This window comes from Notolepis coatsorum (assembly GCF_963971535.1).
Source record: "Notolepis coatsorum genome assembly, chromosome: 2".
NCBI lineage: Eukaryota > Metazoa > Chordata > Actinopteri > Aulopiformes > Paralepididae > Notolepis > Notolepis coatsorum.
Window position 1 is genome coordinate 36,073,628 of NC_140166.1, and position 72,089 is coordinate 36,145,716.

At 43.2% G+C, this 72,089-nt stretch overlaps 1 long non-coding RNA gene across 1 annotated transcript; it reads left to right on the plus strand.

The window, feature by feature from the left end:
• Positions 1–18,663: 18,663 nt before the first annotated feature.
• LOC311223891 lies at positions 18,664–50,577 on the plus strand. The gene is made up of 3 exons (XR_014619412.1): positions 18,664–18,817; positions 48,809–48,945; positions 50,439–50,577. It is a non-coding gene; the product is annotated as an uncharacterized lncRNA (long non-coding RNA).
• The last annotated feature ends 21,512 nt before the right edge of the window (positions 50,578–72,089 follow it).

The following is a 72,089-nucleotide window of genomic DNA, read 5'->3' on the forward strand; positions in this document are numbered from 1 at the left end:
GCAGCGCGAGAGAGCGGCAGTGCGGAAATAGGCTGCATTCTATTGCCATTCTCTGCGACAAACTCTAACCTTAACCAACTCCGAAACAATGCCTAACCTTAACCATAACCTTAACCAACTCCGAAAGAATATTGCCATGCTCTAAGACAAACTCTAACCTTAACCAACTCCGAAACAGCGCCTAAACTTAACCCTTCTAACCTTAACCAACTCCGAAACAATGCCTAAACTTAACCCTAACCTTAACCAACTCCGAAACAATGCCTAAACTTAACCGGCGAAAGAATGCATGTTAAAAAAATATTTAAGGGATTCGAACTTGTCACCAACGCACCGCAGAATCCACAGCAAGGCGGTGAACCAGTTGAGCTAACCGTCAATGTTAAAAGAGGGGGAATTACGGCTACATAATGCCGCGTCTAGCCACGCCCCCGGAGCTCCGCGGCAGAGCTCCATCGCAGCGGGGGCGTGGCTAGACGCAAGTTGGTTACCTTAAATAATTAAGCTACCGAGAGGAGGTTGAGGTACTGGAACGCTGGTGCCAGGACAACAGCCTGCTCCTGAACATTGGTAAAACCAAGGAGCTGATCGTGGATTTTAGGAGAACACAGCAGGGGACACACACACCACTGAGGATAAACGGGGCTACCGTGGACAGGGTGAGCAGTAGGGGGCCGATCACGTGATTTTCAGAAGGGGGGGGGGGGGAATCAGGATTTATTCAACAAACATGACCATGTTCACGTCTTAAACTCATACTGAGGCCTTAGTTTTGGTTTTAAATTGCATATCATCATTCATTTATTTATTGTCACACAGAGCAGAAGAATTTTGCCTAAACAAACGCATTTCCTTTGATTTAATTATACATCCGCATTTCATTGTATACTTGTATGCTGTGACAAATAAAACTCTTGACTTGAAAAATACATCAAATGATTTATGTCAAGGATGAGGGACATCCACTAGTTGCAGAACTTGCAGTCACCTGATTTTTACAGACGATGGCGCCATTGCTCTCATGAAGCAGCAGGTTGGAGGCAGAGTTTTTAGATTACTCCAGTTGCAATGCCTCGCTTGAATGAAGTTAACTTTTCACCTGGATAACGTCATCAACATTCAGGCTGAATGTAATGTGAGAAATTGGGATGGGAGGGGGGGGGGGGGAATAATAAAATGAAATTATATATTTTTTTTATCGGATCAGGAAAGATCGGTATCGGTAGATACTCAAAATCACATGATCGTACTACGGGTATTGCACTACCACCCCTGCAGGTCTTATATAACAAGAGGTGCAAATCCAGAGCCTGCAGAATAATGAAAGACCCTCACCACCCCAACAACAGCCTGTTCAAGCTGCTGCGGTCAGGCAAACGCCTGCGAACACCAGCAACTAGGACAGAGAGACTTCGGCTCAGCTTCTTCCCCCAGGCCATCAGAGTCTTGAACACTGAACTCTCCACACACAAGCACAAATGAGCTCACACACTAGCAGTCACTTTAGCATGAACACACACACACACTCAATGGTCACTTTACACAATGAAAGGTCACTTTAAAAACAAGAACGGGAGTGGTTCTTGTATAGTAAACAGATGGATAGCAAGCTAGCATAAGGACACATAGTATAACTGTAGATTGTATAGCATTGTATAGTAGTGTACATAAGACCCAGTGCCTCATCCGTAGCTAACAGTGTATTGCACTATCGCAGGACCTTAGGCCTAACAAAATTAATAGTTGGTTTCAGGTTGCCGACCGACCCTGCCGATTTAGGTGCGACCCAATATATTTTATGAGTTTTTAGAAAAAATTATAAAAAATATTTTTTTTTTTTTTTTTTTTAAATAAAGTTTCATAGAAATCTTAGTCAAACATTTAGTATTATGGATATTAAACATGCTGGCAGAGTACATGCATCCATGTTGTTGTGAACATTTTAATTAAATAAAGAAATTCCCTATCCATAGTCGCCGTGGGAAAGAATAAAATAAAAAAATAAAATAAAATAAATTCCCTACCTACCCATGGCCAAACTGACAACCAACCTGAAACCAACTATTAATTTTGTTAGGCCTTAGCATGTCTTACCATGTTTTTTGTAAACTTCATGTACATACCTGTTATGTCTTATTCTTATTACTTGTATTATTGCACAAATGTCTTATTCTCATCCTATTGGATTCTTATTATTGTATTATTGCACAATCGTTGCGGTCAAGACCCCCCGCATTTCACTGTATGCTTGTATGCCGTGACAAATAAAACTTTGACTTGACTCTTGATTTCATTTCAATCATATCTGGTATCTTATGTACATCATCTCGATTATGTATTTAATGTATGTCTGACCAAGAGCTCTCTCACTTTCTGGTCAGACGTTAGTGTGTCTGATTGTAAACTGAGCTCTGTTGGCCACAGAAATAAACTATGTTCTATATTTTAATATATACAAATTTACTCTTCTTAATTTCTACAGTTCAGTTTGGCTCATTTGAATATTCCACTTTTTTTTTTTTGGTTTTGTGCTGCTTGTATAATGTGTATTATGTCTCTTCTATGTACTGATCTTTGTATGCCTGCTTTACCATATTTTAATGTGTTATTGTATAAGGTCTTGTATGGCACTTCGATCAACTCTGTTGTTTTTAAACATGCTTTATAATTAGACTCCATCAAGTACAAGAAAGAGCAAGGAAACCAGAAGGGAAGGCGGCCACCACCACTCTGCCCACCAAGGCTGTTCTAGAACTCTCTTATCCAGACAAATGTATCCACATTCCACCTCAACATGTTTTACAATTCCCACTGGAATCACTGGACATAAGCAAGACTCTTGAACGCAGCTACAAAAACGACATGCATACTGCGACTGTCTGATACTGAACATAGTGTATATTGGTAGACTGCCTGCAGTGAGACTTTGCATTGAATCCCCCCCAAGGGGGATGACTTTAACGACTCTGGTTTGGTTTGTGGTTCCGATGTGGCTGTGGGCTTAGTCTCGGTCCCATTGACTTTGCATAATACTAACGCAACCTCCATTTTGGATTCTCAGCCCACATTGTCTTTGCAGTGAGACGTTGCATTGAATCCCCCATCAGTCAGTCCCCCAAGGGGGATGACTTTTAACGACTCTGGTTTGGGGTTCCGATGTGCCTGTGGGCTTGGTCTCGGACCTCTGTCCCATTGACTTTGCATGTGGTGCCGATGTGCCGAGGTTGACGGTAATACTAAGTAACTCAACCTCCATTTTGGATTCTCAGCCCACATTTTATGATGAATTGAAAATGGGGGACCCTGATGTAAACAAGACGAAAGTCTTTCTCTGGGTCTGCATCCCCTTAACAATTGTGTGTATTGAGCTGTAGTGCTGTACTGTACCCATTCTGCAATCTGTTAATAACATTTTCAATCAATCAAGTAGGCCTCAATGTTGAGTTTACAGTCTCTCGTATTATAATATTATTTATACTAGCCATGTGAGGATACATCCCTGTGTGTGTCTACATGATTAGACCTATAGTCCCTACCTGCTTGCTACGGTACCTGTATATGATTTGCCACACACAGCACACCCACCAAAACGAACTTACTTTTTTGATGACAGGAAGGAGTAACGTTAGTGCTTGACAATCTGGCTAAATATGAACAAGGTCGTCCATCTCGTTAGGTGAGGTAAATATTAACGTCACAGTGTGATTTTTAAGTTTTATACGTAATAAAGGCACTAAAAACCTGAACCAAGTTGTTCACCATGAAAACAAAACACTAACAGAGGAAGCCGATATAGGAGTCTTCTTGGACCACGCTGAAGTGAATAATATTGTTAGCTCGAAGCTAGCTGATTGATTGAAAACTTTATTAACAGATTGCAGAATGGGTACAGTACAGTACAGATCAATACACACAATTGAGCCGCAGACCAGACCAGATGCAGACCAGAGAAAGACTTTCGTCTTGTTTACACCAGGGTCCCCCATTTTCAATTCATGATATGACACACATGACATACAGATAGACAGTACTGCTACATCTATACATTTATGACATACCAGATGTCAGGAGGAGGACTCATTCAGGGGTACTACGACTATGCTTGCACCTCATGGTTAGGGTGACCAGATGCAAAAAGTCCAAAAGTGGGACAACAGTAAGATTTTGGTGGGACAAAGTGGGACAACAGTACGATTTTGGTGGGACAAAGTGGGACAAAGTGGGACAGATAGATAATGTAAATTTTTGTATTAGAATAACTGCCATGGTCTTCACTGAATAGATTTAAATCAAAGGTTAAAGGTTAAATCAAAATAAATACAAATTAAATACCACCTAACATCTGTTTTAAATATTCAAACGTCATCACTTGACAGGAATGTCTTGTGTTTGATATTCCCTGTTAACACAGAACTAGGGAAAACAGTGTAGTATAATACAAAAATAATAATACAAATAAATTGTGTTTCTATATTAGAATAACTGCCATGGTCTTCACCGAATAGATTTAAATCAAAGGTTACCACAGTCGGCTGACCTGTATGAATGGGAGTGTTGTACTGTGTGATAGACACTTGTTATCTCAGCTGCAGTGACCTTGTCTGGCTATCATTGTTTGGTTTAAAAAGAAACGTATCCATAGATCTGGATGTTTCTTTTTGGTGAGCCACTTTCAAGTGAGACTCACGTCCACTGTGGCGCTTCAAGTTGTATTCTCCTCCATGCGCAATTGAAAACGAACTATGACACAAAACACAGAAAGCCTGCTGCGGATTGCCTGCCATCTGCCTCACCCAGTCATGTGTCGTTTGCCAGTCTTGGTTGTAACTGCAGGTCCGTTTCTTTTTACTGCTTTCCATCTTGAACTAGTTCGCTTGTAATGTTGTTGTCTTTTTTTTGACCAATCAGATTTGCGATATGAGGTAGCGTCACGACTCAGTCTCAGTCACATCACAAGCAGGCAAGCAGCACGCTAAAGTACTATAACCAATCAGAGCAATGTGTGTGGACAAGAGGCGGGTTGCTACGTTTACTGTCTGTAGGGAGGGGCTTTTAGACGCATGTTTTTTTTGGCTTCGAAAAGAGGGACATCCTCTCAATATGAGGGACGCGGGACATTTGGTCAAATGGTGGGACAGTACAACCAAAAGGGGGACACCTGGTCACCCTACTCATGGTACCAAAGCACCTCAAAGGCGCTAAAAACAAAATTACAAACATCTCAAAACAAACTGGTCAGACTACTGCTTGACCTTACTCCTAGAACCCACCTCACCCCTGCCCACTTTGACAACCTAGGATGGCTTAGAGTAGACGACAGAGTACAGCAACTTGCAATGGGCCTGGTCTACAAGATACACTACACGACCAAGGTACCCATGTACATGTCAAAATACTTCCCAAAGGTCAGTGAATACCACGATCACAACACCAGAGGGAGCTCCACAAATCATGTTAAACCCAGATTCGGCTCAAATAAGGGACTAAACACGTTTCGCAATTATGCCACATCAATGTGGAACGCCCTACCCAAAGCTGTAAAGGAATGTGGATCACTACCCACTTTCAAAACCTCTCTCAAGGGACACCTACGGGAGACTGCAATTCAACACTGGCCCCTGTAAATATCCTAACCCAACCCCCTCCAATGTACAGTAATTTACCTAGTATGGTTGTCAATAGTCCAATGTACAATTTTGTTTGTTTGTACAGTGTCCCCCCCCCCCCCCTCAATGTACAGTTTTGCTTGTTTATACAGTGTGCCCCCCCCCCCCCCCCAACCACCTCCAATGTAGATTACCCAGTATGGTTGTCAATATCCCAGTGTACCCAACCCCCCCCCACCCAACCTCCTCCAATGTACAGTTTCTACGTCAAATGTATATACTCCCTTTTCCTGACTCCTTCTGTATCACAAACAGTACTGTATTTGCAAATCTGGTATGTCATAAATGTATAGATGTAGCAGTACTGACTATCTGTATGTCATGTATGTCATATATGTCCTGATGAATTGAAAATGGGGGACCCTGATGTAAACAAGACGAAAGTCTTTCTCTGGTCTGCATCCCCTTAACAATTGTGTGTATTGAGCTGTACTGTATTGTACCCATTCTGCAATCTGTTAATAAAGTTTTCAATCAATCAATCAATCAATGCAAATACAGTACTGTTTGTGATACAAAAAGTACTCATCTTTGCTAGCTCAGACTAGCAAAGTAATGCTAATGTTAGTGATTATTTACGGTAGCGTTAGCTAGGTATCTTCTCTCAACACGAGCTATTAGCTCAAATACCCCCCCCGCGCTAGTAGTAAAGTTGGATGCCACTGTGTTTGTTATTACAGGACGAAGTCTTGAGCAGTAACGCTACAGCTAAAACACATATCCAACGTAATAATAAACGGCAAAAGATAAACAATGAAAAATGAATCATTGTAACCAGAGCACTACCTTTGACTTTGACAGTGGCAGCAGGTTAGCTTTAGAAAGAAAAGTGCGATGGCGCTTTATGTTTTGACGTGTGGTTAGTTCCAATCAATGCAGAGGACGGTGCGCTCCGGCCCCTCCCCTCCGCAGCAGACAAGGGAGGATGCCTGGCTGGTACAATAGGGGGTATCTGCAGAGCCGCAGAGCCAGGCTGGACGGGTTGGAGGCAGTCTGGACAAGTATTAGTACGCTGGACGCGTAAGTATTTGCACTACTGCGCACCATTTTCAACTTCACTTTCGTCTCGTTTACATAGATCCCCCATTTTCAACTTACCTTCCCCCATTTTCAACCTTAACTTTCGTCTCGTTTACATAGGTACATAGACAGTAATGTTACATCTAGACATGTATGACATGTAATAATAGAGTAAACTTGTACATAGACACAGTAATCAGTGGTGCAGTGGCAAATTGACAGTAGGTCAAACGCTCCACGCGCGTGCGCGCGCGCATGCACAGTTTTTTTTGGCACAGATTTTTTTTTTTTTTTTTTGCCTTGAAATAGAGAAGCTGAAAAAGGTAGCAGGATGTTGCCTATATTGTCAACAGATATGGTTGAAAAACAAACAATGTTTTAAATGTATTGATACAATTTCTTTAATTGAATCAACTTAAACTAGAAAAGTAAATACAAACTAAATTAACAATGTAAGTTACATTGTTAATTTAGTTTGTATTTACTTTTAGTTTAAGTTAATTCAATTAAAGAAATTGTTTTACACACAAACACAAAAGCAAACTTAAAATAATCAGACAACTTGTGTTTACTTGGTTCTTTATTTTGAGAAGGGGAAAAAGTACACATCACTTAAATTTGTTCAATGTAATTTGTTTCACAACAGTGGTTTCAAAACAGTTTCAAGTTTCTTTAATAGTTGTCATACAGAAGTACAGAATACTTTTATACAAAATGCTTCTTACTGTTACGCTCCAGAGACTGTGCTAGACAAGATAAGTATGAAATAAAATAAAGTAGCATGTAAAAAGAAGTAAAAATAGAGGTCCCAGTGTTCAGTATAGACATATGTACAATGTTCGATGCAGACTAGAAGTAACTGAGTTACCATACAATCAGTCAAGCAAGCCCCCACCATAGGGTCCTGGGCCTATGATTTGGTTTTGCTATCCTCGTTCTCTTGTCCTCAGCTGAGCGATGGCCTCTCAGCCAAGTTGCAACATATGTTGTTGAATCCCAGAACTCTGGAGGTGGCCCGTTGATCTTAATGAACATCAAAGATGCTACCCGTGAAATCATTAACCTTGTGCGTGTTGGGGTGATAATTTGATTCATGGCACTGAATCCCCTTTCACATTCTGCAGTGCTACATGGAATTACTTTTGTGCAATTCAATAAAGGCCTAAGCTCATCGGGTACATTTCTCCATTGCTCTCAACAAAGTCCCTGAATCCATCAATAGTACTGTTAAGGGGCAGCTTGAATCTTTTGCACAGATGCCTTATTTCCACCTCGCCAAATCCTAGTGGCATTTCTTTTGGCCAGCTTTTACACTCAACAACTTGGAGTTGTGCAAGCAATTGAACATACTGTGCTTCAGACTCTTTCTGTGCCACTAATGATGACCCCTTAAAAGATGCAGTGGTGAACAACCGATTAGTTAGATTATCACTCAGACTTCTGATAAACTGTTTCCGGTTGATGGAAACAATTTTCGGTCTGTCTGTCAGATCAACTGTGCCAAATTTACCTGCTTTTACTGCAGTTTCAGCTTCAAGGACTTTGTTGCCTTGTTTTTCTCCCATTACATCAATGAATTTAATGCAACGCCTCATACGTTTGTCTGCAGAGGTTAGTGTCATTTGGCGGTTTTGCAGAGCTTCTGAAAGAATGCTTAACTCACTTAGGGTGTCGTACAGCAGTGCTAAATCTAGCAAAAACTGATATGAAGTCATTTTCCTGAATAGACCTTCATATGTTTTCCTATCAGCGCTCTGTCGTCTCGCATCTGTCATTGCCATGCTGAAGTGAGCACAAAGTGCATCATAACCATCCCACACTGCAGACACTGTGCGGAAAGAACTGGATACCCATCTTGTGTCTAGCAAACGGCCAATTTTTCTCACTTGTTTTTCCAGGCCGGCTGCACACTCGTTCAGTTGCTCTCGGTTTAGTGGTGATCTACTGTACACAGTATACAATTTATCCATAAACATCTGGAAATGGTTCATAGCTGTGATATCATTAACTGTGTCACCTACAGCAAGTTCCAGCCGGTGATTTAAGCAATGCCAGGTCAATATGTTAGGATACAGTTCCGACAGTTTTGCAGCTATACCAGCTTTGCGTCCCAACATGACACTGGCTCCATCACTTGCAAATGCAACCAAGTGCTTCTTCAAATATGCATCATCAAAGCCATGTTCACTGAGGCATTTCAACAGATGGTGCATAATCGTTTCTGCTTTTTGGTTGGGAAGTTCAATCAGATCTAAAAATAAGAACTCTGGGTCCAGGTGCTTGTAAATTTCAGTTTTGAGGTACACAATCAGTGTAGTTTTATCTGCAAGGGTAGTTGACTCATCAATCAGAACTGAAATTTTACCTTCTATGGATTGGATTTGTTTGCAAAAAAAAATTCGCATTTCTGTACCTATATGCGTGGTGATGTTTGCTGCACTCTCTCTTGAGTGCAAGCTGAAGCCAGTGTCAGACCCAGTTCTCTCTAGTAAAGCCAGCAGATCAACACTATCTGAAAACGGCTTGTCCCCCTCTGCTAAATAGTACACAGACTGGAAAACATTATTTGTAGCCGTCAGTTCTGATACGAGCATGGTGTCAGTGGATTTCTCAATTCTCTGTTTTTTTGCGTCATTGAGAATACGTACTGCTTGGAGATGCGCACTTGAGTTGTTGTGGATCCACACCTTTCTCCTGAGACTCATCAGCATAGCAGATTTTACTGTTCCACTGTGTGTGATCTCGTAGTTAGTCCATTCTGCTGCAAATCGTTGACCTCTGCTTTTCTGAGCGTCTGCGGCTGAGCACACTTTACAGCCGATCTTCCCATCTTTACAATCCAGCCACGGGTATTTGGCCTGTCGTTCTTTCCACATCTTGTCTGACCATAGGGCAGGTATCGGTGAAGCTGTACTGGAATCAGGTTGAACAATTCCATCTCCCTGCTGAAAAAACAAAAGACAGGAAAAAAAACATCAAAACACATTCCAAACTTATGAAAGACAATGACACATCAAATGTATATACACTCTTGTATAGATGTAGCAGTACTGTCTATCTGTATGTCGTGTATGTCATATATGTTATGATGAATTGAAATGGGGGACCCTGATGTAAACAAGACGAAAGTCTTTCTCTGGTCTGCATCCCCTTAACAATTGTATGTATTGAGCTGTACTGTACCCATTCTGCAATCTGCTAATACACTTTTCAATCAATTACTTACATTATTCGTGTCATTCAGTGATGGTGGTGCTTTTTTTCTGGTGGGCATGGCTTCATGGTCCTCCTGTGATTCCTGTTGATACAACAAACCAGATAACATTAGAACATAATACATTACAGCAGATTTAACCAGCATATTAAGAGCATGTTCTCTACTGTGCGTGTTTCATTCCCAGCGTATGAAAGGCAATGACACTAATTGCCTCTATGGATGGGATGCAAGTTAACATTCCATGGCAATGACAGACACAGCCCATCGTTCACACCAAACTGATGAGGGGCAGGGATTCAATGTGAAACGCCCTACCCAAAGCTGTAAAGGAATGTGAATCACTATTCAAAAACACTCAAAACCCAGTTGTACAATAAATGACCAAGTATGGCTTTGTCAGTATTCCAATGTACAGTGTGTGCCCCCCCCCCCCCCCCCAATGTACAGCCCCCCACCCACTCAACCTCCTCCAATGTACAGTTTCTACGTCAAATGTATATACACTCTTTTTCTGGACACTTTTTGTATCACAAACAGTACTGTATTTGCAAATCTGGTATATGTCATAAATGTATAGATGTAGCAGTACTGTCTATCTGTATGTCGTGTATGTCATATATGTTATGATGAATTGAAAATGGGGGACCCTGATGTAAACAAGACGAAAGTCTTTCTCTGGTCTGCATCCCCTTAACAATTGTATGTATTGAGCTGTACTGTACCCATTCTGCAATCTGTTAATACACTTTTCAATCGATTGCTTACATTATTCGTGTCATTCAGTGATGGTGGTGCTTTTTTTCTGGTGGGCATGGCTTCATGGTCCTCCTGTGATTCCTGTTGATACAACAAACCAGATAACATTAGAACATAATACATTACAGCAGATTTAACCAGCATATTAAGAGCATGTTCTCTACTGTGCGTGTTTCATTCCCAGCGTATGAAAGACAATGACACTAATTGCCTCTATGGATGGGATGCAAGTTAACATTCCATGGCAATGACAGACACAGCCCATCGTTCACACCAAACTGATGAGGGGCAGGGATTCAATGTGAAACGCCCTACCCAAAGCTGTAAAGGAATGTGAATCACTATTCAAAAACACTCAAAACCCAGTTGTACAATAAATGACCAAGTATGGCTTTGTCAGTATTCCAATGTACAGTGTGTGCCCCCCCCCCCCCCAATGTACAGCCCCCCACCCACTCAACCTCCTCCAATGTACAGTTTCTACGTCAAATGTATATACACTCTTTTTCTGGACACTTTTTGTATCACAAACAGTACTGTATTTGCAAATCTGGTATATGTCATAAATGTATAGATGTAGCAGTACTGTCTATCTGTATGTCGTGTATGTCATATATCAGGGCTATTCAACTGGCGGCCCGCGGGCCGGATCTGGCCCGCGGGATGATTCTGACCGGCCCGCCAAAGATTACATGATAATAAAAAAAAAAAAAAAAAAAAATTTACTTTCTTTTCATGTCAACGTTAACACGCACAATTGAGCCAAAAGTCACTCAGTTAATGACAGATTTCATTGATAAATTGAGGGAAAACTTTGCAAGTCGATTTGATGAATTTGACATGTCCAGAGAATTGATGCATTTTGTGAGCAACCCATTTGCCAATGTAGCTGCTATTTCCACAAAAGGACAAGAGTTCCTTGCATCACTTCACATTGATGAAGGTCTCCTGCAACTTGAAATAATTGACATGCAAGCATCATCTGCTCTGAAGCAGGCACTTGAGAATGAATCCACCACAACATTTTGGATAAAGTGTATTCATGTCAAGACATTCCCCAAAATAAAAACGCTGGCTAACAATGTTTGGCTCAACATACACCTGTGAATCCAGTTTCTCTCACATGAATGCCATTAAAACAAGCAACCATGCCTCCTTGACAAATGAGCATTTGCATCACTGTTTGCGGGTAGCCCTCACTTCCTATGAACCCTCTTTCTCTGCCATTGCCCAGTCAAAGAAGTGCAATCGCTCTCATTAGATGTGTGTATGTAGGCTAGGCCTGTCTGCCCCCCGCCCCCCCCTGATGTTTGAGAGTTAAGAGTCGACAATAAGTGCTAATAAGATGCTGTGATTTGCTGTTGTTGCACAGACATGAAGCACTTTTTCACAAGCTCAGCTGCACTATAAATGTGTTTTTTTGTTCAAGTGTTGATGTTAGAATGTTCAGATGCACATCATGCACTTGTTTGTTTTTTATTTTATTTTTATATTGAAATGTTGAAGAGGAGATGTTGCAGTTGTTGCACAGTCATAACTGAAGCACTTTTGGCAGGAGAGGAGATGTTGCAGATGTGGCACATAAATGAAGCACTTTTTTTGAAAAGTATACTACTTTTGCAATGTAGTTAAATAAAAGTTGTGAAAATGTGGTTGCGTGTTGTGTCAAGTGTACATATATTCATAGCACGGGGAGGCGCCGTGGCAGTCCGGCCCCTGGCCCCTTGGGTTTCTGACAATGTGGCCCCCTGAACAATTTAGTTGAATAGCCCTGATGAATTGAAAATGGGGGACCCTGATGTAAACAAGTGTAGCCGGTGTGATCTTGTCTGCGTTGTGTTTTTTTAGTCGATTCGACCCCTGTTAAGGGATCGCCCTGAGTGGGAGTTGAACCCCGGACGCCCGCATCGCGGGCGGCATCACAGACCACTAAGCAAGAAGTGAATTCACTTCTTGCTTCCGGGTCTGGATGCCTCTGGGGAGTGAGTTTACTTGCAGTACCGCTTACCATCCACAGCCACGTCACTACTTGTACCCGTGACTGTGGATATACTGCGGTACCTCCGTTACACTCACCCCCCTAAACTCACTCCACCCAGGGCATCCGGGTCACGGCACCACATGTAGCCGGTGTGATCTTGTCTGCGTTGTGTTTTTTTAGTCGATTCTACCCCTGTTAAGGGATCGCCCTGAGTGGGAGTTGAACCCCGGACGCCCGCGTCGCGGGCGGCATCACAGACCACTAAGCAAGAAGTGAATTCACTTCTTGATTCCGGGTCTGGACAATAGTACCCAGCTGCAGCTCCGGAGACCAGCGCTTACAAGCCCCGCACATACAAGCCCGCACATAGCAACCCCTCGCTTCCATTGGCTGATTTTGGTCACGTGATTTTGGGTCACGTTGCACTGCGGGATTGATTGATTGATTGATTGAAAACTTTATTAACAGATTGCCGTATGATTTGGGTCACGTTGCACTGCGGGATTGATTGATTGATTGATTGATTGATTCATTGATTCATTGATTCATTGATTGATTGATTGAAAACTTTATTAACAGATTGATTGATTGATTGAAAACTTTATTAACAGATTGCCGAATGGGTACACGTGACCACAGGCCCTGATTGATTGATTGAAAACTTTATTAACAGATTGTAGAATGGGTACACGTGACCTGACCGATTGATTGATTGATTGATTGATTGATTGATTGAAAACTTTATTAACAGATTGCAGAATGGGTACAGTGACCGATTGATTGATTGATTGATTGATTGATTGATTGATTGATTGATTGAAAACTTTATTAACAGATTGCAGAATGCAGTACAGCTCAATACACACAATTGTTAAGGGGATGCAGACCATGCAGTACTGTTACATTTGTGACATACAGTAAATATATACAAGGGGGAGGGAACTGTACATTTATGATGAATTGAAAATGGGGGACCCTGATGTAAACAAGACGGAAGTCTTTCTCTGGTCTGCATCCCCTTAACAATTGTGTGTATTGAGCTGTACTGCAGATATATTTCAATTGCCTTACTTATTTACATAAGTATTATAGGCCTACAGCAGTATTGTACAGACAGTCTGTGTGAAGTCTGTGTGGTTATCCAGCTGCACAAAGGCAGAGCAAGAGGCTCTACAGAGGGTGGTGATGATAAAGCCATGATAAAGACCTTCAATCAGCTGAAGGGGAATCCCTCCAAGCTGCTGTCAGCGCTACACACCTTCGGCCGCTCTGGTATCAGCCATGCATCAAAACGTGCACACGCACTCAGGCGAGTCGCTAACCGTGCTGGGCCAAGTATAGCGGCTCAACCCACCTCTGTTGCCCGTCGTAAAATGAAGCTCGGGGGTCGACGACGGCTCGCTGCGGGGAGGCCGAAGAAAAGTGTGGTGAGCACAGACCATCGCTATAGTTTCCCAACAGGAGTAAAGTCTGGAACGCACCACAGCCTGTCACAAGCAGTAGAGATGTGTCGTAGCAATCCGAAGTGACATTGACCACCAATATAGCATGTACATAAAGACCCAGTGCCTCATCCGTAGCTAATATTGCACTACCACAGGACCTAGCATGTCCTACCATGCTCTGTAAATAACTTATGTACATATACAGATATGCCCTACTCTGTTTACTTGTTTTATTGCACAATGTCGTTCTATTGGATTCTATTATATGTTATTACTATTGTATTATGCACATCTTTGCGGGCACGACCACCCGCATTTAATTTTTTTTTTTTTTTTGATATTTTTTGCACAAATCTCTCCAATATTCAAAACATCTCTTTCCACATCACCATATGCAACTTCCAAGATTTGCCTTTTTCTTTTTTGTAAGAACATACAAAACATGTAAAGGACTCATACAAATACATTAACAACTCAAGTTCAAGTTCAAGTTCTTTAATAGTTGTCATACAGAAGTACAGAATACTTTCATACAAAATGCTTCTTACTGTTACGCTCCAGAGACTGTGCTAGACAAGATAGTATCAAATAACATAATAACATAATATAGCATGAATTTAGAAGAAGAAAATGAGGTCACAGTGTTCGGTAAGCGTCCCAGACACATGTAGGTGTGCATGATAGCATGCATGCATGTGTGTCTCCAACATATGTATGTGGGTACGTGTATTGATTGATTGATTGATTGAATTGATTGATTGATTGATTGAAAAGTTTATTAACAGATTGCAGAATGGGTACAACTGACATGGAAAATAAAAAAGACTTACGAAAAAAAGAAAAATACTATACTATACATTGTGCGTATACATCCCTGATATATATACTTTGCATGTAGACCGATCTACCTGCGAGCAGGTATGTGCTGCATCCTCTATCGGGATGCCACCCTTCTCCATATTGCATGTGAGAGAAAGCGTGTGTAGGTGTGCATGATAGCATGCATGCATGTGTGTCTCCAACATATGTATGTGGGTACGTGTATTGATTGATTGATTGAATTGATTGATTGATTGATTGAAAAGTTTATTAACAGATTGCAGAATGGGTACAGTACAGTACATCTCAATACATACAATTGTTAAGGGGATGCAGACCAGAGAAAGACTTTCATCTTGTTTACATCAGGGTCCCCCATTTTCAATTCATCATAACATATATGACATACATGACATACAGATAGACAGTACTGCTACATCTATACATTTATGACATATCAGATTTGCAAATACAGTACTGTTTGTGATACAAAAGTGTCCAGAAAAGGAGTGTATATACATTTGGCGTAGAAACTGTACATTGGAGGAGGTTGGTGGGGTGGGGTTGGGTGGGTTGGGTGAGGGCTGTGTACGTAAGCATGTGTACATGCCTCACATGTGTGTGTGTGTGCATCTTCCAGGTATGCGACTGTACTCCTATCTCTTGTGTGTGTCTCGTATCCATGTGTGCCTCCGCCCCCTATGTGAGTGTATATCTCAGGTGTGCATATATATGTGCGTCTCAGCTACGTATGTGTGTGTCTCCTATGTACATGTATATCCCCCATATGTGTCAGTGAGAGCCTATACCTCAACTATGTGTATATGTAGGTGTGTGTATGCCTATTTCCTATAAGTGAGTATGTGCATGTATGTGTGCCCCTGACATGTATAACTTAGCCTTGTGCATATGAGTGTGTGTAAACCTATTATGTACACATACGAATATGTGTATCCTAGATACTTGTATGCGGCTAAACATGCACATATGAGAGTGTGATAGAGACAGTGACCATTCCATAGATATACCATCCGGACATAAAATCCATGTACATACATATATAACACATTATAAAGTACAAGTACCATCAGATCAGATCCCCTTTTTCATATTCATCCTTGATATCATTGTAACCCCACCTTAATCATTTGTCCCCAGACCGTTCAGTCAGGTGTAGAAAACTGTCCCATAAACGTGTATGCAAATAAACAACTTGTGACAAATAAAACTCTTGACTTGACCACCAGCCTCTCTATCTAAATGTTATATTGTTAACTGTCTAGTTAGGCATTAACTGTGTTAATCTAAATGTTATATTGTTAACTGTCTAGTTAAGGCATTAACTGGGTTAATTAATCTAAATGTTATATTGTTAACTGTCTAGTTAAGGCATTAACTGGGTTAAGTGGGGAGTGCGTCATGGTACAGTTTCAGTAAGTGGGGAGTGTAAACAAGTGAACGCGTCACGTGAAATAACGTTACGTGAATAAACATATAACGTTACAATGTACAGTTTCTGACAGCTGGCTGTGTTGTGAAATGTGCATAACGTTATGAATAAACCGCGAAGTCACGCGAAATAACGTTATAAACGCGAATCTGGTAGTATATTTATTTGTATCTTCTTGAGATGATAACATTAACATCCGCATTTTACCGCATGGCGAGCTAAACCAATCAGAGAGGGGCTTCGCTCAACCAATCAAAGAGGGGGCTGCAGAAATGGAGCCCAACCAATCAGAGAGGCGTCTGCAGAACTTCAGCCATTGGGTGGGACCCAAATCACGTCACCAAAATCAGCCAATGGAAGCGAGGGGTTGCTATGTGCGGTGCTTGTATGTGCGGGGCTTGTAAGCGCTGGTCTCCGGAGCTGCAGCTGGAAGCATCTCGGTCTGGATGCCTCTGGGGAGTGAGTTTACTTGCAGTACCGCTTACCATCCACAGCCACGTCACTACTTGTACCCGTGACTGTGGATATACTGCGGTACCTCCGTTACACAAGACGAAAGTCTTTCTCTGGTCTGCATCCCCTTAACAATTGTATGTATTGAGCTGTACTGTACTGTACTGTACCCATTCTGCAATATGGCGAATCGACATGGGTTTAATGCGTACACCCCCCTCCCCCCCAGTATCCACCCCCCTCCCCCCCTGTAGAGGACGACTGGACGAGACGTGCGGTGACCGGAAGCCCGCTCTTCGTCAGCGCGTCGTAGCCGCCCCCCTCCACCACCAGGAGTCTGATTTTATAGGCTACATAAAAGCCTAAGAACAGTTTAATAAGCCAATCATATGGCGAATCGACATGGGTTTAATGCGTACACCCCCCTCCCCCCCAGTATCCACCCCCCTCCCCCCCTGTAGAGGACGAGACGTGCGGTGACCGGAAGCCCGCTCTTCGTCAGCGCGTCGTAGCCGCACCCCTCCACCACCAGGAGTCTGATTCCCAAATCAGCCAATGCCCGCAGTGCAACACTCCAATTCAGCCATTGGACGTGACCCAAATCAAATCAGCCAATGGAAGCGAGGGTCCTCAGCAAATCAGCCAATGGAAGCGAGGGTCCTCACCCCGCTGGGTCCTCAGCCCGCTGGGTCCTCAGCCCGCCGGGAGCTGTACTGTACTGTACCCATTCTGCAATCTGTTAATAAACTTTTCAATCAATCAATGAATGAATGAATGAAAACTTTATTTAACAGATTGCAGAATAGGTACAATACAGTACGGCTCAATACACACAATTGTTAAGGGGATGCAGACCAGAGAAAGACGTTTGTCTTGTTTACATCAGGGTCCCCCATTTTCAATTCATAGTGAGCTACTATAGAATGTATCCGAGTAAGAACATTTTTCAATCATATATATTATTTATAGCCCGAGGGGTCTTAAGTTAATCTCACCATCTCCATTAATTTGACCTGTTGTGATATGTAGCTAGCGTAGCGTTATTAAAATTGGGGACTAGCAAGGCAATTCATCCATCTCAAACCCTGCCCTCCTCTCTTGATCCTCCAATCACAACCTCGGACAAAAGAAAATGTGGTCAAAGTTTGTCCAGGTGAAGCAACAGTTGTGATTGAAGGATCAAGAGAGGAGGGCGGAGCCTGAGATAGGTCAATAGAGGCGAGGTCCCTCCCCTTCCGCCAACCACCGCAGGACCCCACCCCGGAAGAAATGGGCACGGCGAAATAACGTTATACGCGACGCTATACAAACCAATTACATAATCCTATCCAACATGTGTAAAGGCACACACAACATATTCCAGTTAACGGTATATTTTTTTAATGATTCGTTATGGCGTAATCAATACTTCCATGCGTATAAATTGCGTTCAGCCTCTCTCTCTGGAGTTAACGGAGTTTCGACTCCTGGCTAGAGGAGCTTGTCTCGGCTCATGCGGGGGGGCAATCAGAGAGGGGCTTCGCTCAACCAATCAGAGAGGGGTCTGCAGAAATGGGAGGGGTCTGCAAAAATAGAGTTCAACCAATCAGAGAGGGGTCTGCAGAAATGCGGCTACGAATTGTAGAGACGCCCGGGAGACGTGGTGCTGCAGCTAGATGCATCTCCTCAACTGCACCTCCAGGGGGAGCTCACACACTTTACAACGCGACCAGGCCTTTGTTTTTGATAATCCCCTGTAGCCCCGCCCCAACGGAAATTACGCCAAGGCCCCCACTCTTTCACCTCGTTGTGTGTGTTGCTAATGGACTAATGGCATGCTAACCTCTGATTCTGAACATATCTAGAATGTAGAGATCGTGTAAAGAACGGACTAACTGCAGCTGCTGAAGAGATCTTTATGTTTATGTGAAGTATTTGAATGGACTAAGGAGCAGTATGAACTACAGTAGAGATTGATCGCCACCTTGAATGTTCTGATGTCTGAACGTGAGATGAAGAAACACAAAGCAGGTTTGTTAAATCATCACAAGGTCTTTTGGACATTATTCTTACACCACTTATCAATAGGGATATGCTTTGAGGTTACGTTATTTCACAGTTTTCTGCCTTCAATTATGTATCCAACAGCTAGACCAGCGTTGCGTGATTGGCGATTTTTACGAGTTAAAATGAATAAGAACAAGAATAAGATGCCGGTGTTGTGCCAAAATCCTACTCCTTGCCACAATCCTACTCCACCCACTAAAACGGTACAAATTCAATAACTCGCGTGACTGCTCCCGTGACTGCTCCCACGGGCCGAATATTGCCCCGATCCTCGCGAGATTAATACCTCTCGGCATGCCGAAGCTTTTCGAAAACGAGGGGATTATGGGCTCCACGCGAGCTTTCTACCGTGGGTACATCTGGGCGTCCCGCAACTTTTACTCATTCACATGTAGCCCCGAAAATGCTTAGAAAAGGAAAGCCGAAAGCGTGGAATAAACTCGCCGAAACGGAAAAGTGGGACACATTTTTGCAACCGAATATGTGTCTCAAATTTCCTCCCACGCGGCGCGCAAAATCGCGCAAGGAAAAATCGGACCAAAAATTAACCAATGCTGATTGATTGATTGATTGAAAACTTTATTAACAGATTGCAGAATGGCTACAATACAGTACAGCTCAATACACACAATTGTCAAGGGGATGCAGACCAGAGAAAGACTTTCGTCTTGTTTACATCAGGGTCCCCCATTTTCAATTCATCAGGACATATATGACATACATGACATACAGATAGTCAGTACTGCTCAGCGTTGCGTTGTTATTATGGGCTGAGCCGCCACGCAGGATAATGACGCCGCGCGCACGCGCGCGCGCACACGCACGCGCGGCCCCGCGCGCATGTTCCCTCGCGCACAATAATACACTTTGTTTGTATAGCCTTTCATACAGAAACTGCAGCTCAAAGTGCTTCACAACAGAATTAAGACAGGCATAAAATGAGCACATAAAGTGCAGACATATAAAATCAGTTTTTCACATTAGGATCTAACATCCCAACAGGCAACCTTGTTTATGGTTTGATTCAGTTTTAATATAAATAATAAAAATAAAGAGAAGATTAATTAATTATCTACTCAGTCCCGAAGTTTGTGATGTAGATATGGAATGTCCCGGGTTGCTGCTGTTTGCAGAGTGTGTTGTTGTCCGGGGGTGAGTGGTGGTGGGTGGGGGGTTGAACAAAGAGTCCCAGACTGGTTGAAGACACCAGCCTATAGCGGCTATTGTTATGATAATGCGAGGTAGCGCCGCAGGTAAACACAACGATCCGAGCCGAGCGCAGCGCGTTCTCGCGAGCGCGTGCATGTGCGTGCACGCGCTTCTGCTCAAATCTTTAATACTCAGTGAGGTACCACTGAGTGGTACCCCGTGCCATGAACAACGCATGCCTGGTACTGCTACATCTATACATTTATGACATACCAGATTTGCAAATACAGTACTGTTTGTGATACAGAAGGAGTCAGGAAAAGGGAGTATATACATTTGACGTAGAAACTGTACATTGGAGGAGGTTGGGTGGGGGGGGGGGTTGGGTACACTGGGATATTGACAACCATACTGGGTAATCTACATTGGAGGTGGTTGGGGGGGGGGCACACTGTATATACAAGCAAAACTGTACATTGAGGGGGGGGGGGGGAGACACTGTACAAACAAACAAAATTGTACATTGGACTATTGACAACCATACTAGGTAAATGACTGTACATTGGAGGGGGTTGGGTTAGGATATTTACAGGGGCCAGTGTTGAATTGCAGTCTCCCATAGGTGTCCCTTGAGAGAGGTTTTGAAAGTGGGTAGTGATCCACATTCCTTTACAGCTTTGGGTAGGGCGTTCCACATTGATGTGGCATAATTGCGAAACGTGTTTAGTCCCTTATTTGAGCCGAATCTGGGTTTAACATGATTTGTGGAGCTCCCTCTGGTGTTGTGATCGTGGTATTCACTGACCTTTGGGAAGTATTTTGACATGTACATGGGTACCTTGGTCGTGTAGTGTATCTTGTAGACCAGGCCCATTGCAAGTTGCTGTACTCTGTCGTCTACTCTAAGCCATCCTAGGTTGTCAAAGTGGGCAGGGGTGAGGTGGGTTCTAGGAGTAAGGTCAAGCAGTAGTCTGACCAGTTTGTTTTGAGATGTTTGTAATTTTGTTTTTAGCGCCTTTGAGGTGCTTTGGTACCATGAGGTGCAAGCATAGTCGTAGTCAGGGGAGGAAATTAGGCCACTTTACTCGCCAATTGCGAGTATTTTTTACGTTTGGCGAGTAATTCATGAAGAGCACTCGCCAGTCTGGCGAGTACTAGTAATTACAAAACAAAACAAAAAAATCATTCTGCAATCTGCTGATTCGCTCACTGGCACAAACCGAACTCTGACTCCCCCCTTGATTCCTCCCATTTGCGCCACATAATAATCAGACCATAACCAATGAACATCATCGTTGTACAGATGCGCTCTAAGCTCCTCCAATGAACACTCGTTTTCTAGAAGATGCCGCCCATCTAGGGGAAGTGGACGGACCACTGCGTGCAGCCCTACAGACTCCTGTCACCGGCTTGACAACGTAGACAAACTTACAAAAACACATGAGTGGATGAAAATAATTGCATGTAGAGTCGTCGCTTTCGGATATCGGTGCGGTCTGACATGGGGGCGAACAACAGCACGCGACGCGTCTCCTTCGAGTCGGATGAGAATGACAAGTCAACCAGCATTAGCCGGCTAGCTACCTAGCATGTAACAAGCTACCATAACGCGCATTCAACATAGTGGACGACTATACTGAGCGGCTTTGCTTAAATGCAGCCGAGTGACATTTTATTATTACCGGTTTTCCCAGCATATCACCACTCGCCCATATGCCCTTCACAACGGTGATGTTGTCATATTTGGCATTCAGAACACACCTGCTGAACCCCTAGCGTTGTCGATTCGGTTCCAATGTATTGTCATCTTACAGCACAAGTACAGTACAACCAGAATACATTTGGCATACAACCAGAGTGCAAATGTAACAAGTCAAGTTCAAGTTGTTTTATTTAGCTATTACATTACAGTGAAATGCTTGGTTCTTTCACTGCCCAACCCAGTATTGATTGATTGATTGAAAACTTTATTAACAGATTGCAGAATGGGTACAATACAGTACAGCTCAATACACACAATTGTTAAGGGGATGCAGACCAGAGAAGGACTTTAGTCTTGTTTACATCAGGGTCCCCCATTTCAGTCCTGTTTGCTTAATGCCTTGTCCACTTCCTCCACACTCCAATATGTTATGATGAATTGAAAATGGGGGACCCTGATGTAAACAAGACGAAAGTCTTTCTCTGGTCTGCATCCCCTTAACAATTGTATGTATTGAACTGTATTGTACCCATTCTGCAATCTGTTAATAAACTTTTCAATCAATCAATCCCTTCAACCCTGCTCCTGTCAAACCTGCTCTTTCCATTCCCTCCATCATGTCCCCCCTTTCTGATGAATATTTCCTGCACTTAAGAGTCAGACACACATTCCTAGTAGTTGAGCTGTGATGAATGAAAACTTTATTTAACAGATTGCAGAATGGGTACAGTACAGTACGGCTCAATACATGCAATTGTTAAGGGGATGCAGACCAGAGAAAGACTTTCGTCTTGTTTACATCAGGGTCCCCCATTTTCAATTCATTTTCAATTCATCATTCAGTATAACCTAGACCAGCCCAACCCAGCATCTTTCACTGCCCAGTTCAGCCCAACCCAGTCCAGAATAGTTCCCTCTTTCATGTTAATATGTGATTTAATGATGTAATATTTTGAAGAGTAGAGACAGTGTGATTAATTTACTATGATTGAAAATCAATTTAGACGAAGACGTACAAAGAAGTAATTATCACAATTAGCGATTTTTTTTGTCTGGTAAAAAATCTATTTGGCTGGTAAAAAAAATCAGATACCCGCCAGTTGGCTGGTAAGCCAAAAAGTTAGTTTCCTCCCCTGAGTACCCCTGAATGAGTGCTCCTGCCAGAGTCTTCAGGGTATTCTTGTTTACCAGAGAGGAGATCCGGTACAAGAATCGAGTTCGTTGGTTGACTTTTTTTATTACATTGGATGCCATTTTGTCACAGGAGAGATTAGCCTCTAGGATGGAACCCAGGTAGGTAATTTCATCTTTCCTTGTGACAATATTGTCACCCACTGTAACTGAGAAGCCGTCGGTCTTGCTGAGTTTGTTATTTGAACCGAAGAGAATGGACTCTGTTTTTCCCATGTGTAATGATAGTTTGTTATCAGCGAGCCATATGCAGATTCTGCTCCAGCAGTATTAACCAACGCTGACTGAGTGGGTGGAGTAGGATTGTGGCAAGGAGTAGGATGATTCTGTAAACTATGGATGAGGACGGTGAATGAATGAAAACTTTATTGAACAGATTGCAGAATGGGTACAATACAGTACGGCTCAATACACACAATTGTTAAGGGGATGCAGAAAGACTTTTGTCTTGTTTACATCAGGGTCCCCCATTTTCAATTCATCAGGGCATGATACGTGACATACAGATAGACAGTACTGCTACATCTATACATTTATGACATACCAGATTTGCAAATACAGTACTGTTTGTGATACAAAAAGAGTCAAGAAAAGAGTATACATTTGACATAACTGTACATTGGGGGAGGTTGGGTAGGTGGGGGGGGGGGGGGGGGTTGGGGAACACTGTACAACTGTACAAGCAAAACTGTACATAGGAATATTGACAACCATACTTGGTCATTTACTGTACATTGGAGGGGGTTGGGTTGCGTGAATACTTTACCCAAGGCAGTTGTCCTTCCGTGTTCGGTTTGCACGCCCTGATTGGCCTCTCAGCGCCCAATCGCCTATCGCCTAACTACTCTGTGCTTTTTCGAGCTAACGTTACGTAGCGTCATTAGTTTCCAACGGAGAGGAGAGAAAGATCTTGGCTCACAAGCAGCTCAAACTACCTGTTGGAATAAATTAATTGATTGATGTTTAACTTGTCCCTGTGTGTGTACAGTCATTTAGACTAGCAAACGTTGTATTTAACGTTACCTCAGGATACCACTGTATTGTATTTAGTTGGTTAGCTATGTAGCTAATGTGGATAGCATTTTGAATAGCATCAATGCTAGCTGGCTGGCTACAGCTTTATTTACTAAATTATGGAGGCTTTTTAATCGTCAAGGTAAGAGAGGATGTCATGATCAACTGAAGGCATATGCTATGGAACAATATGTGCTTGGGTTTTCAGAAAAAGGCCAGCTATGTGACGCTAATCTCTCTAGTTAGTATCGTGTATTGCATCAAGTGTAAGCACAGCAGAGCCCCGCTCCGCTTCAGACAGAGAGCACAGCGCATAGTAGTAAATTGAGCGAGTAGTGCGGCGATAGTAGGGCTAACGCGATTGGGCGCTGAGAGGCAAATCAAGGCGCGCAAACCGAACGCGGAAGGACAACTGCCTTGGGTAAAGTATTCACGCGGTTGGGTTAGGACATTTACAGGGGCCAGTTTTGAATTGCAGTCTCCCTTAGGTGTTCTTTGAGAGTGGTTTTGAAAGTGGGTAGTGGTTCACATTCCTTTACAGCTTTGGGTAGGGCGTTCCACATTGATGTGGCATAATTGCGAAACGTGTTTAGTCCCTTGTTCGAGCCGAATCTGGGTTTAACATGATTTGTGGAGCTCCCTCTGGTGTTGTGATCACGGTATTCACTGACTTTTGGGAAGTATTTTGACATGTACATGGGTACCTTGGTCGTGCAGGGAACAAACTTAACTTTTTGACTTACCAGCCACTTGGCTGGTAGATTTTAAAAACTACCAGCCAGGCAGATTTTTTACCAGCCAAAAATAAAAAATAGCTTTTTAGTATATCGCCATGTGTTATTATTACTATATAATACTCTCATATGCTATTTTTAATTAATATCATAAACAACATAAGGAATATTAGCATAATGTTGAGTGGACTGAAGGAATGAGTCAGCGTTAATAGTTTTAAATGCAAATAATTTATTGAAACATAGAAGTGGGGTCGGGGACACACACACTGTTTCAACTCACCACCCCCGCATCATATTGTAGTCTAGTCTGTCTTCAAACTTCCACTCCTCTCGAAACCTTTTTATATTTGAATATCAACATTATCTGTGCATCCTCAGTAATCCTCAGTTTACTACAATATACTCCTCTCCTGAGTCCTGACTAGTGACTTCATCGTCTTTCCAAACGCACGCACACACACAGAGAAAGGGAGAGTGCCCCCCCCCCATTTCCCTTTCCCCAGTCCACACTGTCTGCTGTTCTCTATGGCTCTGCCGCTGATCAGGATTAGCTTGTTAGCTTACGCTAACATAACGTTCATTTCGGGCGATGTGGGCATAAAGGAATGGCGACGATGCAATGCATGTTAGATGCATTTGACCCGTTGTGAGAAGAAGAAAAAACCACAGACTTATTTCGGCTCGCAAAATAGGCGCACTGCTGTGTAGCTCTGCTCTCAGGGAACAAACTTAACTTTTTGACTTACCAGCCATTTGGCTGGTAGATTTTAAAAACTACCAGCCAGGCAGATTTTTTACCAGCCATTGGCGGTTGGCTGGTACTTATTTTGTTCCCTGTGGTCGTGTAGTGTATCTTGTAGACCAGGCCCATTGCAAGTTGCTGTACTCTGTCGTCTACTCTAAGACATCCTAGGTTGTAGTGTTGTCACGATACTGGAATTTCGACTTCGATACGATACCTTGAAAAGTATCGATACTTTCGATACTTTCAATACCAAAAAAAAAAAATTATAACAATTTTTTTTTTATTATTTTTTTTTTTTTAACAAATTTTGCTTTTGTTGCTGGTTGATTCTCCTCAGCTTCTCTCTGGTGCTATAAGAGAAGATAAATACACTTTTAAAACCCTTTGTTTATCTTTAGATCAGAGAGAGAGAGAGAGAGAGTGAGTGAGAAAGAGAGAGTGAGTGAGTGGCTGCTGGAGATTTTAGGTCTACTGAGTTATAGAGAGAGAGAGAGAGAGAGAGAGAGAGTGTGTGAGTTATGCTATGCTCGGAGCATTTATTAACGTTACATTTTCAACAACATTGCTGCTAATTGGACACTTCATGGAGGCGGGGTAACGTTGTGTCGAGTTCATGTGTGTACTGGTGTAGGATGGGCTCCGGCTCCGCTCGACCTAACGTTGGAAATGGGGTAGTTGTGTCGAGTTCATGTGTGTACTGGTGTAGGATGGGCTCCGGCTCCGCTAGACCCAACGTTGGAAACGGGGTAGTTGTGTCGAGTTCATGCGTGTACTAGTGTAGTGGGCTCGGCTTGACGTTACTCCGTTTCCATGAAGTAATAGGTAGCCAGCTAGCTAGCATTAAGCTAACGGAGGAACGACAGCTAACGTTAGCTAATAATAGCGTTGTTTACAAACTGAAGACAGGGCTGCGCTGTGAGGGGGAGGAGGGCGGAGGCTGCAGCAGCAGCTTGTGTCTGTTGCTCTGAGCGAGGAGGAGGCGGAAGCGCAAGGCTCTGGCAGCGCGTCTGTCTGTCAACAACTTGCGGGAGCAAGCCAGCTGGTACCGATACTGCAGAAAGTATCGGTACTTCGGGAAATGAGTATTGAAGCCGTTTTAAATATTCAGTATCGATATGTATCGATACTTCGATATTTTTGACAACACTACTAGGTTGTCAAAGTGGGCAGGGGTGAGGTGGGTTCTAGGAGTAAGGTCAATCTCGGGTTATCAGCCCGCCCCCTGAGCGATTAGCGATCTGAATTCATATTTCATCAACCGAGTCTACCGTTGGTAAACCTGCCCCGCCAGGCACTCAGATGTGAAAAAAGCGCCCCCTATCGTCTCCCAGATGGTAATGCACCCTTTTGGATTGGACTCAATGAAAATGGATGAGAAAAAAAAACTCCGGAATCCACATTTTACTTCTCACGCCGATCAGATTAATTCTGGACCCTCAGCACAGCGTGTAATATGTGTTTTACAGTATACGCATTGGATCAATAAAAGGATAGATTTTTGGAATGGCGATCAGGATTTTGGAATAATCCATTTGGATACCATCTGATCTCAGGTAAGGAATCTATTTTACCAGTCTTAGGATAATCAGACCTGTTTTCACGGAGATATAAGCTTTTCCTCTATATGTGATATGGCTGTTTGACTGTAAGAGCGATCAGGAACTGAGAGAATCGATTTTCAGCTCGCGGCACCAGCGTGCACACGTACACATATACTATCGATAATCTAGCGTTTATTTGAAAACGATTCATAAATAGGCCGAAAAATGACAACGTTCTAGAATATTACAGTACAGGGCGATTATCATGGAATATCTTTTCCCCTTGAAAACGAGGGCTTTTCAAAATGCTATAAAACGGAAATGAACCGATAAAAAAAAACAATCCGCTTCGACAATGTTGACTGGAAATGAGTCATTGATAAGCGACGGGCAGATTAGACACATAGCCATAATTTAAAACATAGATTAGGCGATATTTCCCAATAATTACCCATGCAATCAGAACATGGCGGGAAACACAAAAGAAATATCCTAACCCTCAAGAATGGCATAATCACACTCCCATATTCAATAACAATGCACTCTTAATGGGAAAACGCCCTATAAGATTCCCTATATGGGAAGAGCAAGGCATACACTCATTAGGGGATATTTTTAATAACCAGGGCCTCTGTAGTTATGTCGAAATATGCACAAAGTTTAACCTCACCGAGTCCACATGGCTTTTTTACATACAGTTACGACTTTGTCTGAGGTCTCACGGTGTTCCATTACTCATACCAATTGAACACCACAGATACCACAAATTTTTCTATGAAAGAGAAACATTGGGAGGTTTTGTATCAGGTTTTTATTATCAATTACTAACGTCCTCGTATGAAACCCTTCAACTAGACACTGTCTGGAGGAGGGATATACCAGACCTGGAAAATGACTTTGATTGGCAAGGAGCCTGGGCAAATGTCCGACTTACATCAAGGAACCCGGATCATCAACAAATCAATCTGAACTATATTCACAGGACATACTTGACTCCGAGTCCTATAAGGCTGTGCAAAATGGGGCTTAAACAAGACTCCAAATGCTCCCAATGTACAAATGGGGACGAAGGAACATTTATGCACATGTATTGGGACTGCCCACCAGTTAAGGCATTATGGAAAGATGTGTCTCAACAATTATCAATACTCGTATCTTGGAATATACCTGTACACCCCTCGGTATTACTATTGAATGATGTTTTTGAGTTTGCAGTGAATCCACAACTAAAGAGATTGGTTTTATCGGGTATCACAGTAGCTAAAAAACTGATCGCATCACGTTGGTTTCAACCGGAAAAAATGTGCCGAAAAGTGTGGTTTCTTACATATCTCGATGTGATATATCAAGAAATATCTACAGCAAGAATTCTGGGTCTCAATGAATCCAAAATGTCAATGTGGTTAGAAGTGGTGGAGAGAATAAAAGCTAGCTTATAATGGTAGTGTCTGGTTAGGAGTGAGGGATAATGGAGGTACTATCCAAGAGGGGGTCCGGGAGGGGGGGGTTCGAGCTGGAGCATATGTGTGTAGGGTTTTAGAAAATAGGTATTAGGGGTATATTATATACTAACATTTATATAATTGTAATTTCGCTGGATATACACTGTATACGGTTAAAATGTTATTATAGACTATTTTTGTTTTATCTTGTTTCTGTACTTGCATATATTTTAACCACCTTTACTGAAAGTTTCATTATGCATTGTGTGTTGAGTACTGACTTTTAATAATTTTTGTTTTGCAATAATAAAAAAAATATTAAAAAAAAGATTAGGCGATATTAATGCTAACATTGAAGTGGATGGTGGGCATTCAAGCACTAAATGTGCGCCTAATATATATATTAGGGCTGTCAGTTTATCGCGTTAATTAGATTAATTAATTATACAGCAAATTATCGCGTTATGAAAATTAACTCAAAATTAATTACAAACAAAACAATTATTTTATTTTATTTTTTTATAAAAATAATTTTTATCTCGTTCATCCGTAAGAACGTAGAATACACATTTACAGACTTTTTTTTTACATGGTCCATTTGCATGTTCTTGGTATCTGATTCTAGGGACATCTATGGATCTCAGGGAATGTATTCCCAGTGTCAGAAATACTGTGTCTGTTACTAGGCTTGAGTAAATTGTAATGAACCAAATGAGAATATCAATTACATTATTTTTTTTGACTGTGAATTAGGCTTGGGCGGTATGACGGTATTACGGTATACCGGGGTATTTAGAGTTACCGACGGTATTGAAAATCAATACCGTCAAAATCACAGTTGTTTCAGTTTATATTTACACTGAAACAGAGTTTTGACGGGGACTGCACACTAGGGGTGGACGCAGGGAGCGAAATTAAAGCCCGCCAAGCGCCATTGGCGGGCAGATTTTACGTTTGGCGGGTGGGACTGAGAGGTCTGTCCGCCATGTGGCGGGCAACGAAACAGTCATGTGAAAACCGATCGAATAACATGATCCAATTCTTAGCGGAGTTCTCACTCGCTGTCAAGCACACAGACATGCAACGCGCTGCTCCTCCCTCCTCCAGCCCCTCCCAACCCCATGTAAACAGAGAGGCTAGAGTCTAACGTTAGCTACCGTTACAAAATGACCCAGTCAACTATTCACTTTTAGTTTAATACTGAGGCATTGTCCGTTATCTAGCCGGCTAGGTACTGATAGCTCCCGATATCAACAAATGCTCCAGCAAGTCTAGTAGTGCATAATACCTCCGTTGGATAGGTAGCTACCTAGTACACGTTAGCTCCAGTAGGGTCCAGCTGCAGCGCTGGAGAATCCTTGCTGGAGCTGGAGGCTACAGTATAGGGTCCAGCTGCAGCGCCGGAGAATCCTTGCTGGAGCTGGAGGCTACTCGAGTATACACAGACAGTGGAGCTGTTTTCAGATAGCGAGCATTTTGACTAATACAACTACAACTATGATTATATAATATATATATTTTATAAAAAAAAAGAAAAATTTAAAAAATTGGCTGGTAAGAAATATGCTTGGCGGATAGATTTTTCTCATCTACCAGCCACTGGCCGGTGAGTGAAAAAGTTAATTTCGCTCCCTGGGTGGACGGTATAAACGGTATACGGTATAAACGGTATGAATTTGCTCTACGGTATGGATTTTGACTATACCGTGTAACCGGTAGAGCAGCTCTAAAATAGCAATGACGTCGTCGTCATGTAACCACAGCGCGACTATTTCAATCGCATTTGCCCCTAAAAATAGATAGAATTAGTCATAGATAATAGATATGTGCAAACTGGAAAAAGTTATTTAGGAGGCTTCGCGCAGTTATTATTCTACGTTAATAAAACATACCTGGTGATCAACTACAGTTTGCTGTAAACATTATGATATGTGTGTAGTGTTATGATAACGACGGCTGCAGCGGGAGGAAGGCTGCAGCAGTGGATTTGCGAAATAGCATGCAGCTGCAGAGCCGCAGAGCCAGGGGCTCTTTCAGGTCTGGTCACAGGCCGCTCAACAGCGCCCCCCCCCCCCCCCCCACCCAACGGCTGAATTGCCCTGAATTGACCTGAAAGAGCCCCTGGCTCTGCAGCTACATATGCTTCTAGCAAAATCCAGCATCCAGCCCTGCTGTTTGCAATGGGAGCAGCACGGAGTCTCGACTCGGGACTTATTTTATTTGGAATATAATGACTTTATACGCAAAAGTAGCCTAGTTTTAAGTTAAAATATTATAAATCTACATGCCTTGAGGATGTCATTCTTTATATAGCCTGCCTATCAGGCAAAAAAAATTATTCTAACGGAAACACTGATACCGTGATATATACCGTTACCGTCTATGCTTCAAATTATACCGTGATATAAATTTTAGACCATACCGTCCACCCCTACTGCACACACACAGCACGGCCAGCAGAGGGCAGTTTCCTAATGATTGATTGGCTATTGTGAGTCACGTGAGGAGAACACAGAGGTGCGTCACACTAACCTGTATGCATTTCCTCTATCTCTGAGCAGACTGCTAAAGCTTAAGCAATAATAATAATACGTTACCATTGAACGATGAAGCATCGAAGTTAACCACCGTCACTCCAGCCCACGATGAGCTCCCTGACCACAGATGGCTAACGTTTTGTCAAACAAGAGCTAAACTTGCACACACTGTCGCATTTGGACAATTAAAGGACTGGAGTCTGTTCGGATTTAAGCAAAACCCTCGCCTCCACGAGTCGCCAGTGACTTCATCCAGCACAACGAGACTACGAGAGACGGAGGCACTTCTTTGGGAATGTAATATAAAACGGGGTGAGTGAGTGTTGACATTTTTTAATCCTAATGCAACTGGCTCACGTTGATACGATGGTGCCGGGCTGCCGGCCGGGCTAACTAGCTACCGTTAGCTCACGTCGATACCTGGATGGTGCCGGCAGGCGGCAGTGGCTACCTTCTGTTATTTGTTTACCTCGAGGTTGAAGAAAGTGCACTTTCAGGTTGAAAGAACGGCCCTAATCTCAACGTGTTTCAATATAAGCACAGGGCTGTACACTGCGATGATATCGTCGCGAATTGCCCCTTTAATTGGCCGTTGCCATTGGTAAATATTATCTGGGGGCGGGCTTGCGAGTAGTGCTTTCAAGCCTTGGATTCGCATTTCACTCCTAAATTATCCAAGGCGTGTGATGACGCGATGACGTAGGGGTGGACGGTATGGTCTAAAATTTATATCACGGTATAATTTGAAGCATAGACGGTAACGGTATATATCACGGTATCATCGTTTTTGATTAAATTTTTTTTTTTATTTTATATAATTTTTTTTTTTTTTTTTTAATATAAAATATATATATTATATAATTAGTAGGGCTGTCAGTTTATCGCGTTAATTAGATTAATTAATTACACAGCAAATTATCGCGTTATGAAAATTAACTCAAAATTAATTACAAAAAAAAGTTTTTTTTTTTTTTTTTTTATAATATTTTTTTTGTATCTCATTAATTCCATAATAATGTAGAATACACATTTACAGACTTTTTTCTTTTTTAATATGGTCCATTTGCATGTTCTTGGTATCTGATTCTAGGGACATCTATGAATCTCAGGGAATGTATTCCCAGTGTCAGAAATACTGTGGGCTAGATCCACAAAGAATGGATTGCACGGTGCAAGTTGCACCCTTACTTACAATTCATTATGAATAAAAAATGGGGGACCCTGATGTAAACAAGACGAAAGTCTTTCTCTGGTCTGCATCCCCTTAACAATTGTGTGCCGTACTGTATTGTACCCATTCTGCAATCTGTTAATAACATTTTCATTCAATCAATCAATCTGCGCGGTGATTGATTGAATGAAAAAAATTTTTTGAGTAAATTGTAATGAACCAAATGAGAATATCAATACATTTGTTTGTATCTTTGACTGTGAATAACACCATGCTCAAATTGACCAGACCTGAAAAATCTAAGCAAATTAATAGATGGAAGATGATTAAACAGAAGGTTTTGTAGATACAGTACTGAATTCTGCCATCCGGACACATGCAATTTGAAATATGAATAATATTGAAAAATATCAGGCATAAAATGGTTATGCGATTAAAATGCGATTAATTAGATTAATTAATTACAAATCCTGTAATTAATTAGATTAATTTTTTTAATCGCCTGACAGCACTAATAATTAGACTTGTACTTGTATTATCTGCGAGACATCGCCACCACGCAACAAGCTCCACTGTCTGTGTGTACATTAGTAGCCTCTAGCTACGGCCAGGATTCTCCGGAGCTGCAGCTGGACCTATACTCGAGTAGCCTCGAGCTACGGCCAGGATTCACCGGCGCTGCAGCTGGGCCCTAGTATTGGTATAACGTTAAATCACATTCACAAGCCCTCAGCTCGAATACGCATCGAATCAGTGTTATAAGACATTGATATCAGGAGCTATCTGTAGCTACTGCTAGCCGGATATATAACGTTAATACAACGCCTCAGTGAATTATTTAGTTCAATGGGACATTTCGTTTTGAACGGTGAACTAACTTGTGTTAACGTGAGCTAACGGCTAACGGAGCTATCATACACGTCTACTCTCTACTAGACTTGATGGAGCGTTTGTTGATGTCAGGAGCTATCGGTAGCTGGCCGACTAGATACCGTTCGGTTAGACAATGCCTCATCATGTATTAAACTAAAAGTGAATAGTTGACTGGGTCATTTTGTAACGGTAGCTAAGCTAACGTTAGCTCAGGGAGACGTCCCGTCCCACTACTACTAGTAGACCCGTGTTTACATGCGTGCGGGAGGGGCTGGCACGCCCACTGCGCGAAGCCTCCTAAATAACTTTTTCCAGTTCGCACATATCTATTATCTATGACTAATTCTATCTATTTTTAGGGGCAAATGCGAGTGAAATAGTCGCGCTGTGGTTACATGACGTCATTGCTATTTTAGAGCTGCACTACCGGTTACACGGTATAGGCAAAATCCATACCGTAGAGCAAATTCATACCGTTTATACCGTATACCGTTTATACCGTCCACCCCTACGATGACGTCACTCACGCGAGCTGAGCAGTGAGCACTCAGCAGGTATGATCAGCGGGAACAATCGACTGAGCACTCACTCTGATAGACTGGCTGACTGTCTGATTTAGCTATGAAGAAAAGTAAAGTTAGTATTGCTTCATATTTTCGACGCGTTCCACCTCCTATAGTGAGCCGAACTGAACTGAACTCAGACACACGGAGAGAGCTGCGGCGTCTGCTCCTCCTCCAACCCTCTCGCACCCGTGGCTGTTGTAAACACTGGGACCTCGGTGAGCCTGCCAGCCGGCTAGCTACTGATAGCTATCAACAAATGCTCCAGTAAGTATAGTAGTGCATGATAGCTTGCGTTAGCTTACTGTTCAAAACGAAACGTCCCATTAAACTAAATAGTTCAGATAGCTCCGTCCTGATATCAATGTCTTATAACACTGAGTCGATGCGTATTCGAGCTGAGGGCACGCTGAATATAGTCAATAGGGACCAGCTGCAGCGCCGGAGAATCCTGGCCGTAGCTGGAGGCTACAGTATAGGGCCCAGCTGCAGCTCCGGAGAATCCTGGCCGTAGCTGGAGGCTACTCGGTACACACAGACAGTGGAGCTGGTTGCATATAGCGAGCATTTAGACTTGTTGCGTGGTGGCGATGTCTCGCAGATAATACAACTACAAGTATGATTATATAATATATATATTTTATTAAAAAAAAATTATATAAAATAATTTTTTTTCTTTTTTTTTTAAATCAAAAACAATCGATATAAATAATGGTAAAATTGTTATTTAAAAATGTGCCCCTAAAACATATTTTTTGCCCCTAAATTTCTCATTTAGGGGCAAGTGTGCCCCTAGTGAAAAAGCTTAGCGTACAGCCCTGTGGTGATAATAACCCCCCCGCCCCCCCCCCCCCCCCCCCCCCGCTGATGAAAATGAAAGTCATACCGTCATATACCGTATACCGGGGTATTAGGTCATCATAGTATGACGTATCAAAAAAATTATACCGCCCAAGCCTGCTGTGAATAACACTATGCTCAAATTGACCAGACCTGAAAAATCTAAGCAAATTAATAGATGGAAGATGATTAAACAGAAGGTTTTGTAGATACAGTACTGAATTCTGCCATCCGGACACATGCAATTTGAAATATGATTATAGAATATTGTAGCTAAGGGGCTACACAACCCTGACTATTTAAATGTTAGATTAGACCACTACTAGAATATTAATTAGCCAGACATTAAAGGTACACAAAATGGCGGACACTCCATTAACTGAGAGGGGACAGTGATACCAAGTTCAATAATCACTTTAATAGTAACGTCAAACATACATGTTATATATATCGCAGATCTCCTGTTACTAGTAGAATGTCAATGCAACAATGTCAGAGGTAATGATAGTCCTGAACTACTAGTACTCGACCGTTGATGCTCTTAATGGAGTAAAGAAGGAGTGAACAGCACGGGGAAAGCAAGATGGCAGATGGAGACGATATTCTCTGGAGCTCCTACTCCAGAGAGCTGCAGACAAACGTGGGATAATCCTGTCGTCACTGGTGAGGAGGGTCTCGTACGGACCTGATTCCTGTATTCCAAGCGCCCGATGGCAGGATTAATAGCTAATATTCCAAACGCCCGTTGGCATGGTTGCTAGCTAGTTAGCCCTTGTATGCTAAGGCTAACCCGCATGTAGCCCGCAATAGGTAGCCGAATCCAGAACACCGCTGGGTTCAGCTAGAAGTCTCTCAACGTTACTTCACTTCGCTCGAACAAGTCACTCTACTTTGCCAATAGTGGCTCGACAATATTATGGTGGTATCTAATTAGCTGTACAGCTGTCTATCAAGATACGTTGCTTGCCGTCTGGTTTACTGCTGCACCAAACCTTTCTCTCTCTCACACTATGCCTGGACATGTTCTAAAACCCTGCGCATGCGCTCACGCTGTCTACAGGTGCATACGCGCGCGCCTACGGCGTTAAGAATGGAACATATACAAAGAAGCGAATGATAAATACTGTTAGGTAATAGACGACGGGAGAATATATATCTTATATATATAAACAATATATAAGGTATACAAAATAATAAACGCGGACTTTATGTGTTAATCTGGACCTTCAGAACAGCCGCCCCCTAATTAGTCGGAACCTAATTAGCAAATAAAATTTGGGGCACAGATTAATATCAAGGGTCAAGTAAATTTCTCCATAATGGGCTATGGGGAGTTGGAAGTAATCTATAAAGTCGATGGGTTATCGTCGTCGTCAGGGGGGTCAGGGAACGCAGGAAGCTCTATCAACTTAGCTACTGGTCTGGTATAAGTCCGCCCTTGGACGATGACCTCTGCCGCTCTGACCTTCCCATCCGAACCATTGATTACTCGGCTCACACGGCCGGCTGGCCACGTAGCTCGGGGTAGTGACTGGTCTATGATCATCACGACGGTCCCCACGGTCAGGTTGTCCCTGTCTTTCACCCATTTCTGGCGGGCTTGAAGGGAGGGTAAGTAGTGTAGGAGGAAGCGGGCCCAAAACTGGTCGGCCAGTACTTGGCTGTGTCTCCACATTCTCCGTCCGCTCATCTCGTCCTGTCTGTACACAGTCTGAGGAAGGGCTGGGTCCAGCCGCCCCATCAAGAGGTAGTTTGGGGTGATGGGATCGACGTCAGCTACGTCGCTTGAAACGTAGCCGAGGGGCTTGGAGTTCAGAACTCCCTCAATCTCGGTGAGGACCGTAGCCAGGACTTCATCGCCCACTGTCTGGGCTCCAAGTACAGTGTACATAGCGGTCTTTATTGATCGGACCTCTCTCTCCCACGTTCCCCCGAAATGGGGAGCATTCGGTGGATTGAACTGGAAGGTGACCTGCGCCGGAGCAAGGCGGGTCTTGAGTTCTTCACCCATGTTCAGGACACTCGCTCTCAGTTCCGTGTCTCCTCCTCGGAAATGTGTCCCTCGGTCTGACAATAGCACTGAGGGGGTCCCTCTCCTCGCTTGGAACCTCCGGAATGACATGAGGAACGAGTCTGTACTCATCGACTGGAGGAGCTCAATGTGGACAGCTCTGGTGGTCATGCATTCATACACGATGCCCCACCTCTTCTCTGTTCCTCTTCCTCTCTTGACATTGAATGGGCCGAAGCAGTCCACGCCCGTGGAGTGGAAGGCCCGCTCGCCGACTCGGAGGCGGCAGGGAGGCAGGTCTGCCATCTTCGGGATAATAGGCTGTGCCCTCCACTTGCGACAGGTCGGGCAAGTTCGTTGGAATCGGCGTACAGCTTCTCTCCCTTGGAGTATCCAGAAGCGCCGTCGGATCTCCGCAAAGACTCGCTCGGTCCCCGCGTGGCACACCACCTCGTCGTATTTCTGAATGATCAGGTCGGTTACTTTGTGTCGGCTGCTTAGGACGATGGGATGCTTAACATCCTCGGCCAAGTCCGGGGCCCGTCTCAACCGACCACCCACCCTGATGAGGCCCTGGGCGTCGATTTCTGGGGCTAAGGTGAGGAGTCGACTGTCTGAGGGGACTGGCTTTGCCCTTATCAAACACTCCATTTCCTCTGGGAAAGAGTCTCTCTGCGCCCTCTGCAGCACAAGAAGTTCCGCTTCCTGGTAGGCAGATGCACTGAGGTCTGTGGTGGGGGGAGCTCCGGGTGGTGCCATAGGAATGTCCTTTTCTGGGCACTCTCCAGAGTTTGACAGTCGTCTAGGTCCGGGCCCGTTGGAGCCGGGGCTTGACTCAGCCCGCAGAACATGGACTTTTTTATTTCTGACTCATCTTGGTTCGCATCCCGCGGTGTTGAGATAGGCCACTTCTCCTCCGGGAGTCTGGGGAACTCTGGGCCATCACTGTATGAGTTAGGACGGGTGAGGTCGGCTAGGGACATCCCCCGTGTGATGACATCCGCTGGGTTCTGCTTGGTGTCAACATATCTCCAACATTCCGCTCCTACCAGGTCTTGGATTTCCGATACTCGGACTCCTACGAACACTTTGTACCGGCAGGAGGCGGACTGAATCCAGGTGATCACGTCATGGAGTCTGACCATAGGATGATCTCACGCACCGGTATGGTGAGTTCACTTTGCACCATTTTGGCGAGTTGCGCGCCTACCAGAGCTGCGCAGAGCTCTAGTCGCGGGATCGACTGCTGCTTGCGGGGAGCGATCCTCGAGCGGGCCAGGACGAAGGCTACGTGGACTTCTCCTCCCTCTTCTCGAGCTCTCAGGTAGGCCACTGATCCGTACGCCACTTCAGAGGCGTCGCTGAAGACGTGCAGGTCTATCTGACACGTCTCCAGTCGCACTGTAGGGGGGAAGTAACTCCGCGGGATGGCAACCTCGCGAAGTAAGACAAGTTCATCCTCCCACTCTCTCCATGTGGCGGCTAGGTGCTCGGGTATGGGGTCATCCCAGCCCTGCTCCTTGGCCCACAATTCTCTCACCAGCATCTTCGCCCGGGTGGTGTAGGGGAGAATGCACCCCATAGGGTCGTACTGGCTGGCGAGTGTTCGGTACACACTCCGCCGAGTGGTCAGTCTAGTCGTGGACGTCTCCTGGTTCGTCCTCAGAGGTGTGTGCCGGTAGTGAAGCGAGTCCGTCTTGAAGCGCCAGACGATGCCCAGAGTCATCTCTTGCGCTTCGCCTGGGGTGTGCGCCATCCAGGTCTCGCTGCTAGCGGCCTTAGTCTCTGGAGGGAGATGCCGGAGAACTTGAGGGTCGCTACTGGCCCACTGTCGGAGGTCGAATCCACCTTTGGCTAACGAAGCCCGTAGCTTCATTAGGATGCTCTCTGCTTCTTCTGGCGTGGATACGCTCTGTAGACAGTTGTCCACGTAGAAACTTCGTTCAACGCTGTGTCGGACATCATCGTCAGCTCCGGGGTCTTCGGCCTCGTGCTTCTGTAACGCGAACGTGGCGCAGCACGGACTGCAGGTGGTGCCGAAGGGGAGTACCTCCCATTGGTATATCGAGGGTTGTTCGTCGTCGAGCCTCTCCCTCCACAGAAACCTCAGTAAAGGCTTGTCTTCCTCCCATCAGTCGAACTTGTAGGAACATCCCCTTGATGTCGCCGCTGATGGCCACTTTGTCCTGACGAAAGCGTATCAGGACGCCGAGGAGGGAGGGTCCAAGTGTAGGACCGGGCAGGAGTAGGTTATTCAGATTCTGCTGTCCAATCTGATGACTGCAATTGAACACAATGCGGTTCTTTCCGTTGTGGGTGACCTTGTGGTGGGGCACGTACCAGGACTCTGTCGTCCCTTCTGCCTCGTGGTCATCGATTTTCTTTGTGTGGCCGGCCGTTACCAGCTTCTCGATCTCGGCGCGATAGATCGCCGCTTGTGGGGGGTTCTTGGCGAGGCGCCGCTCAGTGCTCTGTAGGTAGTGGTGCGTCGCTCCCTTAGGCACGTGCAGAGTGGGCATCCCTTCTCGCCTCAAGAGTGGGGTCGCGTATCTTAGCACTCCGTCGACCTCGACCCTCGTAGTCTTCTGCTCTAGTAGAGCGATGGCATACTTGTCCTCCTTGGACCGAACCATCTTGCGTTCGTACTTGAATGGCAGCGCATCTAGTGTCCATAGCCTCTCAACGTGCTGTAGGAGAGTGTGGTCTGTGTCGCTCGCCTTGGTGTAAAGGCAGCGTGTGGACGTTGGTCGGCTGTAAGGCCCGGAGAGGGGGCCCTGGAGCGTCCACCCCAGACGGGTCTTAACCGCGGCTGGGCATCCTCTGGGTCCGATGTGGACCACATCAGTAGGGACAATGAGGTCCGCGTGGTCGGAGCCAATGAGTAGGGTTGGTGTAGCGCCGCTGATAGGCGGTATGGGCAGTTGGCGTAGGTGGTGGTACTTTTCCCTCAGCTGTGGGATGGGGTAATCGTAGCGTGACAAACCTATGTCGTAGCTCGTGAAAGCCTTGCTGATGGCGTACCGCTTCTCGGGCTGGCCGATCGCTGCAATGGTGAACGAGACGTTTTCACCTTTGATTGTCTTTAAGTCTCGACGAATGGTACGGAGGGTCATGGTCTCCTCTGGGCCCCGCAGGTCCAATTGAGTCGCGGCGGAGGCGAGGAGGAGTGTCTTCTCCGACCCGTCGTCGAGGACGGCGTAGGTGTCGAGTACCTTGTCCCCGTGACTGAGGAGTACTCGTACCACTTTGAGGAGCACTCTGGAGCTCCCACTCTTCGCGGGGTCGATGTAGAGTACTTCTGCTCTCGAGTTGCTTTGTGGAGCTGGATTTCGCTTGTTGCTCTCGTGCAGTGCTTCGAGGTGAGCGCCGTCACACTTGCCACACTTCTTCTTAAGGCGGCATTCTGCTGCCATGTGGCCGCGCGCGCAGCGGAAGCAGCGGCGGTTCGCTTTAATCCACTGACTTACTTCGGCGGTGGTCAGTTTCTTGAATGCGTCGCACTGTAACCATCAGTGTTCGCTGTCGCAGTATTGACATGCGATCTTCCATTTCCCCTTGGCGGGGGGGTTGTGACTCTTCTGCCGTGACACCGACTCGGCCTGGTGCATCACTGTGATGGGCCTGTTTCGGTCTTTAAACCTCCTCGGTCCCTCTTTACAGTTCGAGCCACCCCATGCGAAGGTGTCAATCCTTAGGCTGCTAACCTCCCTGGCTAGGAAGTCAGCAAGATCCAGCAGTGACTGTTCTGGGGCATTCGGGTCACGGTAGTTTCGTTGCAGCCGAAAACGTTCTTGGCGGAATGGGGGGAGCTTCTCTAATATGCGCTCCACGTTGGAGTTGGCGTACAGCTCGTACACCCCCTTCTCTCGTTGGGACCCGAGCATCCCTACTAGGGACTGTACTAGGCTTGGGCGGTATCCTTATTTTCAAACCGGCAAACCTTTATGTTATAATATCCCGGTGCACGGTATTTGACGGTATGACTTTCATTTTCATCAGCGGGGGGGGGGGGGGGGGTTTACGTGTTACCAAGTAAACAAATCATCGTCAGCTCTCAGAATGGTAGTCCCGTCCCGCACCTGTAGAAGCCTGCACCGTTTTAGCGTTAGCATCTAGCCTATAGCCATGGCAGACTATTTGATTCCTTAAGGGCTAGAAATTGCCTGGGTTTTGGTGATATGCTCCCGAAATGCTCCCGTTGTTTGGCTACTTCTATGTGCAGTGAAAACTACTCGAATGCTTTATAACCTAGTCATTGATTTAGTTCAGGGTAATCTAAGATTAGCCGCAGAGCTAACGCTACTTAACGTGAGCTAACGCTAGTTATTCAAGCTCAGTAGCTCACAGAGAGAGATAAACAGCTGACAGCGGATAGTACAGGACGGTACAAATACAATAAAAAGGCGGGTGGGGGCTGTTGTGTAAACCTTGTACTCTTTAGTTCACATAATTATAATAAGAGACGGATTGCCCCACAACACTGCTCTCGTCACAACGCTTTACGGTATTTTCACAGCACTGTCGTAACATTACCGTAAAACGTGAACACCGCTGTGACCCACTCGCTCCACTAGAGCGGTCTCGCCCTCTGCTGGCGCGTGTGTGCACTACACTCAGTGTGTGCACTACACTCAAAACTCCGTTTCACTGTTATAGAAACTGAAGCGCATCTGTGATTTTGACGGTGACGGACGGTATTGAAAATCAATACCGTAGGTATTTCGAAATACCCTGGTATACCTTAATACCGTCATACCGCCCAAGCCTAGACTGTACCTTGACGGATAAGTCATCCAGGGCTCGGTTGTCTTTAGCTGGGGGGAGGCGTTCGATCTCACGTATCTCCTGAATGACATAATCCCACGTACGTCCGTAACGTCCGTCGAGGGCAGCTAGGGCGTCAGAATAGGGAGTTTGTGAATTGGAGTAGGCCAGCGCAATGTTGTGCGCTCTAGTTACCTTGAGATGCTTAAGGAGAATGGCGTACTTGTATGGCTCGTCCTGTACTCCTGACATGATTGTCTTTAGGCACATACGCAGCTCGGTATACTGCGCTCGGTCTTCTCTTGTGAAGTCTGGGAATATGGGGGTCCCAATGTAGGGTGCCATAGGGGTCTGTGACACTGACACGTGGGGGGAGAGGCATCCTCGGCGAGTCTCCCTGTGCGTTGGGTCGTTGGTTCGTGCTGGGCGGGAACCAGGGGCTGGGTTGCCAGACGCTAGTCTTCAGTGCTGTCTGGTGCTCGAACTCTCCCCTGGGGCGTGTTGGGGGTTCATGACGCAGCGTGTCGTGACTGAGCCCGGGGCTGCGCTGAGCCTCCTGGTCTGAGATGGAGTAGTGCGGGTGGGCTTTCTGTCCTCCCTCGTCCTCAGTCAGGCTTTGTAGTCGCTCGGCTAGCTGCTCTGCAACGTAGGCAGGTTCTTCCCTTAGGCGGGTTCCCGTGTAGCTTCGTCGGGTCGGTGAGGGTGCCCTCGACCCTTGGCGTGATGATCTCCGGGAGCTCTGGGTGGAAGAATGGGGAGTTACATTCTGGAGTGCTTGCGCCATCATTTGGGCTTGTAGGCGGTCTCGCTCCATGTTTTCTTCAGCCTGGAGGCGCCTCTCTTCCAGTCTGAGATGTTCGCGCTCACTCTCTCGTTGCGCCTGGAGGCGGTCCCTTTCGGCCGAGGCAGTTATCGTGGCGATCAGGACTTGCGCTAGCCTCCTATCGGCTCCGCTTGGGGATGACGCTGATGATGGTGATTCGGAGCTGACTGGGCTTGGCGGTGACCTGGTCTTCTCACGCGCTCCGAGGTCCATCTCGGAGGCACGGTACTCTGTCTTCTCCCGCGCTCCGAGGTCCATCTCGGGGGCGCGGTACTCTTTCCTTTCATGCGCTCCGAGGTCCATCTCGGGGGCGCGATGCTCTCTTCTTTCATGCGCTCCGAGGTCCATCTCGGGGGCGCGGTGCTCTGTGGGTATAGTCAAGTCATGCCTCGCTTGTCCCCCCCCTGTAAGCTAAGTTAGTTTCACTTAAACTAGCTTGGGTCTCTACATCTAGGGTTGACTCCTCTGTAAGGTTGGGCATGCTTGAGCTACCAAGGTTATCCCTGCTTAGCATCCTCTTGGATAAGCTATGAGGTAAATCTACAGCGTAGCCCTCCAAGTAGGGAGGGGGCTGACGCTGGCGCCTAGGGCGCGCTAATGGGCGAGATCTGGTTGGAGAGTGTCCGCCCTGGCCATATTATCACTAATATTATCACTAATACCCTCCGGCTCGAAGGACCAATTGTAGCTAAGGGGCTACACAACCCTGACTGTATTTAAATGTTAGATTAGACCACTACTAGAATATTAATTAGCCAGACATTAAAGGTACACAAAATGGCGGACACTCCATTAACTGAGAGGGGACAGTGATACCAAGTTCAATAATCACTTTAATAGTAACGTCAAACATACATGTTATATATATCGCAGATCTCCTGTTACTAGTAGAATGTCAATGCAACAATGTCAGGTAATGATAGTCCTGAACTACTAGTACTCGACCGTTGATGCTCTGAATGGAGTGAGAAGGAGTGAACAGCACGGGGAAAGCAAGATGGCGGATGGAGACGATATTCTCTGGAGCTCCTACTCCAGAGAGCTGCAGACAAACGTGGGATAATCCTGTCGTCGCTGGTGAGGAGGGTCTCGTACGGACCTGGTTCCTGTATTCCAAGCGCCCGATGGCAGGATTAATAGCTAATATTCCAAACGCCCGTTGGCATGGTTGCTAGCTAGTTAGCCCTTGTATGCTAAGGCTAACCCGCATGTAGCCCGCAATAGGTAGCCGAATCCAGAACGCCGCTGGGTTCAGCTAGAAGTCTCTCAACGTTACTTCACTTCGCTCGAACAAGTCACTCTACTTTGCCAATAGTGGCTCGACAATATTATGGTGGTATCTAATTAGCTGTACAGCTGTCTATCAAGATACGTTGCTTGCCGTCTGGTTTACTGCTGCACCAAACGTTTCTCTCTCTCACACTATGCCCGGACATGTTCTAAAACCCTGCGCATGCGCTCACGCTGTCTACAGGTGTATGCGCGCGCGCCTACAGCGTTAAGAATGGAACATATACAAAGAAGCGAATGATAAATACTGTTAGGTAATAGACAACGGGAGAATATATATATAAACAATATATAAGGTATACAAAATAATTAGGGCTGTCTTAAATACTTCGAAGCTTCGTTCGATGGCACAAGCTTTGAACATTTACAATGCTATGGCCGATCCCATTCACGTTAGCATGTAAGCTAACAACAAGAGCTTTAGGTTTAGTCTCTCGCTTTTTGAGAGACATAAACTCTCCGCTCTTGGTGGTACATTGTGTTGATGACTCTGCACCCCCCCTTAACAACTGTTTGTATTGAGCCGTATTGTATTGTACCCATTCTGCAATGTTAAATAACGTTTATCCATTCAACTAGCTGCTGTACTGCTATGGTAGCTAGCCTAGCCGCAATGCTATGGTCGATCCCATTCACGTTAGCATGTAAGCTAACAACAACAGGTTTAGTCTCTCGCTTTTCGCTTTTCATTTTTTATTTTAATTTTTTACTTCGATTTGTGTGTGTGTGTGAACAATCCACTTTATTTATAGAGCACATTTAAAAACAACAAAGTTTACCAAGTGCTGTACAAGTCCCACAACATAAGATACATTTTTTTTTTTAATATATATATCGAAGCTTCGAATTAAAATCGAAGCTCGGCCCCGAAGCTTCGATTGCCAAAAAAAGCTTCGAAGGTCAGCCATAAACGCGGACTTTGTGTTAATCTGGACCTTCAGAACAAATATAGAATTTCAGGCATAAAATGGTTATGCGATTAAAATGCGATTAATTAATTACAAATCCTGTAATTAATTAGATACATTTTTTTAATCGCCTGACGGCACTAATATATATATATATATTAGGGCTGTCAAAGTTAATGCTTTAACTTTGGAGATTAATTTAAATTATTTAAAGCATTAAAATAAATTAATCTAGATTAATCTATGGAGTGAAAAATCTTCAATGTTCTGAACTTTCAGCAGTATATTTGCTTGTTCTTTTTTTGGGAGAGAAACTGTATTCAAAGAAAGCTATTAAAATAGTATTTGAATCTAAATATACTTTCTTTGTGTTGATTTGACATTAATTCCATGATTTTACTCATAACATACCCGAACAACTGCCTCTTTGAACTGCTGCGGTCAGGCAAGCGATACCGGAGTCTTAAGGCGAGCACAGAAAGACTCAGAAGAAGCTTCTATCCCCAGGCCATCAGGCTGCTAAACGAACAATAAACACTATGCAACAACCATCAATGCACACAGCACACACACCCACACGCACACACTCACTCAAACAAACAACACACTGCAGCACCCACTCTCCACACTTTAGATCACACAAACACACTTTACACTTTATATTTATTGATGAAGGATTTGCACTACAACTCGTACACCTACTGTGAATTGTACCTAAATTGCACCTCGTCCCATTTCTGCCTTGCACTATATAGTATTGTATATTAGTACACTGCACAGTATTGTATATTGTATGGTAACTACGTCTATTCTGCATCGAACATTGTACATATGTCTAAACTGAACACTGTGACCTAATTTTTTACTTCTAATTTTACTATGTTATTTTATTTCATACTTATCTTGTCTTGCACAGTCTCTGGAGCGTAACAGTAAGAAGCATTTTGTATAAAAGTATTCTGTACTTCTGTATGACAAATATTAAAGAAACTAAACTAACTAACATAAGTAAATATCTGTTACAAGCTTCGGTCTTAAATCGAAAAATGCTATTTTTAATCTAGATTAATCTAGATTAATTACAGAAAATTGTGAGATTAATTAGTTAATAATTAGTTAACACTTTGACTGCCATGAAACGTCTTTTCACGTCATTGCTGGCCATGCTCAAGTTGCCGGGGGACGCTGTACAGCGTCCTTATATCAATATTTCAAAAATCTGCGATCGGATTAATATGTCCCCTCCGCTGGCCTGAGATCCACCAGCAGGACCCACTGAGCTCTCTGGCGGTTCAGGAGCGCCATCTGGTGGCCGATCGGCGCAATCGCCAAACAGGATGTTGAATAGAGGTTGTCATGACGACCGTAGTACTTCCGGGCGCTTGCTATAGTTCATGGGACTCTGGCTCGTCACGCTACACGGTGATCGATTGGCAATAACTCGATAAACAACATGATTTGGACGTATATACCATTATACAAGCTGGAGATGGACCGGGTAAAAATATATCCCATAATGATAAGATTTCTACTCGACGATGATCGCCCAACGGCGCGCAGAGACTGGGGTGAGTTTCAGCGTGTAACGTTACCGTGTTCGATACTAACTGCTATTATCAACATTTGACCCACATTAGATGATTGGTATAACGCTGCCCACGGAATTATAAACGCCCCCTCGCCCATCCGGTCAACATCAGATGACGTGTAGTAACTTCTAGAAGTACGTCTAGTTGGAATTTTTTATATCGCGCTGATTGCCATCAAACTGTATTTCATCATCAATATAATGGTGGCCGATCGGCAGATCGAAACCGGATATCAACCTTTGAACCGGCATGACTCACTCCATATGGGGTCCGGGCACTCGCTAATGTTAGAGAGACTCTGTCTTCACACAGTGAACATCGATCGGTGGAAATAACTCTAAAAAACAACATGATTTGGACGTATATACTATTATACAACCTGGAAATAGATCGGGCATTTCAACATCCCATAATCGAAAACTGTCTACTAGGGGTGTAACGGTACGCGGATACAAACTGTACCGCGTCAATGTGGTCCTCCGGTACAGTACGGGCTGTGCACCGTACGATTGCAACGGTGCGGAACCTTTTTTTGCGGAACTTAAATCCCCCCGGCCCCACGTAATTTATCAACAACACTGCGGTCTGCTGTGAGCATTATAAAACAACCGACCGTGAATTAAAGTGTCAATGCTGTTTGTCATTTTAACAGCAGATACTTTCTTAAATGCCATCCTCCCAACAGAGCAGTGTGACGGGGAGCTCTGATGGGTTTGCTTGCTGGTGTTAGCATTAGCTGAAGAGCTAGTTTTAGCTTAACGTTACCTTGGCTAAAGTTGGGACTATTCATAATCCAGCAATAATGGCTGCAGACCTGCAAGCAAAGTACAGCAAGTTGGCAAAGGAGTATTCCAACGTAAATCACATTTTCACCAGTAAAGTTAGTCTTTCCATCTGCCGGTAGCTCCATGCTAGCTAACCTAGCTCACGTTAGCATCGTCACTGAACCACCTCGCGTACACAATTAATGACATGTTGCGGACAGCCATATCGGTGACAATGTTTAGCTTTTAGTGCCAAATGATAAGAGTCTGAGGCGGAGTCTCAAAAGAGAATGTTGAATATTTATTGTGCAAAAATCACAACAGATCCTCTCCAACGGAGCCTTGTAGAGTAGACTGAGTAGGGTATATCTGCAGAGCCACTTGGTAACGAGTGCAACACCGTGTAATGTCCGTGTGGATCGTTGGAGTAGGGTATATCTGCAGTGCTGCAGCCCCATACTCAGTGTATAGATTTGTATTAGTATCATAATCAATCACCTGTTGTTGAATAAATACCATTACTTTCTAGTTATTACTAAAAAAAACAGTATATATATAAAACAGTAGCTGTATGAAAAAAAAGTATAATTTATATAATTTAATTTAAAAAAATGTTAATGTATGCACTGGTATCGCCCCCCCCCCCCCCCCCCCCACTGTACCGAAAAAAATACCGAACCGTGACTTCAAAACCGAGGTACGTACCGAACCGTGGATTTTGTGTACCGTTACACCCCTACTGTCTACTCCACGCTGATCGCCCAACGGCCCGAGGAGACTGGGGTGAGTTTTAGCGTGTAGTATTACCGTGTTCGATATAAACTGCTATGATGAACATATGACCCACATTAGATGAATGGTATAACGTTGCCCACGGAATTATAAACGCCCCCTCGCCCATCCGGTCAACATCAGATGACGTGTAGTAAATTCTAGAAGTACGTCCAGTTGAAATTTTTGATCTCGCACAGATTCCTACCAAACTGTATTTGATCATCAATATAATGCATTTGGGGCTATACATCACGTTCTGGAGAAAGCTGCAGAAAGAGATGAAAACATACTTATACTTTAGACCATATTTTAGTATGAATATGTGAATGAAAAAGTTTAACGTTGCTACACCATGAACAATACATATAGGACATTGAATGGGCCCTAATAATGGCAATCTAGCAATAGAATTAAAAAAGTTATAGCCCTGCAAAGAAGGGGAACTTCTCCATGTTAAATAGAGCTGGCAAGGGATGGTATATCATGAATTTAACCTTGGGCAATCAAAGTGTTAATATATATATATACTGTATATTGATTTTTCGCTAATTTATTTTTATTAAATCAATCTCCTTTCAAATAGGCCAAGTTTTTAATAAGAAAGAGAAAAAAGATATATTTCCATTACCTGTAACTCTTGTGTCTCTTTCTCTCCTTCTCTGCCTCCTCCCTGAGTCTGCAGTGCACAGTCATGACATCGATCTAAAAAAAAGGGGAAAAAAAAGAAAAAAATCATTTGGAGGCCCCTCGTCACTAGAGGCCCACGGGCCGCGGCCGTCGTTAATCCGGCCCTGCTCGCAATCTTTGGAAACTTAAAAACGTGCTATTATGTGTCATTGCGTATTATTAATTTGATTGAAATTACGTAGTTATGGTTAGATTTATATATTGGGGGGGGGGGGATATATCATATTTTTCATATGATCAAAAAGTGGGGGTGCAAAAGCAGAAACGTTTGCTCCCCCAAGTTCAATAGTGGTGGCGCACCTGCTTCGAATGCTCTTATGGCCAGGCGCACACACACACACACACACACACACACACACACACACACACACACACACACACACACAGAAAAGGAGAATGGCTTAAATGATTTTAGAATACTTCATGAAGTTAAAATGTTTATTATCATCAACTATCCAGTTTGTTTTTATAGTGCAACGTTTTTCTACTTTTCTACATTAATTGAACCAGTAGAGAGAGAGAGATGAAAAGATTAGCAATTAATCGTAAAATAATTACATAACATTTTATTTCAACCAAAAATGCTTAAACAATAATGTTAGTGATAGAAGGGAACTCTTTTTGTGCAAAAATGGAAAGCTTGCCAATGTTCATGAGGCAGAATTGTTACAATAGCCGATAATCCATTTTCCCAATGATAAATTCCTAAACGGGTGGACCTTGCGGGCGGTCCAAAGTGACGTCAGACTACACCTCCCTATTGCTATAACCATACAGCCTAACCTAACTGACATTTTTCATCTGATTTAAATTATGATTTTGTCTGTATGGACTTTACAGAGCTGTGTCCACTGAAGATGTCCCAGGGAAAGAATGACCTCGGTGACGGCCCCAACAAACATGTCAGAGCTGTTTCACCCGCTGCAGACAAGAAAGATGACCACATAGCCGGTCCTAGCCAACACCTGCTCTCTGAGGTGGTATTATGCTTCGTTCAGTTGACATACAGTTAGGGTTGGGCTATATGAACAAAATCTCATATCACCAGATCTTCCTTAGGTTTGACTAGTGGATGAACAAAATGCATCACATATCTTCTTAGGTTTGACTAGTGGATGAACAAAATATCATGTCACCAGATCTTTCTTAGATTTGACTAGTGGACGAACAAAATATCATGTCACCAGATCTTTCTTAGGGTTGACTAGTGGAAGAACAAAATACATCACATATCTTTCTCTTTTTGGGTAGACTCTTTGCTAGTTGACATTATTATGGTATTGAGTTTTCCAATACCAGTTACAATGTGATATGACATCTTTTTGGATATCGGTATCAAAATAATTTCCAAATGAACCGTTATGAATATCTGGTTGATTTCAAGTGGTTAGCTGGAAAATCAGTTATCTGTGCACCCCCCCCCCCCTCTTATTAAAATCCAAACAAAGTGTATACTCTTCAATACATTGGTTGAGCATAAGTGAATATGTTATGAACAAATTCAAAGTTTGACCTAGTGAACGATTGTTCCAGGGATGTATCGGGCCATGCCAGGCTAAAACAGGGTAACAGGATTGGGGGGGACTTCCCCAATGTTAAAATCTGACACCAAGAGAGCATGTGATTTGATTAAACTCCAAGCAGCATAATACCCTGTTTGGCCCATCTGGTACCCCAGCATGTGGGGAAACTTGGTATGGCCAACCACTTGTCTGGCTTGTGAGTTAAAGGGATAGTTTGGATTTTTGGACAGTAAGTGGTATGAAATACTTGCTAGTAGTATAGTTGATGCAATGCCATTAGCTTAACTCACAGAGTACCATGGTCGGAGTTCTGGCCTGGTTCTGAGTGAACCGGGAAGCTTCAGACAGGCAGCAAACGAGGTCACAAGACCAAAAAAGTTATTCCACACCTTAATCTGCAGGCACAATTTTTAATCATCCACAGCAGGAAAACATTTCATATTCTTCAGAGTGACATGATGTGTTGGAACTAGTCTCAGTGTGACGTACAGTAGTCACTAAATGCTTCAGAGTGACATGATGTGTTGGAACTAGTCTCAGTGTGAGGTAGTCACTAAATGCTTCAGAGTGAGATGATGTGTTGGAACTAGTCTCAGTGTGACGTAGTCACTAAATGCTGGGTCTTGAAGCATAGAAAATGAGGCACGCTGTTTTCTGCTGTGGGTGATTAAAACTTCTGCCAGGTCAGAACTCCGACCACGAGAATCGTGTGTAAACTGAGGGCACTGCATCAACTATACTACTATAGTATTTCATACCACTTGATGTCCAAAACTCTGAACTATCCCTTTAAGGGGACACTCATCAACTACCAGTGAGAAGACATGTCCAACATAAAAAAAAACACTCACCCAAACCTGTCAATCTACAATTACTCTGGGGAGAGTGAACATTGTACTTAGCAAGACTCTTGACTCTTGTTACTGTTTTTTATCTGGTATTTTTAGGCCACAGCCCCATTGATATCCAGTACAGAGGAGGAGATGGCGTCTTGCAGTCACCTCTCTCAGCTGCGACTAAAGAAGCTGTCCGTCTACTTGGTGGACTGCATTAAAACACCAGGACTTAAAGGAACTGTGAATGAAGGAGGAGGTAAGGCTCTAAAGGGTAAATCCATCTTCAGCGTTCATACAGATGCTTGAAATCAATCATGCAAAGACTAGGCAAGACCTATCTTTCAAAATATATCCCCATTCTTTCTATGCATGTTTTCCCATGATCCCATTACCATAATTTTCAAGGTGACATAATACTGTGATGAATCTGAAGAAAATCTCCATATTCCAATAAATCTAACTTTATTTTAAACCTCACAAAATGCAAAAAATTAAATTCTATAAGATTTGCATTATATCACCAAAAGAAATGGCCCATCAGTCATTGCAGCCATTTCATTTTCCAGCCATTTCCAATTCCCCATTACTACTAAATGTCTACATGTCCCATTAAAACATTAGGAACAAAATATGGTAAAAAAAAATGTATGTCCCATGATGCTTCAATGAAAAGAGTAATGCTGGATATATGCAACAACTATGCTAAATCCTGACTAAAAGAATATGGAACACATCAAATACAAACAATTATTCAATCATTTTTCCATAACAATTTTATTTAAAATAATTTTATAAATCCGTTTATTGAAGTTTTTTTTTTTATATATATAAATGTACATACTTTATAAAACATAATACCTATCTTTAATTTTTTTAAATAATTATTTAACCTTTAAATATAAAAAAAAGTATTCTCATTGATATCTTTTTTTTACAGGAGCCAAGACAGGCAACAGCACAATTAACAGGGTTACAGATATTTCCTTTCAACCTTTATTTAAAATTGTAAGCTTCTGAGGTTTCCCTCATTTACAGAAACAACGATTGTACAAATGTAAACGGTACATAATAGAAAGCAATATTCACAGAAAATGGAACTCAAAAGAGTAAAAAAAGAAAATGTTATAAAAAAGAAATCTGCTCAAATTGTTGCAAGTAGTCACACAATGGTCTGAAATCATAATGTTTAAACATACTAAGAGAAGGGAGAACCACCAAATTCAGAGAGATGGAGGACATTCCAAGAGTTAAGAGGCATCAAAGGAAAAAGCAGATTTCCCTAGATCAGAACAAACTTGAGGGACCCTAAGAACCATCCAGTCATTAGATCGAGTTGAATAGGTTCCAATATGCCAATCTAGCCGTGAAGAGATATAAACAGGGTGCTTACCAATAAGGGCTTTCAAATTAAATAAATACCAGTGTTTTTTGCACCTTTCTGCAAGAAAAGGCCAATCCACCCTATCATACAGAACACAATTTGGAGTATCATTATCATATCTGTCAGTGTCCCAGGAGCCGGACCTATCCAACTTGGAGTCCCAGCACGCATTGAAGTCACCACCCACTATGAAATCATATCCATTAGGGCTGTCACGATTCGTCGACGTTGTTGGCGATTAAATTTGGTCGATTTGCATATTCATGATCGATGCGTCGTATTGTTTATTGTATTTGCCTTTTGCAGTGGAAATGGTAGACGTTCAAAGTCTGATTGAAAACTTTAATTAACAGATTGCAGAATGGGTACAGTACAACTCAATACACACAATTGTTAAGGGGATGCAGACCAGAGAAAGACTTTCGTCTTGTTTACATCAGGGTCCCCCATTTTTTATTCATAATGACATTTATGACATACACAACATACAGGTATACAGTACTCAGCCTAGTACTGCTCTTCTAATTTAAGGCACACAATCACCCCTGACAAGAAATAGTATAGGCATATTATACATTTCCTGAATCCTTATGGTCCTGAGAGTGTTGTAGATTTTGTATTTTGTGTCCCTGCTGCTCCTAGATGACACCAGGCAAAAATATAGTATATCATTTAGGCGAAAGTCATGTAAAAATGTGTGTTGTTGACTGTTCAAAGAGCTCCAGTGACCTCTATATTGGTCAGAAAGATTCTGACAATCTTAGCTTGAATGGAAGATGACATAGTCCCCTTTTTAAAATGATACCAAAGACAATATTGTAAAACATTGACAGATGTCTTCTACGTGAGTCTAAAGCAGGATATGCACCAGCATAGGGCTGGACGGTATGGTCTAAAATGTATATCACGGTATAATTTGAAGCATAGACGGTAACGGTATATATCATGGTATACGGTATTCATTTATCTTAAAATGTCTATATAAATGCTTCTGAAGGGGTAAAACACTGGCAGCTATTACTGTACTCTTGTATTACTAGGACATATTTCACATAGTACAGCGGTATTTTAAGAACATTTATTGTGTAAAACTGCAATAGAAAAATGCAAAACCTTTTCTCACGTTACTTCCATCTCTGAAAAACACTTTTTTTCATGAAATACAATAAAGTCAAGCGGCACAAAGTGAAAATAAAAACTACTGCAGGACAGGAGGTTTCTTTCCCTCAAACAACTCAAACACAATAAAACTCCAACATAACTTAAATTTAGTGTACATGTTTGACAACGTAGAGAGAGCGCAAGAGAGCGTGATGGTGATGTAATAGGTTTGAGTTTGAGGTTTGAGCGTCCTAAGTTGCTGTAGTTGATGATGTCACACCAGGATGTCATTGTCAACACAGAGTTGGAAACAAGAGCAGCCCTATGGATAAAGCAATATCCAGCGAATAGCCAATAAATGTGAAGTTATATTTGAACCTCTGTTGTCAAGCCTCGTCAATATACCCCCCCCCCCCCCTTTCCTCACTAATGAAACTGGTGCCACGGAGTCATGTTATAACGTTAGCTTAGCGGCTAACGTTAGCCCGTTGCTGAAGCAAGTCTCCTCTCGGCCTCCTTAGCCAAATTGAAATGTCCAAACTATATGGCAAGGTCCGTGAGCAAGTGGAGAAAAACTCAGTACAATTAAACACTATGCAACGGCCACTGCAAATGTCGAGTGAATCGTCAAGTAACGTTAACATCATTGCTACTGCTGTGACTAGCTGCTCTAGTCTACCGGTCACAAGGTATGAAGGTATAGTCAAAATGCATACCGTAGCGCAAATTCATACCGTTTATACCGTCCACCCCTACGTGACCAGCATCTGAAATGCAATTTCCTGAGGGGGTGGGTATACTTCATGACTTGATAATTATGATACAGCTACCACCCAGGAAGGGCTATAATACCAAAATATCATCTACAGCTATAGATCTTTAAAAAAAGTATATGTAGGTTTCGTCACCTGAGTGGTACCGACAAGTGAAATTTTGGGCTCTGGCCCATGGACTAATATGATCTGTGCAGCCCTATATAGGCCTGTTCGTTCAACATGTTACTAGTTTCCTGGCAAGAGTGTAGTGTTTGTTACCTTCAAAAGTAATGGTTACAACAAATTACATTTAACATACATTCTTCTTTCTAGACTCCCTTGCCTTACAACTGTTTATCTGTGAAGAGGAGGTTCCCCCTGAGCAGCAGGAGTGGAGCCCCAGTCTGGACCAGGAGGAGCCAGAGCCCCTACAGATTAAAGAGAAACGGGAGGAACTCTGGACCAGCCAGGAAGGAGAGCACCTCCAAGGTCTGCATGAGGCTGATATCATGAAGGACACATTCAAACCTGTCTCTGTGAAGAGTGAACATGCTGAAGAGAAACCTCAGTCCTTGTGGTTTAACCAAATCAAGGACCCAGATCCCCTACAGATTAAAGAGGAAAAGGAGGAAATGTTTCAAGATATAGAAGAGTCTGATAGGTGCAAGATGATCTTACATCCTGTGAAATATGAAAACAATAGTGAGAATACTCTGTCCTCACAACTCAGCCAAACCCAGGACCCAGAGCTCCTACAGATTAAAGTTGAACTACATCAATGGCTGGAAGAAGTTGATCACTCCAAGATCACAGTAGACCCAGTGAAATGTGAAGATGGTGAAAAGAATGACCAGCCTCTTCAAACCCAAATGGAGAGAAACGGAGAAGCATACTCTTTACCCAGCACTTCAACTGAACAGATGAAAACCGAACCTAATGCTGAGGACTGTGGAGTATCAGAACCAGCCAGTAACCTAGATCCAGCTGGTGATTTAGAACCAACTAGAGATGGCCAGCTCCTCTCTTCAAACTGTTTGGGAAATGAGACTGATGACAGTGATTATGACAGTTCTGAAACTGAGACTGATGACAGTGATGATGACAGTTCTGAAACTGAGACCAATGCCGGTGATGAATGGAAGGAGGCTGCAGGGCAAGGTTGTATGACTCTGAACCCAAAGAAGACACAGAAAATACAATGTTTGTCTCACAGTAGTCCTGGGTTCAGAAAGAAGGGAGATCTGAAAATACACCTAAATAAGCATATTGGAGAGAAACCATTTAGTTGTTTGTTTTGTGGCAAAGGGTTCTGTCGGAAAGAAAATCTGAAGACACACATGATGATTCATACAGGAGAGAAACCATTTACAAAAGTAAAAGTGCAACCGAGAGTGGTACGAGAGCAAGACAGACAGACATTACGAGAGCGAGACAGTTTGTGCAATGGAAGTTTTCATGCACAAACCCTCATTATGGAAAACAAACGTAGAAATGCATATGGTGCAGCTTTTAAGTTAAAGGCAGTCAATCTGGCAGTAAAAGAAGGAAATAGAGCTGCTGCACGTACCCTTGGCATCAATGAGTCAATGGTGAGACGTTGGAGACGCCAGCGGGAAGAACTGTCTCAATGCAAAAAGTCAAAAAAAGCTTTCAGAGGTAATAAAAGCAGATGGCCCGAACTTGAAGACTTTCTTGAAGATTGGGTGAACACACAGAGAGCAGACAGCCGAGGTGTTTCCACCGTGCAGATCCGACTGAAGGCCAAAACAGTCGCCACCAAAATGAAAATTGAAAGTTTTAGAGGTGGACCATCCTGGTGTTTCAGATTTATGAGACGAAAGGGACTGTCCATCAGGGCGGGGACGACTGTGTGTCAGCAACTCCCTCCCGACTACCAGGAAAAAATAACAAACTTCGGTGAATTCACACAAAGAAAGATAGAGGAATATTCCATCGGACCGGACCAGATCATAAATATGGATGAAGTGCCTTTGACGTTTGACCTGCCTCTCACTAGGACTGTTAACAAGAAAGGTGAATCGTCCATCACGTTGAGAACCACTGGCCACGAGAGAACAAATTTCACTTGTGTTCTTGGCTGCACAGCATCTGGATTAAAGCTTCCGCCAATGGTGATTTTTAAGCGGATTACAATGCCAAAAGAAAAGATCCCGAACGTCATCTCCTTTAAAGTCAACAAGAAAGGGTGGATGATGGAAAGCGTAATGAAGGAGTGGCTGGATGAGTGCTACGTCAAGCGCCCTGGAGGATTCTTTCGCCAAAAAAAAGCTTTGCTCGTTTTGGACAGCATGAGGGCCCATATAACAGATTCTGTGAAAGCAGCCATCAAGAGCACAAACTCAATTCCAGCTGTGATTCCTGGGGGCACAACGAAGCATCTGCAGCCACTTGACATCAGTGTCAATCGTGCGTTCAAAGTGGCACTACGCGTTCAGTGGGAGGCGTGGATGACTACCGGCGATAAATCATTCACCAAAACTGGTCGCATGCGAAAAGCAACTTTTGCTCAAGTTTGCGAGTGGATCCTGACAGCGTGGAGGAGTGTTAAAACATCCACGATCACCAACGGGTTCCGAAAGGCTGGACTGCTGCGTGATGAAGAGGAGGACGCCGCCCCAGCTGAGGCCCTTCAGAGTCTGTTCGATTCCGACAGTGATGAAGAGGAGTTTATTGGTTTTGAGAGCAACAACGAAGGCGAGAGGAGAGTGGCTGACGAAGCCATCCTGAGCCTGTTCGTTTCCGACACTGAAGATGAGGACTTTGGTGGTTTTAGTACGCAGGAAGAAGACGAAGATGAGGATTAATTACTTGACTTTTCTGGTTACAGCCGTGTACTGCACCTTAGCCTAAAAGATGAAGACGAGGATTAATGACTTTTCTGATTACCGTATATTTTAAGCAGCCGTGTTACTGCAACTTTAGGCTTACACGCTTACTGTCGTGTTACAGGCAGTTTATTTAGCAATTTTCAACCTTTTTCATGCCAAGGACCCCTAAATTGATACACATTTGGGCGCGGACCCCCAATTGAAAATATTTTGTGCCAGGGACCCCCAGAAGCAAAGATATCAGTTAATTTTCGCTTTAAAAAATATAAATATTCAAAGATGTGCACACTTTTTCAAGGTTTTTCAAAAATAGCAGATCTTCAAGCTCAGTGCCGCGCTGCCGCTATGAGCTTGTTGAGCTTGCTAGAGCTTCAAAAATAGCCAAAGCTAAGTGGATAAATGATTGACGCTATTAACTAATTTAGCTGGGGAACCCCTAGCACTCCCTCAAGGACCACTGGTGGTCCCCGTACCACTGGTTGAAAACCACTGCTGTAGATCACTGCCGGTACGTGCGCTGGGAGCGCACCGTTTAAGTTTGAAAGTTGAAAAGTTTGTGTGTCTGAAACGCTATGTGATACAGTACAGTTTACACATCACATTACATGTTTTGTAGCTACTATTGCACTAAATGGTAACACTTGAATACGTTATGCAACTTGTTTGTTGAAATGTTAATAAATGGGAGCTTCCTCAAACAGCCATCTCTTTCCAGACAATCCCCTCTGTGCAGGAACCCTTACATATGGTAATTAAACATTAAAACACCTGCGGCTTATAGTCCAGTGCGGCTTATAGTCAGAAAATTACGGTAGTTGTTCAGTTTGTGGGAAAGGGTACAGTATGAAGAGAGATCTGAAGACACACATGATAACTCATACAGGAGATAAACCATTTAGTTGTTCAGTTTGTGGGAAAATGTTCAGTAGGAAGGGAGATGTGAATATACACGCAATAACTCATACTGGAGATAAACCATTTATTTGGTCAGTTTGTGGGAAAGGGTTCAGTTTGAAAGGATATTTGAAGACACATGAGAACTCATACAGGAGAGAAACCACTTAGTTGTTCAGTTTGTGGAAAAGGGTTCAGTAATATGGGAGATCTGAAGAGACACATGAGAACTCATACAGGAGAGAAACCATTTAGTTGTTCAGTTTGTGGGAAAGGGTTCAATAGGAAAGGACATTTGAAGAGACACATGATAACTCATACTGGGGAAAAAAACATTTAGTTCAGTTTAAGCTGAGAGTAGACTTGAAAAGAAGAGAGAACAGGTCCCAAAACACAGTTTGCAGTTCACATAATAGTAACCCCATGTACTTATCCTAAGCAGTATACTTAATAGGATCCCCATGTACCTATCCTAAGTATTATACGCAATAGGATCCCCATGTACTTTGTGTTATGTCGCTCCATGCCACTGCGGGGCACAGGATGATTATGAGGTAACTATCACCAGAGCCAGACTCCGAGGATTTGGAGCAGCTGTCCTGTATTAAGCCAGTGGTTCTTAAACCACGAGTCCTTCCCGTAGTTCCAGAGGGTCCCCAGAAAAATGGGGCCAATAGTCCAATGAGAGAATACAGTATATATATACTGATTATCCTGATCATAGGTTTCACTTACTACTGTTATCTCAGCTATAGAAGCTAATATCTGGACTAAATCACATCCAACAACAAAGATCTTCTCGGATGGAGGGTCCCTGAGACAAAGTATAATCAAATAGAGCAATACGCTTGATTTAATCCCACTGGATTAAAGAGATTGTGCAATGTATCAAAGCTACAGAAGATGCACTCTAAGGGTCAGTTTTGAGATTTTATGCAATTTGGCAACCTTGACAAAATTAAAGCAGAGAATGTAACCCCATAATGTTTATTTCTGTACTGTATGTGTGTGCTCAGCAATTGTGTAAAATTACTTACTTTAATAGAGTAGTATAGATCTGTTAGGTGGGCCGTTGGGTTGATACAATGTAGCCTACTGTTTTGTATAATGTGAAAATGTACAATAAAAAGACCTTGATCAAAAACAAATAGTCACTAGCCACTGTGTTGTTTATAAAGTGTCTCATAAATGTTGGCCTAAGCAATCAAATGTACTACAGTAGTCTGTGGGGAAATGTATCAATACACTTTTCACACTCGCATTCACGCAGTGGTGGACTCAGGCTGTTTGAAGGGCAGGGGCACCTAGCAATTGGTTGGTAAATTTAAATGTTTAAGGAACACTCCAACATTTTGGGTTGTCAGACTTGTGTGACTGGGAGACTTGTGTGACTGGGAGACTCGTGTGACTGAGAGACTTGTGTGACTGGGAGACTCGTGTGACTGGAGACTTGTGTGACTAGGAGACTCCTGTGACTGGAGACTCGTGTGACTAGGAGACTTGTGTGACTCGTGTGACTGGGAGACTTGTGTGACTGGGAGACTTGTGTGTTTGGGAGACTTGTGTGACTGGGAGACTTGTGTGTCTAGGAGACTTGTGTGTCTGGGAGACTTCTGGTGGATCCTGCTGGACGTCACTCACTTCACCACAATTGATAAATGACAGAGCATGAAAAAAAAAATACATTATTGTTGGGAACTCGGGTAAATGTATGACCCACTTTCAGTGATGAAGCTAAGCTAGGCTAACGGTCCAGGCGTTCCCTAAGCCTAATGCATGCAGATAGACAAAAACGGTATGTATCTTCTTGTCTAACTCCAGGGAAGATGTTAAATAAGCTAATTTCCCAAAATGTTGGAGTGTTCCTTTAAGACATTTTCTGTCCAAAATGAGTATTCCTGACCATGTTAGCACCGGATTCTCAGTGATAATCCAAACTATGGCTCTGCGAGACAAGCTAGTACATAGCCAACAGTGAGGATTTACAAATCCATACCTTTATCCTTATCTCCTCCCTGACTGTTGTTGCTTTGGACCCAATCTTTCAAGGAGAAGCTGCCTCAGCATTTTTCAGCTGCTTTTTAATGTTCTTCAGTTTTCTTTCTCTCCTTGGCATTCTGTAATCATAGGACGATGCTAACCCCCCTTTTAAGTTTACTGCCACTCTTAAGCAGGGGTGTTGTTTTGGTATGGCAAGGTATGGCACTCGCCATACCTTGGCAAATAAATATGTATGTGTATTTGCGATTATACATGCGCAGGATGTGTGTATTTGCCAAGTCTCGCTCGATCAACGGAGGCCGAGACACTACATCCTGCGCATGTATCCTATCTCGAGGCAGAGTATTAAATAGCCTTTTTTAACTCTGAGAAGAAGCGCAGATTATCCTTGCAGACAAAAACAACCCATTGGCAGAGAATGTGCTGATAATGAGCTGGATTACGAAACTCGGTTAGTGACGCTCCAGGTTAATCAGCTGAGATTTTGGGGTAATTTGTCTTTCGTGTGACAAGCTTATCGTGCTTTTATTTTGATATTCCTTATTTCCACGTTGAAATTACGAGATACATTAAGTGTGGGGTCGCCAAAAAAATTCCTAAATCAAATGGGGTTGTGGTATAAAAAAGTTTGAGAACCCCTGGCTTAGTGATTATAACAGTGCAGTTCAGCATTCAGTAACCCATACCTTTTGTGAACGTGTTTTGATACTACATTCTGTTGAACACACACCTCAAAACCGTACCTAATGAAAATTGTGAAAAGACAGTTATGATATTACATTCTGCTCAGCATAATTTGTATGCAAAATAATGTGGTTCCCGCAGCTGCTTTAGTCTGTTGACCATGGGCGTAACTTTGTTGTCAGTGGTGGAGGGGACATTTTTGGGGGCGTGGTCAGTGGCGGAGGGGTGCTATAACCAATTCACACTGAACTTTAAAGTCCTATGGGTATATTTTGTGCTAATTATCCCTTAGGGAAGGATTTTTAAACTTCTGCTTTATTTCCAAATTGAGAACGTGTTAGCATAGAATCAACTAAGCAAGGTAACTGTTTAGTTAGCTAGCTCCTTAGCTAGGCATCTACAGTAGCCTAGGCTAAAACATGTGATACTTCTATCAATAAAAGCACTTGCAGTGTACACACATTAGTATTTAGTAATGCATCATTAGTAAAACTCAATGGACCTCATGATCGAAAGTGTACGTAACTATCTCCGTAAGACCAAACGTACGAAGGATCTCCGGAAAAGGTGTTCGTAAATGGCCGTAAGTGTTCTCAGCTGTGCTCCCCTGAATGAAGAATGCCACTCATTCTTACTGAAAGCGCGTTCTCGTACACCTGTAGTTGCATACAGAAATGCCTCGCCAGCTCCTTATGGGGCATGCAAGGACTGTGCAAACTGATTCAACAGGTAGCGTGAACGCAATTTGCGACTGATCAAAATTAGATTAGATTCAAATGTATTGTCATTATACAGCACAAGTACATTACAACAAAAATAAGTTTGGAATCTAACCAGAGTACATTTACTATTAGTTATTTAGCTTCATTATGTTTTGATTGGCTAGATGTATCTCCCTGCCTGACGTTGAATATTTTGACATGGTTTTCAAGACAGATTTGATGTTAAAACTGGATTGTCGAAACAAGTACCTCATACAATGAATTATATGGTAAGGCCTTGTGCTCTGAATGGTGATAACGATGACCTGACATTGTGATCTAGTATTGACTCAGCCTACACAATCCAGAGCGGTTGAATAGATTTGTATTAATAAATAATCGAATTGGATTTAGATACATTTAAATAAATTGCAGAGCACTTTAGAACGAGTCCATTCCTGCAATCTAAAATAGCTACTGCTATATGTAACCTTAATGGTTCAATAGAGAAACTGCACCACTCTCTGTTGAGGGGAGAGACCCTCATTCATTGCTACACATTTAGATTTTAATGAGTTCCTAGCCCACACAGGGTTTCCAATAAAAGAAAAGGCGTACAGCAGAGGTTTTTGTATACCCAAGATCTGACACTTTATTAAATAAAAACACTAAAAAGGGATCATACACAACTGGACCAATCTAGACCACTACTAGTAATTAAAAAGAATATTGCACACCAAATAAGCACTGTATAGAGCACACACACAGCACTTCTAATAAATAAGAAACATCACTGCACTGCTCGATAGAATAAACAATAAAATAAAGCGGTCAGATGGCACAGAGGTACAAATGGAAACTACCCACTCTAAAAGGAAATTAGGACGTACAGAGAAATTAAAAAGAGGAAAAACAGTGGCTGCCCTACACGCCGTGTCGGTACAGCCTGAAAATACAAACAATTGGTATATTATAGCATCATAATATATCATATCATAGCATACACGTTGTCACACAAACACATAAATTAAAATGTCACGCCCACCTCAAGCTCCCGATTGCCAGCCAGCAACTGTGCTCCCAGACACAAGGATGGTTGGCCACATACAACACACGTCTACACAAAAGATGGAGGACATTAAATGGAATTCGGCAATGGTGGAACAGATCTATCAATAGTGTTTAGCCTGCTGCTCATACCGTAAAAACCAGTGGGGCAGCACGACCTCCGCTGCTGCTGTAATCACCAGAAGTGTCAATCCCAGCTGACGAGAACAAACGTGAGCTTGGTCAAAGTCTCACAGGACTTTCCCTTTCAAGGCTAGCAGTACCAGAGCCATATAATAAGAGTTGCGACACTGTGATCTCGCCGCCACGCGATCACGTGGTTCATGTAGCTCGCTTAGTTCCAAAACAACACACCAGTATCACTGACTACCACGGCAAGCCTATAGAATATTATTCTATTTTTTTTTTTTTTTAATCCACTTTTTCTCCCATTTTCTATATTTTTCTCCCATCCCAATTTCTTATCATCCAATTCAACCCTCCCCTGTCACGAACGCTGTTTCTTGCCTCCCACAAGCCGGCTGCAATGTGGACTAAGTCATACATAGCACAAGTCCCCTCCGGTACTTGAGGTAACAGCAGTCGCATCTTTTCACCTGCGCAGCTCGATCTCTCAGTGGCGAGGAGTAACGCGTGGGAGGCTCACGCTGCCCCCGACACTTCCTGATTCTACTGCGCAGGCGCACCAACCGACCTGTAGGAGTCGCTGTCCACAACGCCCGATCCCCACCCATCAGTTTCCCACCCCCTAATACGGCCAATGTGTATTAGTATGAACGACCAGCTAAACTGAAAGCAATGTGGAGCGCTGGGCTCGAACAGGCGAGCCCAGCGTCTCCGCATTCGTGGCGAGCGCCTTGCCCACTACGCCACGTAGCCGCCCTAGGTCTGCTACTTTATATTTATTTATATTATATTACTTTATATCACTAGGCGATGGCGGCAATATCGAACGTTACTATATGCTAGCTGACTATTGTTTTACTTTACATTAGCCATTTAACGGCAGTTAAACACTCAAGCATTCTTTTATTAATCAGCCCACATTACAGTTATGTTGACAACACTTTATATTCAATATATATATAATAGCATTTCTGGGGGGTGGCAGAGACAGCATTAATCAGTTTTTCTGTTGTCTGTTCCCATAACCTAGGATAAGTTACGAAAAATATTAATGCATAGGCTAACGTTACATACTGTAACATTCACGGTATGTATTAATATTTTTCTTGTGCTTCTATGGTCATAAATACACATCCTAATGTTATCTTATGTTAAGACATTCACACATGCACAAAGTGAATATGGAAATGCAGTGAATATCATACCTCAAGCTGTTATTACTTTGCATTTAGCATTTACATTTCATACTGTAACCATCGATGTATTATAAGAGCTCTAATACATCCATGACTAACTTAAACGCTACATTTCATACTGTTACTAGTGTTCACACTGTATATATCTTAGCATATTCATACCACTCTTTTCATACTGTTCATTCTGTTAATGTTCATACTGTATATCTTAGCACATTCATACCTACCTTTACTGTTTATTGTATTTATATATTATACATAATATGTAAGTTAAATTACACTGCACTTTACTGCTTCTTTTGCACTTTGATTTGATGCTAAACTGCATTTCGTTGTCTCAGTACTTGTAGTCTGTGCAAATGACAATAAGGTTGATCTAATCTAAATCTATATATCAATCATGCCAGAAACTACTCAATTAAGCCAAGAAAGAAGTTTGGTCAACAGTACAAAATATACAAGGCAAACAATTGCATTCCACACTTTCTTTTTTATTATTATTATAGGCCTATAATATGTCCAGGTAGAGGGTCCAGTCTTCCACAAGGAAGCATACTAGGACCGCTACTGTTCCTAATTTATGCAAATGACATGTCGTCAGCTTGTGACTGCAACTTGTTCTTGTTCGCAGACGACTCAGCCCTGCTGGTCTCTGACAAGAACAAGTTAAAGGTTGAAAAAAACCTCAGCTCGGAACTAGGCAAAATCTGCATATGGCTCGCTGATAACAAACTATCATTACACATGGGCAAAACAGAGTCCATTCTCTTCGGTTCAAATAACAAACTCAGCAAGACCGACGGCTTCTCAGTTACAGTGGGTGACAATATTGTCAAAAGGAAAGATGAAATTACCTACCTGGGCTCCATCCTAGAGGCTAATCTTTCCTGTGACAAAATGGCATCCAATGTAATAAAAAAAAGTCAACCAACGAACTCTATTCTTGTACCGGATCTCCTCTCTGGTAAACAAGAACACCCTGATGACTCTGGCAGGAGCACTCATACAAGGGTACTACGACTGCTTGCACCTCATGGTACCAAACCACCTCAAAGGCGCTAAAAACAAAATTACAAACATCTCAAAAAAACTGGTCAGACTACTGCTTGACCTTACTCCTAGAACCCACCTCACCCCTGCCCACTTTGACAACCTAGGATGACTTGGAGTAGACGACAGAGTACAGCAACTTGCAATGGGCCTGGTCTACAAGATACACTACACGACCAAGGTACCCATGTACATGTCAAAATACTTCCCAAAGGTCAGTGAATACCACGATCACAACACCAGAGGGAGCTCCACAAATCATGTTAAACCCAGATTCGGCTCACACAAGGGACTAAACACGTTTTGCAATTATGCCACATCAATGTGGAACGCCCTACCCAAAGCTGTAAAGGAATGTGAATCACTACCCACTTTCAAAAACACTCTCAAAGAACACCTACGGGAGACTGCAATTCAAAACTGGCCCATGTAAATGTCCTAACCCAACCCCCTCCAATGTACAGTAAATGACCAAGTATGGTTGTAAATATTCCAATGTACAGTTTTGCTTGTACAGTTGTACAGTGTTCCCCCCCCACCCCTCCTGCCCAACCGCCCCCCCACCCCACCCACCGAACCACCTCCAATGTACAGCCCCCCACCTACCCAACCTCCCCCAATGTACAGTTTTTACGTCAAATGTATATACTCTTTTCTGGACTCTTTTTGTATCACAATGTTGTTGTCATAAATGTATAGATGTAGCAGTACTGTATATCTGTGTCATATATGTCCTGATGAATTGAAAATGGGGGACCCTGATGTAAACAAGACAAAAGTCTTTCTCTGGTCTGCATCCCCTTAACAATTGTGTGTATTGAGCTGTACTGTATTGTACCCATTCTGCAATCTGTTAATAAAGTTTTCAATCAATCAATCAATCCACTCCTGTTGTTGGTAGTGCTATATTCGGGCCTTACTCTCACGACTGCTGCTCAGAAACCTCAGACTGGACACACGCACGTCATTATAGTGGTTGTTTATCCTAGAAAACAAAACAGGGAGATAGAGAGTTATGGAGTTGCACATGCACTCTACAACACACATCTTGTATCTCTTATCCATCTCTAACATTTCCATTCCACAGCATGCAAGCATCCTGCTTCAAGAGGTGTATGATTGTGTATGCGACAATAAAACTCGATTTGAATATATTAGAGGGTTTAGAGTTCACCCACCAGTTTCTGCTGTGGGAAACTTGGTATTTTAGTATAAATATTTTGCTTGCTTAATCATAACATCTAACTTTTATAGATCGACGTCTTACCATGGTTGGCTGTGCAGCATTTGGATGCACTGATCGGTCCGAGAAAGGGATCCGGATGTATGGCTTCCCAAAAGACACAGACAGGAGAAGAAAATGGTTGACTAGTTCATATAGTTTAACTAGTATACAGCTCAGACAACAACTTAAAGGTCAGGTCAGCTTAGATAGATACTTTATTAATCCCATTGGGGAAATTCAGGAAATTCAGCTTGACTTAGATGTGACATGTGTGTCCAAGTAAATCACATGTTCTTTTTCTTGTTGTCTTCATATCAATCTTGTGACAGATACGACAAAACCCCTAATCTCATCTTTGTTTACCTTTTATTGTCATTATCTGTTATTAATTTGTCATCTTTTGACGTCATGTCAAACTATGTATTTATTGTAAGTATGACCAGAGCTCTTTTTCACTTTCTGGTCAGACGCTTTCGTGCGTCTGATTGTAAACGGTGCATACTCTTTCTATGGAAAAAAACTAAAACAAAAGGCTGGCTGCCACAAAACAGTCACATCTAGAGACCTCAAAACCTACTCTAGCGAGGCCTTCAACCTTGAACTGGAGAGTCTGGACTGGGCCCCGTTCCATGTACCGGGATAACCGAGTTAGCCGGATAAAGTTATCCGGCTAACTCGGTTAGCCTGACTTTCCGATTTCATGTACCTGGATTTTCCAAATCACCATGACAACATATCCAAAAGTTTGAGCCTGGTCGAAAGCAGAGTTCAAGTTCAAGTTAGCCTGAACTATCGCCACGCCCCCGCAAAGAAGTGACAGCCCGTTTCCTGAAACTATTCCCACAGTCTACGATCTGCATTATACCATTCTGAATTACGTTTTTGTGCTCCATTCTTCCAGAGGGGGCTTTTGAAATGTAAAATAGACCCAAAATGCTGATATTAAATTCACTTTGTCCTAAATAATGCACGTTATATATACCGTGGCGACGGTGGCGCTCGCTCGTGCGATGTACACAACAATGTGGTTATTTTAATTGTAACTGGGATTAAGATGTCTGATGAGATGCGCTGTTTGACGGATTTGAGAAATTGAATGAGCCGTTGACGTCACATGAATGAATGAGGATAAAGGAATAAAACGTCATTCAAAATAAGGAATATTCTAAACACGGGTCTCTCGTTCATTAATGTATAAACAATGAATTTATCCCATCTGGCACAGTGGCCCAGCGGTAGTGCTCAAGACTCCCAATCTTGCGACCCCGGTTCTAATCCCGGAGTTTCCAATATGATTTTTTTGAATATAATATTAATGATTATACGCCAAAGTAGCCTGGTTTTAAGTTAAAATATTATAAATCTACATGCATTGAGGATGTCATTCTTTATATAGCTCTCAACGTGCACCAAATTGAATTATTCCTATATTGCAAAAAGAAGGACCCCGGTCTTGAACCCGGGTCATCCGTGTGGAAGTCAAAAGAACAACCCGTTACACCACAGAGTAGATAAGTAAAAGATTGACTATACATCAATCAATGGGCAAGAAAGCCGTCTCGTAATTCTGTATAACAGTTAACTAGTTATTTTCGCTAGCAAGATCTCATTTGATTATTCAATCCAGCAGGCAAGTTTAAAGAAATATAATCTGATTGATTGAGGTAATGATGGACTTAGAATTAGCCTATAGATAACGCATTTAACTTGTCGGCGAGGCGATTGAGCCTATTGCAATCTGTCAATAAAGTCTTAAATCAATTAATCAATCAATGCCGTTGAGAATCAGGGTCTCTGCCATCGATACGTGCTGGCTTTCCACCTAAAACGGGAGCGCGCATCTAGCCTGACTCTCAAGTCTGGCTTGAGTTAACGAGACTGAATCCAGGTTTGTGAAACAGGAAAATCCCGGCTTCGAACATCGGGTTAACTGAAGCTGGATAATGGACATGTTGATCGACTTAGTTGAACCACGTACATGGAACGGGGCCCTGGTCAGATGAACTCAATGGTACACTGGTTGACGAAACATGGCTTGGTTTCAAAACCAAATTCTCAGCAATACTAAACGACATGGCCCCCCTAAGAACCACCAGGGTAAAAAATCGCGCTGAGCCATGGATGCACTCCGAAATACTGGCCGCTATGAAAACCAGAGACAAAAAATGCTCTGAGTTTCGTAAAAGTCAGTCAAAGCTTACTAAAAGCACGAGCAGTGAACTCCAAGCCCACGTGACTGAACTCAAACTAGAAAGAAACAGACTAAGAAACGACGTAAACTCCATGATCAAAACTGCAAAAAAGAATTTCATCAATGACAAAACTGAGGAAAACAAAAACAAACCACGTGAACTTTGGAAATTACTCAATAATCAACTAGGATGCAGTAAAAAAACTTAAAACCAGATTCTCAAACATAAACATAAAAACGGACAACACGCTCATCACAGACAAGCTGGATGTAGCCAATTACTTAAACATTTTCTTCACAAACATAGCCACAACACTGGTAAACAAACTACCCTCCCACTCAGGGCTTTATGGGGTAGAACACATAGTAGCTTACTACAAAAACCTAGGGGTCCGCAAGGACGATTTCAAGCTGGAAATGGTAACAACAGATGAGGTACTCAATAAACTGAGCGCCCTCCAACCTAACAAGGCCACTGGCCATGACAACATCCCCTCCAAATTCCTCAGAGACTCAGCAGCCGCCATCACACCAATCATCACACACATAATAAACCTCTCCATAAAACAGGGACACGTCCCCAAGGACTTCAAAATTGCGAGGGTGACCCCTCTGCACAAAAAGGGCAGCAAATTAGACCCAGGCAACTACCGCCCTGTTTCTATTCTCACCTCCATCTCGAAAGTCATGGAAAAAATAGTCTACGAACAGGTCGAAAAGTACCTAGCGGAAAAAAATCTAATCTACGAATTCCAATCTGGCTTCAGAACATCCCACTCCACTGACACATGCCTTCTCTATTTGAATGACCACATCAAACAAGAGGTGGACGCAGGCAAATACTGCGGCATGGTCATGCTGGACCTACAAAAGGCCTTTGACACGGTCAATCACTCCATTCTGATTGACAAGCTAAAAGCAATTGGTTTTGATAGTCTATCAGTGAGCTGGATGCAATCCTACCTTGAGGGGAGGGAACAGATGGTGGAGGTAAACGGTACCCTATCCCCCCCCCTCACAGTGAGCTGTGGTGTTCCACAAGGAAGCATACTAGGACCGCTACTGTTCCTAATTTATGCAAATGACATGTCGTCAGCTTGTGACTGCAACTTGTTCCTGTTTGCGGACGACTCAGCCCTGCTGGTCTCTGACAAGAACAAGTTACAGGTTGAAAAAACCCTCAGCTCGGAACTAGGCAGAATCTGCATATGGCTCGCTGATAACAAACTATCATTACACATGGGCAAAACAGAGTCCATTCTCTTCGGTTCAAATAACAAACTCAGCAAGACCGACGGCTTCTCAGTTACAGTGGGTGACAATATTGTCACAAGGAAAGATGAAATTACCTACCTGGGTTCCATCCTAGAGGCTAATCTCTCCTGTGACAAAATGGCATCCAATGTAATAAAAAAAGTCAACCAACGAACTCGATTCTTGTACCGGATCTCCTCTCTGGTAAACAAGAACACCCTGAAGACTCTGGCAGGAGCACTCATTCAGGGGTACTACGACTATGCTTGCACCTCATGGTACCAAAGCACCTCAAAGGCGCTAAAAACAAAATTACAAACATCTCAAAACAAACTGGTCAGACTACTGCTTGACCTTACTCCTAGAACCCACCTCACCCCTGCCCACTTTGACAACCTAGGATGGCTTAGAGTAGACGACAGAGTACAACAACTTGCAATGGGCCTGGTCTACAAGATACACTACACGACCAAGGTACCCATGTACATGTCAAAATACTTCCCAAAGGTCAGTGAATACCACGATCACAACACCAGAGGGAGCTCCACAAATCATGTTAAACCCAGATTCGGCTCAAATAAGGGACTAAACACGTTTCGCAATTATGCCACATCAATGTGGAACGCCCTACCCAAAGCTGTAAAGGAATGTGGATCACTACCCACTTTCAAAACCTCTCTCAAGGGACACCTACGGGAGACTGCAATTCAACACTGGCCCCTGTAAATATCCTAACCCAACCCCCTCCAATGTACAGTCATTTACCTAGTATGGTTTTGTCAATAGTTCAATGTACAATTGTGTTTGTTTGTACAGTGTCTCCTCCCCCCCCCCCCCTCAATGTACAGTGTTACTTGTTTATACAGTGTGCCCCCCGGCCCCCCCCCCCCCCCCAACCACCTCCAATGTAAATTACCCAGTATGGTTGTCAATATCCCAATGTACCCAACCCCCCCCACCCAACCTCCTCCAATGTACAGTTCCTACGTCAAATGTATATACTCCCTTTTCTTGACTCCTTCTGTATCACAAATAGGGTGACCAGGTGTCCCCCTTTTGGTTGTACTGTCCCACCATTTGACCAAATGTCCCACGTCCCTCATATTGAGAGGATGTCCCTCTTTTCGAAGCCAAAAAAAACATGCGTCTAAAAGCCCCTCCCTACAGACTGTAAACGTAGCAACCCGCCTCTTGTCCACACACATTGCTCTGATTGGTTATAGTACTTTAGCGCGCTGCTTGCCTGCTTGTGACGTGACTGAGACTGAGTCGAGACGCTACCTCATATCGCAAATCTGATTGGTCAAAAAAACACAACAACATTACAAGCAAACTAGTTCAAGATGGAAAGCAGTAAAAAGAAACGGACCTGCAGTTACAACCAAGACTGGCAAACGACACATGACTGGGTGAGGCAGATGGCAGGAAATCCGCAGCAGGCTTTCTGTGTTTTGTGTCATAGTTCGTTTTCAATTGCGCATGGAGGAGAATACGACTTGAAGCGCCACAGTGGACGTGAGTCTCACTTGAAAGTGGCTCACCAAAAAGAAACATCCAGATCTATGGATACGTTTCTTTTTAAACCAAACAATGATAGCCAGACGGACAAGGTCACTGCAGCTGAGATAACAAGTGTCTATCACACAGTACAACACTCCCATTCATACAGGTCAGCCGACTGTGGTAACCTTTAACCTTTGATTTAAATCTATTCGGTGAAGACCATGGCAGTTATTCTAATATAGAAACACAATTTATTTGTATTATTATTTTTGTATTATACTACACTGTTTTCCCTAGTTCTGTGTTAACAGGGAATATCAAACACAAGACATTCCTGTCAAGTGATGACGTTTGAATATTTAAAACAGATGTTAGGTGGTATTTAATTTGTATTTATTTTGATTTAACCTTTAACCTTTGATTTAAATCTATTCAGTGAAGACCATGGCAGTTATTCTAATACAAAAATGTACATTATCTATCTGTCCCACTTTGTCCCACCAAAATCTTACTGTTGTCCCACTTTGTCCCACCAACATCTTACTGTTGTCCCACTTTTGGACTTTTTGCATCTGGTCACCCTAATCACAAACAGTACTGTATTTGCAAATCTGGTATGTCATAAATGTATAGATGTAGCAGTACTGACTATCTGTATGTCATGTATGTCATATATGTCTATATGAATTGAAAATGGGGGACCCTGATGGAAACAAGACAAACGTCTTTCTCAGGTCTGCATCCCCTTAACAATTGTATGTATTGAGCCGTACTGTATTGTACCCATTCTGCAATCTGTTAAATAAAGTTTTCATTCATTCATTCATTCATGGCAATAGAAACAGATAATAAACAATGTTCTATTTTTGATACAATTTGACTCCTCTGAATTTCTACAGTTTCACTGTTAGGCTCATTTAAAATATTCCACAACAGGTTCAATGTGTTTACTGTAATATGTACATGACTACAACCATATTTGTGCATCGCCCTAAGCCCAAGAGGAAGGGTCCCGTTGTGAGAACCACCACAAAACCTCCAGCACATGTTCATGCAGTGGCCAATGACCACATATTGTGCCCAAATGAACTTTGGTATGAATAACGTGAAGTTATAATTTATTTAATATTTCAATGACTAGCCTACACACCCTCGCTGTAACACTGACAATGCCATGTCATCATTTCAGATATTGAGGAACAAATTAAGTTCCATAAATGGTAAGTCGATATATAACATATTTAATATGAATTAAATCATTGGTGAAAATAATTTCAGACAATAACGTTCCACCTTATTTAATACTACAGGCTCTCCATCAAAAAACATAAACATAACGGCAGCATAAATGAGAATGTTGTCTCCCAAATAACTGTTAAGCGGGGAAAAAAAAAAAAAACCCGGGGGACACTCCTCTTCTGCAGCTGGGGAGAGAGCCACCATGCGGGGGTACAGGAGGAGGCTTTGTTTTTCGGCCTGCTGTCGGTCTTCCCTGGCCAGAGCTCCTGCCTCAGGGCTGGGTGGGGGGCTAGGGCACAGGGCTGGGTGGGGGGCTAGGGTCTGCCCTGGCCAGAGCTCCTGCCTCAGGACGAGCACAGGACTGGGTGGGGGGCTAGGAGCACAGGGCTGGGTGGGAGCTACTGTAGGAGCACAGGGCTGGGTGGGGGGCTAGGGCACATGTCCCAGCCCTGGTCTCAGAATGGAGGAGCTGATGGAGCGCAGCCCTGCACCTGACCCCACAAAAACTGAGACCTGTGCTCTCTACCATCTTACGGGCTACATT